This window comes from Pholis gunnellus (genome assembly GCF_910591455.1).
Source record: "Pholis gunnellus genome assembly, chromosome: 7".
Lineage (NCBI taxonomy): Eukaryota > Metazoa > Chordata > Actinopteri > Perciformes > Pholidae > Pholis > Pholis gunnellus.
Genome location: NC_136533.1, coordinates 1843136 through 1915224, shown reverse-complemented (window position 1 = coordinate 1915224; position 72089 = coordinate 1843136). Strand labels below are relative to the sequence as shown.

The window sequence follows — 72089 nt, the reverse complement described above, 5'->3', positions numbered from 1 at the left end:
CCATGCCATGCACATTATGCACTGAACACAGACTTCTATTCGCCAAACCTGTAAGGCAGTGTACTGTACTGTTTATATGTTGGTTGAAATTAAAGATATGTGTAGTTTTGGTTTTCCAAATGTGCAAGGTGTTGTAATTAATGCAGTGCTTACTCTGAATCAACACTACAGGGATACGGAATAAGAGTTTTTCAAATAGAAATAAAGTAACTAAAAAAGTAACTTTAAAAGTAAAATAACTTTAAAAGTAAAGTAACTAAAAAAGTAACTTTAAAAGTAAAGTAACTAAAAAAGTAACTAAAAAAGTAAAGTAACTTTAAAAGTAACTAAAAAAGTAAAGTAACTAAAAAAGTAACTTTAAAAGTAAAGTAACTAAAAAAGTAACTTTAAAAGTAAAGTAACTAAAAAAGTAACTTTAAAAGTAAAGTAACTAAAAAAGTAACTTTAAAAGTAAAGTAACTAAAGAAGTAACTAAAAAAGTAAAGTAACTAAAAAAGTAACTTTAAAAGTAAAGTAACTAAAAAAGTAACTTTAAAAGTAAAGTAACTAAAGAAGTAACTAAAAAAGTAAAGTAACTAAAAAAGTAACTTTAAAAGTAAAGTAACTAAAAAAGTAATTTTAAAAGTAAAGTAACTAAAAAAGTAACTTTAAAAGTAACCAAAAAAGTAAAGTAACTAAAAAAGTAACTTTAAAAGTAAAGTAACTAAAAAAGTAACTTTAAAAGTAAAGTAACTAAAGAAGTAACTAAAAAAGTAAAGTAACTAAAAAAGTAACTTTAAAAGTAAAGTAACTAAAAAAGTAACTTTAAAAGTAAAGTAACTTTAAAAGTAACTAAAAAAGTAAAGTAACTAAAAAAGCAACTTTAAAAATAAAGTAACTTAAGTAAAGTTATGACTTTTCGACATGGTACTGACTTTTTCATGACTTTTTTCGACATCCTATACTATGCTGTTTATAACTCCGCAGCAACTCCCTTCATCAACATCGATTGTCTTCCTTCAGGATGGAGTCCAATCGCCAAAGACGTTGCACTATTCACATTTGTACAATGTGTAATAAATTATTGTGAAATTCTAATGAAGTCTCTCCTGATTGAATGACTTTTTTGACTGTTTTTCGACTTTAACCCCAGTAGAACAAACTGAAAAAACACAATTGGGTTTCATCATTAAATTCTTTTCTTTACTGCATTTGCACATAATTCACTGAACACACAGAAGTCCAGAAGCATCCAATACATAAACTGACCGATGAAAACAAGGTAAAAACAATACGTCTGTAATAAAATACACTTTCATGTTCTTATATGCATAATATAAAAACAATAAAGGAAAATATTTAAATTGCAGTAATTACTATTTACAAAAGGCATTTTCTTTTAAAAGGAACTTTTACAACTTCAGTACCTAAAATAAATCAAACTATATGCAGGTCAGGTGCAGTAGTACAAAAAGGCTTTGATATCAGGAGAGTAAGGTGACAGTTTTACAGCAGGACAGAAAGGCGGGATAAGGCCTGATGAACATTAGGTAGCCTGGAGGAGTTCACCAATGAGGAGCGAGCGCTTTTCCTCCGTTTTGTCTCTGGCCGGTCCAGGTTGCCTTCCAACCCAGCTGATATCACGCAGAAGTTCCAAATCATCAAGGTTGATAGGGTGAGGTCATCGCTAACGGAAATAACGAGCCTGTTGACGAGGGCAAACATATCAATAGTACAAACTACTAAACCTTTTCCCCCTATCATGTCCTACAGCCCGTCAACGGCCTTCCTACTGCACAGACCTGCTTCTTCCTGTTTCGCCTGCCCCCTTACACGAGCCAGGTCATCCTCGCTGAGCGTCTGCGTTACTCCATCCACAACTGCCCCTCCATCGACAACTACATGCTGACCCACAACACCGACGCAGCAGACAGCTCCGACACAGAGGAGTGAAGCGGCCAGCTGTGGTCAACCTGGTGATGAATGTATCTTCTCCCATGCCATGCACATTATGCACTGAACACAGACTTCTATTCGCCAAACCTGTAAGGCAGTGTACTGTACTGTTTATATGTTGGTTGAAATTAAAGATATGTGTAGTTTTGGTTTTCCAAATGTGCAAGGTGTTGTAATTAATGCAGTGCTTACTCTGAATCAACACTACAGGGATACGGAATAAGAGTTTTTCAAATAGAAATAAAGTAACTAAAAAAGTAACTTTAAAAGTAAAATAACTTTAAAAGTAAAGTAACTAAAAAAGTAACTTTAAAAGTAAAGTAACTAAAAAAGTAACTAAAAAAGTAAAGTAACTTTAAAAGTAACTAAAAAAGTAAAGTAACTAAAAAAGTAACTTTAAAAGTAAAGTAACTAAAAAAGTAACTTTAAAAGTAAAGTAACTAAAAAAGTAACTTTAAAAGTAAAGTAACTTTAAAAGTAACTAAAAAAGTAACTTTAAAAGTAAAGTAACTAAAAAAGTAACTTTAAAAGTAAAGTAACTAAAGAAGTAACTAAAAAGTAAAGTAACTAAAAAAGTAACTTTAAAAGTAAAGTAACTTTGAAAGTAACTAAAAAAGTAAAGTAACTAAAAAAGTAACTTTAAAAGTAAAGTAACTAAAAAAGTAACTTTAAAAGTAAAGTAACTTTAAAAGTAACTAAAAAAGTAAAGTAACTAAAAAAGTAACTTTAAAAGTAAAGTAACTAAAAAAGCAACTTTAAAAATAAAGTAACTTAAGTAAAGTTATGACTTTTCGACATGGTACATTGACTTTTTCATGACTTTTTTCGACATCCTATACTATGCTGTTTATAACTCCGCAGCAACTCCCTTCATCAACATCGATTGTCTTCCTTCAGGATGGAGTCCAATCGCCAAAGACGTTGCACTATTCACATTTGTACAATGTGTAATAAATTATTGTGAAATTCTAATGAAGTCTCTCCTGATTGAATGACTTTTTTGACTGTTTTTCGACTTTAACCCCAGTAGAACAAACTGAAAAAACACAATTGGGTTTCATCATTAAATTCTTTTCTTTACTGCATTTGCACATAATTCACTGAACACACAGAAGTCCAGAAGCATCCAATACATAAACTGACCGATGAAAACAAGGTAAAAACAATACGTCTGTAATAAAATACACTTTCATGTTCTTATATGCATAATATAAAAACAATAAAGGAAAATATTTAAATTGCAGTAATTACTATTTACAAAAGGCATTTTCTTTTAAAAGGAACTTTTACAACTTCAGTACCTAAAATAAATCAAACTATATGCAGGTCAGGTGCAGTAGTACAAAAAGGCTTTGATATCAGGAGAGTAAGGTGACAGTTTTACAGCAGGACAGAAAGGCGGGATAAGGCCTGATGAACATTAGGTAGCCTGGAGGAGTTCACCAATGAGGAGCGAGTGCTTTTCCTCCGTTTTGTCTCTGGCCGGTCCAGGTTGCCTTCCAACCCAGCTGATATCACGCAGAAGTTCCAAATCATCAAGGTTGATAGGGTGAGGTCATCGCTAACGGAAATAACGAGCCTGTTGACGAGGGCAAACATATCAATAGTACAAACTACTAAACTTTTTCCCCCTATCATGTCCTACAGCCCGTCAACGGCCTCCCTACTGCACAGACCTGCTTCTTCCTGTTTCGCCTGCCCCCTTACACGAGCCAGGTCATCCTCGCTGAGCGTCTGCGTTACTCCATCCACAACTGCCCCTCCATCGACAACTACATGCTGACCCACAACACCGACGCAGCAGACAGCTCCGACACAGGAGTGAAGCGGCCAGCTGTGGTCAACCTGGTGATGAATGTATCTTCTCCCATGCCATGCACATTATGCACTGAACACAGACTTCTATTCGCCAAACCTGTAAGGTAGTGTACTGTACTGTTTATATGTTGGTTGAAATTAAAGATATGTGTAGTTTTGGTTTTCCAAATGTGCAAGGTGTTGTAATTAATGCAGTACTTACTCTGAATCAACACTACAGGGATACGGAATAAGAGTTTTTCAAATAAAAATAAAGTAACTAAAAAAGTAACTTTAAAAGTAAAATAACTTTAAAAGTAAAGTAACTAAAAAAGTAACTTTAAAAGTAAAGTAACTAAAAAAGTAACTAAAAAGTAAAGTAACTTTAAAAGTAACTAAAAAAGTAAAGTAACTAAAAAAGTAACTTTAAAAGTAAAGTAACTAAAAAAGTTACTTTAAAAGTAAAGTAACTAAAGCAGTAACTAAAAAGTAAAGTAACTAAAAAAGTAACTTTAAAAGTAAAGTAACTTTGAAAGTAACTAAAAAAGTAAAGTAACTAAAAAAGTAACTTTAAAAGTAAAGTAACTAAAAAAGTAACTTTAAAAGTAAAGTAACTTTAAAAGTAACTAAAAAAGTAAAGTAACTAAAAAAGTAACTTTAAAAGTAAAGTAACTAAAAAAGCAACTTTAAAAATAAAGTAACTTAAGTAAAGTTATGACTTTTCGACATGGTACACTGACTTTTTCATGACTTTTTTCGACATCCTATACTATGCTGTTTATAACTCCGCAGCAACTCCCTTCATCAACATCGATTGTCTTCCTTCAGGATGGAGTCCAATCGCCAAAGACGTTGCACTATTCACATTTGTACAATGTGTAATAAATTATTGTGAAATTCTAATGAAGTCTCTCCTGATTGAATGACTTTTTTGACTGTTTTTCGACTTTAACCCCAGTAGAACAAACTGAAAAAACACAATTGGGTTTCATCATTAAATTCTTTTCTTTACTGCATTTGCACATAATTCACTGAACACACAGAAGTCCAGAAGCATCCAATACATAAACTGACCGATGAAAACAAGGTAAAAACAATACGTCTGTAATAAAATACACTTTTATGTTCTTATATGCATAATATAAAAAGGGGTCCAGCCAAAAAGCCATATGAAATATTTATTTTCATCACCTATGGCACCTTCCTTGTGCCAGTAGGTGGCGCTATGACTTTGTGAAAATGTTGGCATGGAGATGTGTTCAGGCCTGGACCAGCATCATGCAAAACTAGTTTGGGGCATATTGAATAAAGTACCTTGTAGCAACTTCCTCTTTCATGGCGAACGGCACGAAATGTGCCTGACATGGGCGCCACATAAAACGAAGGTCGTTCAATGTCAGTACACCATTTCAGTAACTTTTCATCATTAATGTCTTTAGATCATCTTGACCAAATTTAAAGTTGATTGTATGAATTCTGTGGGAGGAGTTCGTTAAAGTACAATGCCTGGAAGTTTGGGACAGATTTGAGCAAGTCCAGTGGAGTTACATCAGCTTGTTTAACGGCGAATCACTTAAAATGGCCGCCATGCCACGGCTACGCCACTCCAGCAAACGTAACATTTTTAGTAACTTTTAATTGCAACAGTCTTTAGATTATACTGACCAAATTTGAAGTCGATCTGACAAAGTCCCTAGGAGGAGTTTGTTAAAGGATAGCGACTAGAAAGCATGGGAAAATTCACACAAAAATCAAAATGGCCGACTTTCCGTTAATTTTAGAGCATGGTCCCACGACATTTTTTTTTATGTCTTCATATGATACACGTGCCTACCAAATTGCATACATGTAGGTCAAACGTAGCGCTGGGGCTGCGTTTTTGAATATTTGTAGGGGGCGCTATCGAGGCAATTTTAAAGGGTCAAGCCAAAACGCCATATGAAATATTTATTTCCATCACCTATGACACCTGTGCAAAGTTCCAAGGCTTGTTGAGCATCCTAAGCCACAGAAAAATAAGCTTCATGAAATTCATTGGTCCATATATTCTTAATGCAATAAGATATCAAGAAACTTTTCATAACTTGTGATGATATATATCCAATAATGATTCACAGCAAATTTGGTACCAATCAGACCCAGGGTCTAGGAGAAGTGATTTTTATTTTTTTTTACAAAATTCAAAATGGTGGAAAATTTCAGTTGCTCATGTCTGTAAAATCTTAAGTAATTTGGACATACGGGCTGTTGGGGCTTGCCTTTCCATTATCTAGGTGGCGCTAGCGAGTAATTTTGTATGCTCGAGCATTGGACCCATAAAATATCAAAATTTCCCGCAGTCCCGATATGCTCGCCAAATATGGGGAGGTTGGGGACATGTCAGATACCCTTAAATGGTTTTTCATCATAGGGTATAATAATAATTCCTACAGATACAATAGGGACCTCGCGGACCCAACGTTGTCGGTGCTCGGGCCCTAATAATCACATTATTTAGTATCTCTTTAATGCCAATGCATTTTAATAATTAGGGCCCGAGCACCGACAACGTCGGGTCCGCGAGGTCCCTATTGTATCTGTAGGAATTATTAGGGCCCGAGCACCGACAACGTCGGGTCCGCGAGGTCCCTATTGTATCTGTAGGAATTATTATTATTATTATTCTTCCCTATGATGAAAATGCGTTTAAGGGTATCTGACATGTCCCCAACCTCCCCATATTTGGCGAGCATATCAGGACTGCGGGAAATTTTGATATTTTATGGGTCCAATGCTCGAGCATGACAAAATGACTCGCTAGCGCCCCCTAGAAGTTGGAAAGGCAAGCCCCGACAGCCCGTATGTCCAAATTACTTAAGATTTTACAGACATGAGCAACTGAATGAGTTCTACAAAAAATCCTCTTGGGACCCTAAGCTCCGCCTACCAAAATCTTCCGCCATTTTGAATTTTGTAAAAAAAAAAAAAAAATCACTTCTCCTAGACCCCGTGTCTGATTGGTACCAAACTTGCTGTGAATCATTATTGGATATCTATCATCAACAGTTATGAAAAGTTTGTTGATATCTTATTGCATTAAGAATATATGGACCAATGAATTTCATGAGGAATTGGCCTTCTACAGCAATATATATAACTTCAAAACCATGTGGCTTATCACCACGAAATCTGTAGCATATGTTCACATTGTGTCCTGTAACATACCCTCAAATTTTTATTCCATACAACCTCTAGGGGGCGATGCAGTAATACTCCCATTTCTTTGCATTTTGAGGCATTTTTCATTGTTTTCAGGCATTGTACTTTAACGAACTCCTCCCACAGAATTTATACAATCAACTTCAAATTTGGTCAAGATGATCTAAAGACATTCATGATGAAAAGTTACTGAAATGGTGTACTGACATTGAACGACCTTTGTTTTATGTGGCGCCCATGTCAGGCACATTTCGTGCCGTTCGCCATGAAAGAGGAAGTTGTTGTAACTACAAGGTACTTTATTCAATCTGCCCCAAACTTGTTTTGCATGATGCTGGTCCAAGCCTGAACACATTTCCATGCCAACATTTTTACAAAGTCATAGCGCCACCTACTGGCACAAGAAAATGACAAGTTTTATACTTTGATGTACTTCGACTAGGAAGTTGCCCAAACCGCTCTCAAATATGGTAAGGTAATTTGTAAGACAATGATGATGCTTCATCATGAATATTGTGTGTTGTCGTTAAACGCTGTTGCCGTGGCAACATGTCATTTGCCATGAAAAATGAAGCTTATTTTTCTGTGGCTTAGGATGCTCAACAAGCCTTGGAACTTTGCACAGGTGTCATAGGTGATGGAAATAAATATTTCATATGGCTTTTTGGCTTGACCCTTTCAAATTGCCTCGATAGCGCCCCCTACAAATATTCAAAAATGCAGCCCCAGCGCTACGTTTGACCTACATGTATGCAATTTGGTAGCCACGTGTATCATATGAAGACTTAAAAAAAAGTGTCTTGGGACCATGCTCTAAAATTAACGGAAAGTCGGCCATTTTGATTTTTGTGTGAATTTCCCCATGCTTTCTAGTCGCTATACTTTAACAAACTCCTCCTAGGGACTTTGTCAGATCCACTTCAAATTTGGTCAGTATAATCTAAAGACTGTTGCAATTAAAAGTTACTAAAAGTTTTACGTTTGCTGGAATGGCGTAGCCGTGGCATGGCGGCCATTTTAAGTGATTCGCCGTTAAACAAGCTGATGTAACTCCACTGGAATTGCTCAAATCTGTCCCAAACTTGCCATACTTGATAATAGTCATGGCCTGAGGATGTCTATGAGCCAATTTCCACTTAAAGTCATAGTGCCACCTACTGACAACAGGAAGACAGCGTTATGTGACACTGAATTGGATATACATGATGTGGTCTATATTTGATATAGAGCAACATAATGCATGTTTGCGCGTGTTCTCTAGCGCCACATAGTGGATACAGGAACTGGTGAAATATTTGCACTCCATAATTTCCAGTGTCACACAGTCCAATCATTAAAAATACGTCTAACTTGTGGGCTCGCTGTCTGATGGTCGCAGATGTTTATGGCCGCTTCTGCCGGCATTCTGCCAGTACCTCCGACGTGCGGGAGGATGCGAGGGCCCGTACATCGCTGCTTGCAGCTTTAATGTTTATTATTAGGGCCCGAGCACCGACGTAGTCGGAGCGGAGGACCTATTGTAATCGTAATGTTTATTATTATTATTATTCTTCCGATTATTTTTCATGTTTCGTCGCAAAAAGGAGGTGCTTGGGATTCTGGCAACATTTTGAAATTTTGCACGCAAGCCAGAATTTGTGAAAATTGCAGTCTGATTGGGGTGTCCAGCTGCGTTTTGAAATATTGGCTCGCTAGCGCCCCCTATTGAGTAGCCCCAACATTGGGTTTCACCTAGCTGTATGAAATTTGCTAGGTATGTGGAACGTGATGGGGCGTACAAAAAATCCTCTTGGAATTTTTCACTAAACCAAACAGGAAGTCGGCCATTTTGAAGTGTATGACGTTTTTGGACCGTTTCAAGGCATCATACTTTAACGAACTCCTCCTAGAGATTGAACCCGATCGACTTCAGACTTGGTCAGTATGCTCTTGAGACCTTGGCAGTGAAATGTTACTCAAAGATCAAAAAGTTATCGTACTATGTATCCGTGGCGTGGCGTCAAAAAAACACCATTCGCCATGAAAAAGGAAGTAGTTGTAACTCGGCCGTACATTGTCTAATCTGCTCCAAATCTCTCATATGTCATATCATCCCGACTCAGAACACATCTATATGAAAATTTTGAATCATAGTAAGAGCGCCACCTATTGGCAACTGGAAGTTGTACGTTTTGTACATTGACATCCTGCTCCTCACAGATTAATCAGATCCCTCTCAAATGTTGCCAGGAAAGCCTTAAGACCTTGATCATGCTTCATTGTGAAGATTGTAAGAAGTTGTCGAAGGGCGGCGACGTAGCGGCTCGGCGAATTTCGATCCTTCGCCATGAACGAATAAACTGATGTAACTCGACTCCACATCATCAGATCTTAACCAGATTTCACATGTTTGATTAGACTCCAGGCCTGAAGACATCTGCAGGCCAATTTTTAATCATAGTCATAGCGCCACCTACTGGTAACAGTAAGTTAAAGACTTTATACTTTGCCTTGTTTCTCTTAGTAGGTAAATCAGATCAACATCAAACTACTTCCACACAAATGTAAGAAGTTCATAATGCCAGTTCATGAAGCTTTTGATGTTTCGTCAAACGCCGTTGCCGTGGCGACGCAGTCTTCGCCGTGAAAAACGAAGGTCGTTTTGAGAGGCTTAAAAAGCTCGAAACATAAGCAAACTCTGCACGCAGATTACAAGCCCAAAATGTAGTTATATAATATGATTTTATTCATTCAGAGTGGCAAATCGGCTCAATAGCGCCCCCTACAACATTTCGACGAAGCAGCCCTCGCACTACGTTTCACATAGACTTACACAATTTGGTGGGCACATGTATAACATGTGGACTTAAATAAAAGTCTCTTGGGACCATGCTCTAAACCCAACCGGAAGTCACCCATTTTGAATTTATTTTGAATTTCTAGTGTCGTTTTTGTCATTTCCAGGCGCTGCACTTTAACGAACTCCTCCTAGGGAAATAATCGAATCAACTTCAAAATTGGTCAGTACAATCTAAAGACCTTTGTGATGAAAAGTTACTCAAAGCTTGTAGTTTCGTGAAAAGCTGTTGCCATGGCAACGCATTCTTCGCCATGAAAATTGAAGGTGTTTTTGAGGGGCTAAAACTGCTCAAAACATAACAAAACTTGTCAAACACATTTAAAATCATGAATGTAGTTATCTGATGTGACTTTAATGTGTCAGAGTGGCAAGTCGGCTCAATAGCGCCCCCTACAATATTTCGCCGATGCAGCCCTCGCAGTACGTCTCACCTAGATGTATACAAATTGGGAAGCAGGTGTATCTCATATAGACTTAAAAAAAGGTCTTAGGGGACTAAGCTCTAAACCCAACCAGAAGTCAGCCATTTTGAATTTTGTATGAATTTATAGCGTCGTTTGTGCAATTTCCAGGCGCTCTACTTTAACGAACTCCTCCTAGGGAATTAATCAGATCAACTTAGAATTTGGTCGGAACAATCTCAAGACCTTAGTTATTAAATGTTACTAAAAGCTTTAGGTTTCATCAAACGACGTGGATTTGGTGTGGCAGCCATTTTACATGGTTCACCATCATCCATCAAGCTGTTGTAACTCTACTGTACTTTGTCAAAACTGTCCCAAACTTGACATGGTTGTTGACTGTCATGACTTTAGGACTTCTGCATGCCAATATTAACTCATAGTCATAGCGCCACCTACTGATAAGCACGGACGTAAGCAGGATTCTATAATTACAGCGGACCAAACACTGAACTTATTAAAAGGGTTTGTGGGCACACCATGAGAAAAAGACTTCTCTGATCTAAATATGTGCAAACTAAGATGCTTGGAGAGCAAAAGTTAGATAACAGTGGGTTTTCAAACCATGTCAGTCGACATTAGTATAAATGATCTGTCCAGAGCTTCTACTTGAGAATCAGGTTAAATGTCACAATGAATGCTTCACAAAACAGTCTAAAGTTACAGAAGAGCTTAAAAAGAAAATGGTGTTAAATTAAAGTGTTCAAGTAAAAGCAAATGATACTACTGTTTTCTTAACTTTCATGTAAGTCCAAATAAAATCAGAACACTGCAGGGAGTTGAACCCCATCCCAGTAAACTGACAGTCTGTTATGTTACTAACCCTGAAGCGCATTCACGCACATTCATTTTCTTGATGATCTTAACAGGCTTTCATTTATGATTGTATTGGAGGTACCCTCAACACATTTGAGGCTTAAGACCTGTCAACGCGATCTTGTTACGCTGCTGGTCGACGCAGGAAATATCATCTAACTCATGCACGCAGTGTTTGATGGTCACAGAAACGCACGGCAGCGTCCTCCAGAGTCCTGCCAGTACCCTCGACGTGCGTGAATGTGCGAGGGCCCGGTCAATGCTGCTTGCAGCTTTAATTATTATTATTATTCTTCCCTATGATGAAAATGCGTTTAAGGGTATCTGACATGTCCCCAACCTCCCCATATTTGGCGAGCATATCAGGACTGCGGGAAATTTTGATATTTTATGGGTCCAATGCTCGAGCATGACAAAATGACTCGCTAGCGCCCCCTAGAAGTTGGAAAGGCAAGCCCCGACAGCCCGTATGTCCAAATTACTTAAGATTTTACAGACATGAGCAACTGAATGAGTTCTACAAAAAATCCTCTTGGGACCCTAAGCTCCGCCTACCAAAATCTTCCGCCATTTTGAATTTTGTAAAAAAAAAAAAATAATCACTTCTCCTAGACCCCGTGTCTGATTGGTACCAAACTTGCTGTGAATCATTATTGGATATCTATCATCAACAGTTATGAAAAGTTTGTTGATATCTTATTGCATTAAGAATATATGGACCAATGAATTTCATGAGGAATTGGCCTTCTACAGCAATATATATAACTTCAAAACCATGTGGCTTATCACCACGAAATCTGTAGCATATGTTCACATTGTGTCCTGTAACATACCCTCAAATTTTTATTCCATACAACCTCTAGGGGGCGATGCAGTAATACTCCCATTTCTTTGCATTTTGAGGCATTTTTCATTGTTTTCAGGCATTGTACTTTAACGAACTCCTCCCACAGAATTTATACAATCAACTTCAAATTTGGTCAAGATGATCTAAAGACATTCATGATGAAAAGTTACTGAAATGGTGTACTGACATTGAACGACCTTTGTTTTATGTGGCGCCCATGTCAGGCACATTTCGTGCCGTTCGCCATGAAAGAGGAAGTTGTTGTAACTACAAGGTACTTTATTCAATCTGCCCCAAACTTGTTTTGCATGATGCTGGTCCAAGCCTGAACACATTTCCATGCCAACATTTTTACAAAGTCATAGCGCCACCTACTGGCACAAGAAAATGACAAGTTTTATACTTTGATGTACTTCGACTAGGAAGTTGCCCAAACCGCTCTCAAATATGGTAAGGTAATTTGTAAGACAATGATGATGCTTCATCATGAATATTGTGTGTTGTCGTTAAACGCTGTTGCCGTGGCAACATGTCATTTGCCATGAAAAATGAAGCTTATTTTTCTGTGGCTTAGGATGCTCAACAAGCCTTGGAACTTTGCACAGGTGTCATAGGTGATGGAAATAAATATTTCATATGGCTTTTTGGCTTGACCCTTTCAAATTGCCTCGATAGCGCCCCCTACAAATATTCAAAAATGCAGCCCCAGCGCTACGTTTGACCTACATGTATGCAATTTGGTAGCCACGTGTATCATATGAAGACTTAAAAAAAAGTGTCTTGGGACCATGCTCTAAAATTAACGGAAAGTCGGCCATTTTGATTTTTGTGTGAATTTCCCCATGCTTTCTAGTCGCTATACTTTAACAAACTCCTCCTAGGGACTTTGTCAGATCCACTTCAAATTTGGTCAGTATAATCTAAAGACTGTTGCAATTAAAAGTTACTAAAAGTTTTACGTTTGCTGGAATGGCGTAGCCGTGGCATGGCGGCCATTTTAAGTGATTCGCCGTTAAACAAGCTGATGTAACTCCACTGGAATTGCTCAAATCTGTCCCAAACTTGCCATACTTGATAATAGTCATGGCCTGAGGATGTCTATGAGCCAATTTCCACTTAAAGTCATAGTGCCACCTACTGACAACAGGAAGACAGCGTTATGTGACACTGAATTGGATATACATGATGTGGTCTATATTTGATATAGAGCAACATAATGCATGTTTGCGCGTGTTCTCTAGCGCCACATAGTGGATACAGGAACTGGTGAAATATTTGCACTCCATAATTTCCAGTGTCACACAGTCCAATCATTAAAAATACGTCTAACTTGTGGGCTCGCTGTCTGATGGTCGCAGATGTTTATGGCCGCTTCTGCCGGCATTCTGCCAGTACCTCCGACGTGCGGGAGGATGCGAGGGCCCGTACATCGCTGCTTGCAGCTTTAATTTATAGTAGTTTTTTTTATTGTATCAATTTATTAATTAATTGTAATGAAACAAAGTATTTCATTACACGGTTGACACATTGCAGCCTCCATACAGGTAAAGGTAAGTGAAATGTTTATTTTATTAGTAGGTATTTGGGCAAACTGAACCTTTTTGAAGCTTTTCATACATCATGTTTTTAGTAACTTTTTAAACATCTTTGAAGCTCCTGTAAGTATTTTAGTCAAGTCATGGTGATTTAACTTCATTAATGTGACACACTCTTAATAGTTACTTCAGATTGATGTTATACGCAAACTGTAGATTTAACGAACCAATAGTACATGTGATTCAAAGTGCATTTTGCTTTTAATACTTGAGTTCAGAACTTTCACTTGTAATGGAGTACATTTGCACTGTCGTATTTTACTAAACGTACTTCCTTCACCAATTCTATCTCTGTTGACTTTCATATTCAAGCAATAGTCAAATATTGGACTCCAGGGATTCTGTTCTGAAGACTTCTCAGCCGCTAGAAAAAAAGACAATCAGCCTGTTTGCTTCCACTCAATTTGGAGGCAGCCATGCAAACTAGGCCACCAAGCAGGGGATAATTGGGCATGTAATTATGAGAAGTCACAAATGCAAATGAAGGTGTGGATACGGCGGCCGGTCAAGATGACGTCTGGGACACTTGACCTATTTTCTGTCCTGAAAAGGCGCATTTCTTGCGTCTTGGGTCTTAGCCCGGATTAAGACATGGGAAATCAATTGGAATAACCAGTTCAGCGGAGGGATTAAAGCATGACTCCATAAAGGGAAAATGTATAATCCACAGGCTGGACAACACTTCGAACCTCATCATCATTTACTCTATATCTGCGTTTGTGTCTCACCTCTCTCCAGTCAGGCTCATCTGCTCCATCTTTTGTCTCATCGTCGTGACCCCTGACCTCTGACCTCCTTCCTGTTGTAGACCACGAGGCTCATTCTGCGTCTGTAAGTCACTCTTGAGTAAACGCATCAGCTAAAGCCCAGAAATGTAAATTTATGTAATCCGCTTTTTCAGACCATTTTTGATTGCCTCTTTGTCGTCCTGCTTGGAGTCGCGGTTTACTTTTTGTTTACCTTTTTAGTTTTTATCGTGATGTGAAAAATCCCGTTAGCTACCCTTCTTACGAAATTCTTGTGGATATTCATGGTCCCCACAGGCTGAGCCCTGTTGATGCCATATTTTGGTGTTTTTTTCCCCCTGCCACCTGCAGGACGAAACACTATTGTACACAAAAATATCAAACGTTAACGGGCAGCCTGAGAAACTTTAACGAATAAAATTAAAACTAAATGTCCCATTCCTGTTTCCCAGAGGATGAACCCTGACCCCAGCACTCCAACTGACTTTGTTATGACATGACTCACTATGCTATGATTTTGTTATGTCTTACTATCATATGAGCTATTATGACATACTGTCCCGTTTTCTTGTTTATTAATCCCCCTGTTAAAGCTTTATGTAAAAAAAAACAAACAAACATTTTAGAAAAATAGCAAAAACATTATTGGCCCGGATTGGCTGGTTTTTCATAACAGACTGCTCTATGTGTGTGTGTGTGTGTGTGTGTGTGTGTGTGTGTGTGTGTGTGTGTGTGTGTGTGTGTTGTAGTTATGCACACAGTAACAAAAATATTTCAAACGGCTCCTTCTTTGGTGTTCTTTCTCTTATTTAATCCTCTAGCTAATAATCCAGCAGTGTTTCATGTCCAGCTAAAAAACAAACATGTCAGTACCCCATGCATCACATTTAGTCTGTTACAAAATCCAGAATATAAAAGCATTAATGTTCTCCAACTAAGCAAATAGAATTAAACCATAACATTTGAATGCACTAAAAATGGTAAAATATAAAAATCTAAAAGTATAAATAGAAATTTGGTCCATCAAGTTGATTACTATAATATTATTTACATTAGATTATTATTTTTTATTATCCCAGGCCCTTATTTTATCTTTGACTGCAATAGCAAACCGCTGTTACCGTTGCGATGGTATTTACAGAAAGGAGTTCAGTGCAGGAGCTCTATAAAAGACAAGCTAACAAAATATCTCATTTGATGTAAAAAGATGCATTTTCCCTTTTTTATCCTCCCATTTGGCTCAGTGCCAATAAATACAAAAGGTTTAGGAAAAGTTAAGTTAGTTAAGTGAAACGTGTCGGGGCAGTACAGCGTTAAAACAGTGGACAGTTAGTCTACAGCTTGTATCAAAGTTAGAAGTACAGAATGGAAAAATACAAAAAAGGCACACATTACAAAACCGCAAGCCAGATCCAGATCCAGATCCAGCGGAGAGAGAAAAACCTCATTCGGTACAAAACTACCACACGGAGTCCTCCTGACTGCTGAGGATTTCTATTTAGTAGTTGTAGCACGAGTCTGGCATCAGGAGAAGCTCTGTTGGTGATTGAAGTGGAGGGACAAAATGCTGTTGCTCATTTGTAAAAGTTAAACAAGTTCTTTGTGGGGTTGTTTTTTGGGGGGTGGGGGGGCAGGTTACACCAGGGATTCAAGGCTCTCTGCAGTGCTGGCGGTTCCCACCACAATGGTGCCGTTGTTGTCGGAGGACTGGAGCGTTTTCTCATCTTCTTGCGTCCCGATGAGACTCAACATGGCTTTGTACAGGAACTGGTACTGCTCCTGTAAAACGACGACAGGTAACCAACTGTTATGTTTAAGATCTCTGGTATTAGATGGCTTAAAATAGATTTCTCTTCCAAATAAGGAAAACGACTAATCGTATGACTGATTCTTGGTGTGTCAGACTTTTTCTTTTTTTAATAATATAACAAGATCTCAGCTGTTAACTTGGCAAATATCACCCACGTTGTAATAGGCTAAAATGAACCTAGTGTAACAGACATTATCATCAGCATATTGTGAGACAAAAAACCAGCCTCACGATGTCGCTGAAGATTCCTGGTCTCATCAGGTTGGTCAGCTTGGCCACCTGGAAGACGTCGACCGAACCTTCGGCCTCCAGCTGACGCGTTAGAGACGACAGAGCGCAGAACGTTCCCGCTGTGACTCCGCCAACACTAGAATGAGAAACTTTCACTGTGAAATGATGTCGTTCAGAACAGAGAATCCCTTAAAAAACTTTGTTTTTCTTATGGCACACGTCTTACTCGTCGTGGACCACGACGGGGCCGTCCTTGGTGGTAATCTCCTCTTTCACCAGGTTGAGGAGCTCGAAGGTGTTGCTGATGGGACTGTCTGGATTTGGCCAGCGGGGGGCCCGGAAATGTTTCACCTCCAGAACGTAATCGTCCTGTCGAGAATAAGACAGAACGAGACCAGACGTCTGTCACAACCAATCAGAAAGTAACATCTCAAAACAAAGAGATGCCTCTGAAGTATTTTTGTTTAAAGTTATTTATGGGTTTATACTGTGCAATAACTAGTAATCCGATTAACAATATGAATCTCAAAGAATACACAATGGCTTCAGAAAGTATTCAGACACTTGCACATTTAAACACTTAATTGTGTTGTAGATATTTTTCTAAATGGATCAAATTGTCATTATTGCTAGATTAGGATGTCAAAAAATGTTAATGTTAAAAAGTCATAGTATTGTGAAACATATGAAGAGTATTCATACTATGGTTTGTTGAAAAAGGTCAAAGTAATAGTATAGTATGTAAAAAAAATAAATAGTATGTAGTATAGTATGTCAGAAAAGTCATGAAAAAGTTATAGTATATGGAAAAACACCAGTAAAAGTCATAATAAAGTATGTTGAAATTTGTTTTGAAAAACTCATAGCATGAAAAAGAAAGTCATAATATATAGTATGTCAAAATAAATCATAGTATAGCATAGAAAAAGTCATAAGCATGTCCAAAATAGTTTGTGTTGTATGTTGAAAAAAGTGAGCACAAAAGTCATAGTATAGCATGTTGAAAAAATTATAAAAAAAGATATATACACTACCGCTCAAAAGTTTGGGGTCACTTAGAAATTTTTTAATGAAATACCTACATAGGTGTATAGAGGCCCATTTCCAGCAGCTATCACTCCAGTGTTCTAATCACCTTAGAAGACTAACTGATGATTAGAAAACCCTTGAAAACAGTTATGCTGGTGAGAGAAGCTATAAAACTGGCCTTCCTTTGAGCTAGTTGAGTATCTGGAGCATCACATTTGTGGGTTGGATTATATTCTCAACATGGCCAGAAAAAGAGAACTTTCATGAGAAACTCGCCGTCTATTCTTGTTCTTAGAAATGAAGCTATTCCATGAGAGAAATTGCGAAGAAACTGAAAATTGACACAAAATTGTCTGGGTGACCCCAAACTTTTGAACGGTAGTGTGTGTATATATATATATATATATATCTCTATATATATATATATATATATATATATATAGAGATATATATATATCTCTATCTATCTATCTATCTATATATATATATAGATATATGTCAAAAAAAGTCATGATCAAAGTATAGCAATTCGAAAAAAATTAAAGAAAGTCAAAGTATAGTCAGTCAAAAAAGTAATTGTACAGTTTTTCATAACAGGTTCCTTAAACGTCATAATATTTGACCTTGACAAATTAAAAGTGAAACTAGCTACATAAATAGATCCCACTAAAAGCTGTTCATTTAGTACCAGGCTTCATGTTCCAGGTCGCACTAACCTGTGTAGCTTCCAGTACGTAGTCCTGGACCACCAGCATGTCCTCGTTTGTCAGACAGATGTGATTCTCGCTCCTCTGGGTGACGGTGAACGTCTCATAGCTGATTGGCTGCCCTTTACGGGGCCAGACGACACACAGCTCCGCCTCCTCCTCCTCGGGCATCTGTCAACACAGGAAGTCAGCGGACGTTTACTCTTTGATATGAAAATACGAATTGTTGCATTATCGTTACCTTAGAGTGAGCTGTTTATATCTACGCCTTGTCCATAGACTGTATAAGTTTCTGGTTGGGTAGAGAGCTGTCAATCACTGTGTAGCCCCGCCCCTAAAGCATCCCCTGCTTTATGGTCTGTTTGACTCTAAATGGACCATCATTTACTAAATGAACATCATGCTGTATTGAAGAAGACTTGAAACTAGAGATTGAGACCATGAACTCATGTTTACAATGTTTACTGAGGTAATAAATCAAGAGAGAAGTAGAGTCATTTTCTCATAGACTTCTATACAACCAGAGGAGTCGCCCCCTGGTGGACACTAGAGAGAATGCAGCTTTAACACATGAAGCTTGGGCTTCACTCTTCAGAACCGGAGGTCGCTACCGGGCCTCATCACAGAGCAGGCTAGGCTAACCACTCCCTGACTCCAGCTCTGTATTTAACACACAGACATTAGATCGATATCCATCTCTGAGCTCTCTGAACCAAATCGACGTGCATTTCGTAAAATGTTTCACTAATTATTTAAAGTTTAAAGAGTACAGTACTTTGCACAACCACAAACTCCTCACCTCGCCTGACGGCGTCCCCATCAGCGACACGATGACCTGGGCGTTATGGTCCCATATCATCCTCCAGAAGTCCTTTATGGTGCCGGGCAAAGGATTCTGGGTAATGATGAACTCGCTGCTCTGCCTGTAACCCTGCAAGAACGGAACCTGGGCTTGGTATCAATGACGTCCATGTTTTTACAAACTCAAGAGGATGATACATTTCACTTATGTCCACTGCTCACCATCAAATGTCCTAAACCAATTAAACAACAGTTGTCTCAAGCAATGAATAATCAACAAGGACGAAATATTACAGCTGCACAAGAGTAAAGAGAGTTAAAAGAACAGCTGGATCTCTGTGACATCCCTCTCCTCATTTAAACCTGGACTCAATGCGTTTGTTCTTACTGTGATGTACGATGCGTTGATGTAGTCGGACGCTTCCCCCGCCGCCGTAGACAGGCGCACTCGTGACCGCTCAACTGCAAAGATAGAAAGAATACGAAAAAAACGTTACAGAGTCATGCAACGCCGTCTTTGCCTCGTCTATCTTCAACAAACTGTCCATCCCGTCCTGACTTTAAGCGCTGCGGCTCCTGAGCGGACTCACCGGGCACCGCGGAGCAGCTTCTGTTCTTGCTGAGGTTGCAGTCCTGCAGAGCTGCAGACGAGTCGCACTGCTTCACTCCGGAGTGACAAACCAGCTGTGAGGGAAAACACACCAAAACATCTGTAAAACGACTGAAGAAGCAACACTGTTGTTGTTGTTGTTTTTTACACAGCGTCTATGCAAAGTGCTCAGAAAATAATCCTCGACTAGATTTGAACATTTCTAAATGAAGTTCTGCATTTGTTGCGATGTTTTGAACGTTCGTTCTTTATTTGGGTGGTTTTTGATGACGGCTACATGTGATAATAAAGGGCAGGATAAAGCCTTACAATGTGAAATATTTTAAAATGTCCCAGTTCTTTCTACAAGAACACTGCCGCCTTTCACTGAAACAACCTAAATAACCCGGAGAGAAGAAGCCGGGATCGAACCGCTCACTCTGTGATTAAAGGACGACTCGCTCTACTTAAAGTATTTAGATAAACTATTTGATCTAATGCTAGTTGTTAAGTATTTTGGGGGTTCATTCGTTTACTTAATTTAGATGTTTTTTCACATTGTATTGTAAGTTAATTCCCTGTGTCTCAATATTAATATTAACAAGTAATATTTACTTTTTTAGGAGATGTTGGAGACATTTTGGGGTCGGCACTAGAGGCGTGAGTCTTTCAGTATCTCATGATTCAATTCGATATATATCTCTATATCTCTATATCTCTATATATATATATAGAGATATAGAGATACTTGGGGTCATGGTTGATTCTCGTTTAAGAACTCAACAACCAGCAGTCAGCTGGTTGAGAAGAATTTAAAACAAACAGAAAAATGAAGGAAAGAACCAGAAAAAATATCATAAACAATTAAAAAGTACAGATTCTACGGCAGAGTAGAAGTCCACACAGACCAGACTCATTTGTGAGACGTTGTCTACATGAGTCGTTCTGCAGAAGTGAGCGCAGAGTGAACTGTTGGAGCTGCTCACCTTGAACTGTTTGTCCAGGCGCGTCCTCCCAGCAGGACCCGGGATCAGCAGCTCGTCCACGTACCGGTGCAGCTGAGCCGCCGCCACCTCCGTCTCTCCGGACAAGATGGCCTCCACCAAGGCGTCGTGGATAAAAATGTACTGTTCCTGCAGAGAGGAGAGACGGACGGTGCTGAGGTTAGACTCTAAAGGCCGAGGCCAGTTATAAAGATAAAGTCTTATTGCTCACTGGGTTCAAACTACTGCGGAAACGTATAGTTTTACAACTAAAGAACTGTGTTTATGTGTATGGACAGACAGACAAGTTGACCTCTGACCTCAGTCTGGACCAGGTAGTTCCTCTGTGTGCGGATGTGTTTGAGGAAGCCCGTGATGTTGACGCTGCTCTCGTCTCTGATCTGCTTCAGCATGCTGTCCAGGACCACGTACGTGCCCGTCCGGCCCACGCCAGCGCTGCACGGGAACGAGATCGATCAAAGACTCACTGACGTCAGGATGAAAATGAAAGCAAAGCTTCGTCTCTCGTCGTCTAGTTGGAATCAGATCTTACCTGCAGTGCACCACCATGGGCCCCATGTCCTCCGCCCTGGCTTTGGACGACTTGCGGACGAAGCTGAGCAGCGGCAGAGCGAACTCCGGGACGCCCATGTCGGGCCACTGGGTGTAATGGTACTGAGTCACCGTCCGCTCGTTGCTCCGCCCCTTCTGGGAGCCCTACAGGTGGACAACACCAACCAGGAAGTGATTCAAATGAAACTTCCAAAAGGGACTCTTGTCTTCACTCGTGTCATTGAAGCACATTTAAGAAGCTTGAAATCATTTTTTACTTAGTTTCTTTGTTCTAAAAAAAAAACAATATTTCAATATATTAGCAACATCTCTGATCTACACGACTTTCCCTGTTAACACGACCAGAGAACTTCTAGTTTGCTCATGAACGGTAATATTACTGAGCGCTGCCGCTACGGTAACCCTGTGGTCCGACCTTCTTGGTGCTGGTGTTCCTCACGGTGAAGCTCCTCCGGGTGTAGTAGGCGAGCGCTCTGCTGCTCTTCACCGTCACCAGGAAGCTGCCGTACTCCTCCTGCACCTCCGCCGGCCAGTACTGATCGCACTTCCTCTGAGGAGGCGGTTAACACATAAAATACTATAAATGATGATGAAAATACAAAGATGTTTCTCTTTATTCCCTATAAATAAAAAAGGCACAAAAAAAAAAAAAAAAACTGAAAATTCTCAATTTGAGCTGTGCGTAACATTCGTTTCAGCATTTACCAGTAACATATACAATGATATGTACACATATTAACAAAGCTCACATTTATTTGTGTTATTATGCCATTTAAATTATTCAAATAGACCTTGTAGTTAGCGAGATAAGCCCCTTTGCGTAAGGGTAGGACATTTTCGAGCACAGGGCTAAAAATAGGCCTAGGGTTCAAGAGGTTAATTAATCACATCTCATATTTTGTATTTAAAATTAAATGAAAAAATATATTTTCTGAAAGATCTGGATTTTTAATGTATGCATGGGAAATATTCCCAAAACACGACATTTATTAAATGTTACTGGTACAAGTTGACTCAATATCAGATTCAGAGTAGAATAAACAGCTGTGAGTCAGGATGGGGGTCGCTCACTCTTCCTTTCTCCATCAGGTTGGTGATCATAACGATGACGCAGACGTTTTGCTCCCAAATCATCCTCCAGAAGTCCTCGGTGCTCGACTTCAGAGGACCCTGAGCGGCGATGTACGACCGCGGCGTCTTAAAAGCCTGAGGAAACACATCGGCTGCTTTAAAAGAGAAGAAAAACCTCCTGCTTAAAATCTTAAGAACACGTAACGCACGACATCTTGAGAAACCAGCAAGGATTGTAAAAAAAACATCTAACCTAACCTTTTCAATTAACTCCTAAAGTTGCTACATCTAGCGGGAAAGTCGGCAACACCGACAGCCCGTCCCTCCAAAAACAGATCAATACATTGTCAGGATCTAATGAGGACTTTTTAAAGAAGAACACCAACCCTGCAACAAGCTGATGTTTACTGGTGCGATGTTTACCATGTTCACCATCTTAGCTTAGCGTGTTAGCAAGCTAACATTTGCGAATTAGCAGTAAACACACAGCTAATGACCTGATTGGTCATTAGTTCTGCAGGTATTTGATGATTTAATTGCGCCATTACAATTAATGAACCACATTTCATGGCAATCCAATCAATCGTTTTTGAAACATTTCACTAAAAAAACACAAATGTTAACGTCATGTAAAGACATGTTTCTTTTACTGGATAAGTGAAAACGTCCTCATGCTGAGGAAAACTCTATTTCACGACATCTATCCAGGAAGACATTTCCCTTAAAGTAAAACATGTCGGCTGGTGGCGCTAGAGGAAAAGTCAGGGGGGTCACCAAATTCTATAAGTCTACAGGATTCATCCCCTGGGCACCATGAATGTATGATATTTGAGATGTTTCCGTCTCTTGTATACGTATAAGAAGGGGATGGCCGTCGCCATCTTGCCTTCAAATCGGTCCGTTTGACTCTAAATGGACCATCATTCACTAAATGAACATCATGCTGTATTGAAGAAGACTTGAAACTAGAGATTGAGACCATAAACTCATGTTTACAATGTCTACTGAGGTAATAAATCAAGAGAGAAGTAGAGTCATTTTCTCATAGACTTCTATACAACCAGAGGAGTCGCCCCCTGGTGGACACTAGAGAGAATGCAGCTTTAACACATGAAGCTTTGACTTCACTCTTCAGAACCGGAGGCCGTAAGAAGACTGCTTATATAGATATAAACAATGCTGGATATCGAATACGTTAAAAAATCAGTTTTTTAACACATAAGTTAGAGCTCAAGGATTCGCACAAAGCATTTTGGTTAATAAAACTCCACGAGGCCCCTTTAAAGGCCAGCACAGGAACAAATAAATACATTAAAAGTGGCACTTGTTCTCAGCAGAGGTGAGCATTCAATCACTCACGTTAACAGTTTCATAACCTTCACATGACTGACAAGCGTGAAGTTGCCTTCACACTGTGAGCAGAAGAGATCCTCGACGTGTTTTTACCAACTTTGTACCGCCGGCTCTCCAGAGAGGCCACGACAGTTGTTGGTTTTTCTTTCTTTTCACGAAATGCCAAACGCTAGAAAATGAGATTTCAATGTGATGGAGAGCCTCACAGGTCCCTCCGCTAACAACAGGATGTGCCATGAATAGGTTTAGAGTTATATAAGTTTGGGAAGACAGAGGAGGAATTGTTGCTCTGAGAATATAAAGAGGAAAAAGTACGTTTTGACAGAGTCAATACGCAGAAACGAGGCTGGAGGTGAAGATGAAGGTCTCAGTTTGTGTGGAGCTGAGAATGAAACGGGAGAGTTTCTCACATCCACGTAGTTGGCGTTGATGTAATCCCCCGTCTTCCCGTCTTTGTCCGCGTGCGACAAGAGTCTCACTCGGCTGTGGTCGTCTGAGGGCGAAAGACAAGATTTAATAAAAGAAAAAAAGGGAAATTCATAATCTTCTTATTGACAACAAATCCCATGAAAAGACAAAGAACAACAGCGTGTTAGTCCGTCTCTCTTACTGACTTCCTGTCTCTCAAAAGAGTCTCAGTAACGTCCTGAAACAGCTGGTCACCTTTCACCTGAGCTGCCAGATGATTTGATTGGACGAATCGTACGTCAATCAAAAAAAAACATCTTTTCCACCAAAGAAAAGCCTTCAGCGGCTCTAACAGTGACGCTTCTTTGCTCTTTTTTTTCAATGAAGAGTCAAAATGATCTGATCTCATCACAACAAGCTGAAACATGTGGTTTATGAGATTAAACACAGAGCTGCACTAAGTTGTGCTCACAGGCCAGGATGTTGCTGTATCGGTTCTTAGTTTTGTTGTCGGGATGGTTGGAGCTGTCGGTCGTCATCCCCATGTCCACCGTGCACGTCTGGACCTCCTGCGCGCACACACACACACACACACACACACACACACACACACACACACACACACACACACACACACACACACACACACACACACACACACACACACACACACACAATGTTACTTGTCTGAGCATAATCTGAAAATGATCAATACTGTTTCCAACATGATACCTGAGTTTCAGTATGATTATAAACTTCTTTTTGTTTAAACAGCAGAAGTTTAGAGGCTCAATGAGAAGGATTTGGTGCTTGTGGTTTGTAAACACAAAACTCAAAGTTGGCCTCTCCTTCCCGCCTCCTGACGGCGGTTGCGGCGCTCGTACGTTTCACAGTTTCACATTTAACATAAAAACACTTTGAGCTACGAGACGAGACAACGACTACGAGAGCAGAGCGTCTTACCTCGTAGCTCTCCTTCAGTATCTAACGACGAGGGTGAGGAAGCAGCAGGCAGGCCGGGACGATTCCGTGACAACACGGTCAAACCAAAGAGGTGCAAGAATACAAATTACAAGACGACACGGAAAATACACACAATACAGATCATGCTGCTGCCGACACCGCGGGACAAATCAACCCAGAGACAATAGAAAATGATCCTTTCATTAACGGGTAAGGCAGAACAAGCAGCATTCTGGGAGTTTTAGGGGCAAACATCTCAGTTTCTCTTGGATTGTAATTCAGATTTACTGTTTTTAACTCTTCCTAAACTTCACCTTTAGAAATGTTCAGATTCATCTCGTGTGGATTCTTTGTTTCTCTATATCATTATAAAGGTGTGTACAGATACATAAACATGTATATAAACATGTACATAAACATATGTTTACATACATAAACATGTATCTGTACACACCTTTCCTTACTTTTAACATGTTCTTATCTAACAAGTGTAAATGAAGCTCCTTCGCTTTTCCAATAAAACAAATCTTTAAAGAGAGAAAGTTGTCTTTGTGTTGATTTTTCCTTTAGTGGCAGTTTGAGAACAAAGTTCAGCTCAGATTCACGTCCCGTTGTTCTGCTGATAGTCGACAGATAACGGACATGAAGCAGGAAGCAGCATCCACTGAGGATACACTGGACACGTGTTATTGTTATTAATATTCATATTAATCACAACAGTCCCAACATGCTGCAGCCCTTTTGTCTTCACTGTAACTGAGTCTCATCATCACAGCTCATCATGCAGCATGCAGACAATCACACACACACACATCACAGTCAGACAGCAGAGATATTCATGATTACCGAGAGTTTTGATCTTCGGTCGGAACAGAAATGTTTTGTACCTCAAACTCTCGCTGGAAGCCGTTTGTGTCGTGCAGCTCGGCCACGTGTTTCACAAACTGCTTCACTGGAAAAGATGTTTGTTCGTCTGGAAGAAGAAACAGGAAACAAACTCTGAGCGAAGAACAAACGTCTGAAGTGTGTATTTCTGCTGCTGTGTTGCTGAAATGAAAACAATGCGTCTGTGGTTGTGTCGTCTTAAAGTACGAAGGAATCATCGAGAACAATTCAAGACGTTTGTCGTAAAGAGAGGACGCGATCAGAACGATTAGAAATCAAAGACGTTTTAGGAATATTGTTTTAAAGTGAGGACATTTTCTGAAAGTTAAAACATTTTTGGAAAAGGAAAGAATTTCAAAAACAACATTACAAAAGGGTGAGTTTTAGGAAAGTGGCGACAATTTTGGCAGAAAAGAACATTTGTTAAAAATGGCATTTTTCAAACATGCAAATGTGGAAGTTTAGTTCGGAAATCTAGGAAATGTTTTACAAAGTGATGACATGTCGTCTGATCCTCAGTTAAGAGATTTTACCTGAATCTAGAGAGAGAGCTGAACGTAAACAACTGTGTGTGTGTGTGTGTGTGTGTGTGTGTGTGTGTGTGTGTGTGTGTTACCAGATGTTAGTGCAGCAGTGGACGGAGCGGCGATGACTCTGGGTGATGAGTTGTCGTCGATGTAGAAGTGAGCCGTCTGAAAACAGGTCCTGCACACACGAACACATCACAATGTGTTTTAATGTGTTTTAATGTGTTTTAATGTGTTTTAACGTGTTTTAATGTGTTTTAATGTGTTTTAATGTGTTTTAACGTGTTTTAATGTGTTCTAATGTTCTTTCACTATGAAAACTATAAAGTCACACTTTTGTCCAAATGTAAAAACTAGGAAGAGGTTTCAGGAAATAAACAGATAACTTCTGTATTTCAGGTTTGACAGCATTGATGTATGTTATTTGAGATTGTTTAGTATTATAACTATTATCTCTAAAGATGTTCACGTTCTGCAGGAAGGAGGAACGTTGCGGCTCGTTTGTGTTTCTTTAAACCGATCACGATCGTCTCCGGCGTGAGATAAACACACAAATACACAACAATCATCAACACGTACTGACAGTTAGAATACATGAAGTCATTTAAACAGTGAATAGAATACGGTGCAGAAAACACGAACGCTGAGAGGAAGCTTTGTTTTGGAGAAATTAGAAATGACTTAAAAAGGATAAACACAGAACATAAATACTGAATGTGACTGGAGAACCTGCTGAAAGCCACAAGATGCTTTTGTTTTCATGGGATTCTCCTTTAAGCCCAGATTTTGGAGAATACACGTTAATCTTCCCAAAAACACAGGAAGAAAGATGTTCCGTTAATCCGTGACAAGTTTTTAAACGGATGAGATTGCGTCTGATGAACCTGCGTCGTCTCGGCCAGAAATGGGCATCAGGGATTATCACAGACACAGAAACACAGCGAAAGGGTTCAGCTCGCAGATTAAAGACGCGTTGAGGAGGAATCACAAACAGATCTTCTCTCAGAACGCCTGAATAACATCGAGACTTCTTCAACACGTTCGTCTCCACAGACTTCCTCTTTCATTGATGAGACACCGAGCTGAAGGGAACAACGCTGCGACTGGTTCATTAAATCAACAGTAACAAGAACTTCATTCGTCCGCTTTAAAACCAATAAACACAACAAAATGTAGAATTCTGTGAAGCTCAACAGGCAGAATAAAAGCCCCATGTAGAGAGTTACATATTACGATACTTGATTTTAATCTCAAACTCTTCTTTAGGGCGACTAACGCCTGTTATTATTATTATTATTATTTTAATAGTTTCTCAACACAAAGGAACTCGAGGACCGTTGTGAACATCCAGAGATGTTCACCTTCGTAGACGAAGTATTTATAAGAACTTCTGAGTTTTTATGGGCTTCAACCAAAGATAGCTGGAGGTGCCGTGTCTCCTGGTGTTGATCCATTGGGTGAGATGTTAAATGTAAATGAACGGCCCTCATAATCACACTCTATGTCAAAGCGTCTGAAGGCGCTAACGCTGCAGATGGTTGCAGGTTTGAATCCTACCGGAGGGAAGACGACTGACGCAGAAAGTGACATGAATTTATTGGGTTTATTAATCAAATCTATACAGCAGCTTTCATCCAAAAGTATGCTTCACGTAACAGCGACTGCAGCTGTAACGTCAGATATGCTGCTTGACTTCACGGCAGCACCGGCTTCGTCTCTTGACAGATGGGATTTGTCGCTGTGAGACTCGGCAGCTTAGATTATTGTTCAAAAAGACGTCATTCTGCTGCCGTTCATTTGCCAATTTAGTTTACTTCACTTGTTTGTCTACTGAGACTGAAACTACTTAATCTGATTATATTGATGTAAGAAGCTCAGCAACAACTTTAACCTAAAAAAAAAGAAGGAAAACAGCTGCTGCTCACGAACAAACACACTCACACGTGGTCTGATGTTTGCACTGAACACATTCACTATCTGTATCCTGAGGAGTGGACTTAGTCACCATGACGTCACAGTTTTGAAGCGGCACTTTGGCCGTCGCCATCTTGGTTTTTGGCCGTCGCCATCTTGGTTTTTGGCCGTCGCCATCTTGGTTTTTGGCCGTCGCCATCTTGGTTTTTTGCAACCAGAAGTGACACGAGACGCCGAATAAGACATTTTATAGGCAACCAAAATGTTACAATTAACTTCCATGAGATGAAACCATACATGAACTGAAAGTTTTAAAGTTCTAACACTAAAGCACGGACAACTCCACGGAAGTGCAAAAAGCTGCAGTTCCTCAAACGGCCACTTGAGGCTTTAAATGCCAGTCAATCTTTTTTGACCTCCGTGTTAAAATGAACAACTTTAGAGCAGAAATAAACATATTTTCAGCCTGGTACAAAAAATGTTTTCCCTCTCTATAGCAAACATGTCAATTCATGAGAACTCTACGGGGGTAAAATGATATATAACTCACCCGTTTAAATGATATTAAGGCTTAAAGTCAGGCATAATTGAGGCTCGTCTCAGGAGCTAGTTGCTAGCTGTCTGATCTGCCGTTTGAAGAGTTAAGCTGTGTCGTCGCTGCCTGAAAGCAACGATTTTGAGCTTCACAGTTGCTCTTCAGAAACAAGACAACTGCAGAGATTGAGACCATAAACTCATGTTTACAATGTTTACTGAGGTAATAAATCAAGAGAGAAGTAGAGTCATTTTCTCATAGACTTCTATACAACCAGAGGAGTCGCCCCCTGGTGGACACTAGAGAGAATGCAGCTTTAGAGGCCTTCAACATTGGCTTCACTCTTGCGAACCAGAGCTTGCCTCTTATTATCCGTGTGCTGAAGATTGTTTGCAGGTGCAAAGAAGTAAAATGAATTTACATTTGTTATATCTCAACCTTTAATTAGGATAAATGAACATCTTCTGTCTTAACATCGTAGTTATCAATGATGCTTTTACTGATCTTTTCACTAGTTTCTCTAAGAAGCACATGGACTCCGATAGAAAAGCTGCAACATGAAAGAAGTCGGAAGCCTCCGCTCGTTGTAAACTTGTAAAGTCGACCAAAATCCCCTCAAAGTGCTTGACCTCAAATGCACAGCAAGCAGTGTCCAAATGAGCGACGCGTTGTCAGGAGCGAGTGAAAAGGGACACGACACCGGCAGGATTAGCACAGTTTGGCCTCCTGCCGCTCGGCCTACAAGATGCTGACACGTTTCCTTCTGTCCGACATAATCAGGCCGGATGTCCTTTTTCCATCCCCCGACCCTCCCGGCTGAGTGGCGTAGGTACATCCTTCACCGAGGATTAATCCCCCCCTGCTCCCCAGATTATTACCGGTTTAGCACTGCTCAATCTCGGAGATACAACAACAAGCAGAGCGAGAAAAAAACAAGAACAATATGTCGAGTCTCCCGCACGGCAGATGAGAAATGTACAAAATATTACTAAAAGTGTTTACACTGCGTTCGACAGCGTGTCCTTGATGGGATTTCTGAAGTTGGTTATTTCACGGTCTGAATGGGAAGCAGGGATGTGTTCAGCACGAGAAGAAAGGACATTTTGGGGTTTATGTCCTGAATAGGCAGTATATACAAAAAGTAAAACTTTCAAACCATTCTTAAAGAAACTTTTGTTTGCTCCAAATCAAACATTTAATATTGTCAATAAAATAAAATAAAACGAAAAACAGCATCTCTCAAGGTTAACCGAGAGGAATAAAAAAGCACTCTTTGACTGCTGTCGAAAGTGAGCGACGGCTGAAAGGATCCATTCAGTCTGCAGCAGCACAACCCGGGAGGTATTGTTTGTGAAGGAGCGTCTGACACACACACACACACACACACACACACACACACACACACACACACACACACACACACACACACACACACACACACACACACACACACACACACACACAGTTTGAGGAGATTCAGCTTCCCAGATAAATATGAGTCTTCTGGCTAAAGTCCCCCCTTCAATCCCCCCAATAGTATTTAGAGATATGATGGGGTTGAAGGGCAGGGGGGGGGTTGAGGAGGCTGTGTGTGTGTGTGTGTTTAAAAGAAATACTGGGAGGATTATTCACACATGTAAAGACAAAAATCAATGATAAAAACAGAATGTTGCCGCAGAACTTAACAAGCTTTGATTTTCAGGATTTGATCGTGACTTTCTTGAATGATTTGTATCTTTAACTGACCGTGTTTTGGGCAAAGCTGATTTTTTAACGTATTCTATATCCAGCATTGTTTATATCTATATAAGCAGTCTTCTTACGGCAACCTCCGGTTCTGAAAAGTGAAGCCAAGGCTTCATGTGTTAAAGCTGCATTCTCTCTAGTGTCCACCAGGGGGCGACTCCTCTGGTTGTATAGAAGTCTATGAGAAAATGACTCTACTTCTCTCTTGATTTATTACCTCAGTAAACATTGTAAACATGAGTTTATGGTCTCAATCTCTAGTTTCAAGTCTTCTTCAATACAGCATGATGTTCATTTAGTAAATGATGGTCTATTTAGAATAAACGGACAAAATCCAAGATGGCGACTACCAAAATTCCGAACGCGTGGCTTCGAAACCGCAGTACGTCTTTTGACTTCGGCTTCCTGTTCATTATCATCAAACTCTCTCAACAACGTCCAACATTTGAAACAATCACTCTTATCCAGAGTTGAACCGCAAACCTTTAAGCTTTGCAGGCAAAACAAACTAGCGAGCACGTTAGCAACCGAACCAACCATGCTAACCAATTTAACATTATTCAACGTTTCAAACGAGTTGGAAGGAACGTAAAATCATCCAACCTGCATGTGCCACCATGTAGTCCATAAAATACCATTTCAACGTTCCTGAACATAACTTAGCCCCTTTCAGATGAGGTTAGGGTTATGTAGTTCATTCCCAGCACAAGGAAAATAGGAGAATGCTGAAATTATTTTCCAGGACATATTTTCAACTACTGTAAAATTGATCAACTGTTTTCCAGGTTTTCCAGGATGCAGCCCTGCCCTCCCTTATTATGTTCTATGTATTTTTAGGCATTTTAAAGCTCGTATTAGAAAGAATTAGTCTCCTCATGCCATATGTAAATAACAGCTCTATGAGACAATAACATGTGAGCGCTGTGTTTCTATCTGCCTGCTGTCTTCTGCCCTCTATTGGTGAAAACCCATCAAATAAATGCAGATTTAATTAAATCCACCAGCAGCACTGACCTCCAGTAGATGAAGATGCCGATGAGGACGACCAGGCCGAGGCCGGTGAGGGTGGAGATGACGGCCAGAGGAACCACAGCCTTCCTCTCTCTGTCCCGGACCGAACCGACTCTCGACTCGTGGCTGCTGTTGCTGGCGTCTGGAGGGAAACAACAGGAAGTGGACAGAAGTTAAAGCTACGACGAGGATAAGCTGCTCTGGTTACAGAAATGTAAATCAATACACTGATCCGGATACATACAGTAACTCAGCGGCATCTTTTTATTGACGTCATGTTCAAAATGTGCTATGAACTGGATGTTAGTTCACATTGTTAAATATATAAAAAGTGGCTATTGTTGCAAATGTTTACGTACAACTGAGCTGGAAACGTGTAGGTCAGTTAGATCGGGTTTGTTTTTGCACTATGATCACTTCTAGTGACAGAAGTTGGACTTTTCAACCTTTTTTCTATGACTTTTAGATTTCAGTTCCCACTGCGTATCCATTACTTTGAGCTAATTCAGCATTTTCAGCCACTTATTCATTACTTTTAGATTTCTTTCACCATTTTCTAAATGTTCAGCCATCTCTTCATTACTTCTAGTTAACGGTTTAGACATCTCTGATCGCGTTTTTCATGCATTCTCAATCTCAACATATAGTGTTCAGCTGTTACAGCTGATTCAATATGCAGATATATTTTTCATAATGAAACCATAATTGTTCTTATTTTAGATAATCCACAAGCTGTACACGTACCTCCTGGTTGGAAATCACTTTAGTATACAACGACAACTGACTTAATATATTTAGAATAACCAAATATGAAAATATGAATGTTGGCGACGTCTTGTTCTGTCGATTACTGACCTTCATTAGTGATTTTTGTATCATTTAAGTAGCAGAGTTCAGTGTTAAACCAGTTTCCTTCTCTCTTGCTTCACAACTAGAGAGTGTTTCTTCTCTCACGGTCAGATGTGTGTCTTTTATTTTAGGAAGCGAACCACATTTCATTTCCTCACATGTTCCTGGCTGAAGGATCGACGTTCACAGATCTGATCTATTCTCTCTGTTATTGCAGCGTAATGATCGATGTTAGCTGGTTAAGAATTAGGCCGAATTTCAATCAAAGGCTGAATTTGCACGGTACATTTCTTTATACCTTCCTTTTGTGTAACTCTAGCTCAAAGACCTTGCAAGACTCTAATATGATTACAGATAAATACTAGTTTACAGTATATGAGGGCTTATGAAGGTTTGCACGCTCTACGTCCAATGGAGAAATGAAAAACATTTAGATCGCTAAATAAATACAGTAACAATCCCTTCTGATGGGATTTTTTTTGTTTTCTCAAAATGTCTTGAGCCCAAAATGTAGAGGTGTTCCCAACACCGAACCATGTGAGGAGCAACAGGAGGCCCCCGGAGCAGCTTGGCCTCCTTGAACTTAAAACTCAAAGATTCTGTCGCGTCTCCTACTTCAGAAAGTAACATGAACCGTATTAACGGCCCAACACTGAAACACGATGTACACCAGCACATTCACATTCATCCGCCAACCACACCAACACTAAACTCCTCACATTCAAACCTGCCAAAAGCCAAAAACCTCTTTAAAAGAAAACACACAAGAGAGGCAACAAAGGCTCACAGTCAAAAAGTCCATCACAGATCAAACAACGACACATTCATCAAACACGAGCAAAGCTGAGCCGGAGTTAATCAAGTTATTGTGCCGATGAATAACGTGAGAAGAAAACCGGCTGAACCTGAACCTCACACTGGTGAACACTGGTATATGGATTAACCTCGACCGGGACGCCGTTTGTCAGAACTTACCTCTTCTGCACAGACGGACTCAGTTCAGCCGTGAACGGCGGCGTCGGCCCCGTCGACTAGTTCACAAGGGGGCAGCTTTCTACTCTGTTTAACCTCAAGAGTGAAAACACTTTCATTCATTCAATCGTCCATCCAACAGATCGCTGTCTGCCTCTCATGAAACACTGGACACACTGGTGGTGAAAATGGGCAAAAGCAAAGAAAGAAAAGCCCGTAAAGGAGAAAGAGAAGGTTGTTTGTTTTGGTGCAGAAGCTGAAGAGAAAAGACTGAAAGAAGATCTGATGGGATTTAAGGACACGAAACCTCCAACTGAGCAGACGCCAAACTAAATGATGAAGATGGAGTTCTGTTACCGTACATATATTTCTTTTTTTATACCGGTTTAAGCCCAAAATAATTCCATTAGTTATTATATCTTCTACCTTCCGGGCAGCCATTGTTCTCGGTTCATTCATACAACCGAAAATGACATATTTGCCACAAAGAGCTTTAAACTGTGCACAACATACGACGACCTCCATCCGCTCCGTTGTTGCTCCAGATAAAGAATCGACTTTAAGAGACGTGAAAACTTGCTGCGGACGGATGATCGCAGAGCGAATGACGAACTCTCTTTAACCTCCAGCTGCTCAACTTCCGTCTTTGTCGTGAGTTGCATTCGTGAGCTCGCCGTCGCTGGAAACTCAACGCGGGTAACACGAAACAACGAGCAAACACAAGAGGACGAACAGCACCAAGAGATAAATATAATAACAATAAAAAGCATGAATTTTGATGTTTGTCGCATGTAAAAGAAACACTAAAGAGCGTAACTACGCAAAATCACACAGGCAGCTTTGTGTGAAATCATTTTTAAATAACTTATATGATCTGATATATGACATCTTATTAAATATGTGCAAATTTGTTTCATTATGTTAAATATGCAAATGAGGCATTATGTAATGGTAACCTTTGGGGAATTTTGGAGAAATCTACAGAAGCAAATGAAGGTTTGAAGGTTTTTCCCGTAAGTCTGACAGAAGACACGTTGAGCAGTGCATGAAACATTTAGGTTTTGCCTGTAGTGTCTCGTCTTAACATTATTCCAAATTTAAAAATCAACGTCAGTATGAAAACATTTACCTCAGAACGTGTTCCGTAATACTGTTAAGCACACGTCCTGTGTGGTTCATGAGCAGTGTGGTCACATCAGTGCTTCTCCTGCACCAGCTGCGTTCACACTGTCGGACACTTTGTTGAATCTCTGATGAAACGTGATGTTTAGAGCTGAACGGATGAATTTACTATTTACTGAGCGTTATGAGTCCTTCATGAGGCCGGACCGAGTGTGTGTGAGACGGCTTCACAGCTTCACAGAGCTCTGCTGCGGTCTAGTGGCCGTGACAGGAAACGCGTTGCAAAATGAAATTCTCATATTGCAATTGAGGAATTTGGATGTAATTCTGTGTTTTAACACGACAGAGACCTTCAAAGATAAAGTGGTAAACATTTAATCTCATTTTGAGATAATAAAAGCATTTTGGCTTGTTTTGTTAGACGGAGAAGCTGCCTTAATTGTCACTCTAACTATCTATAAAATATGTATTTCAGCCAGTGTGCACACACACACTAGGAGATGCACCAACACAATGCTTCCTGAATTAACATCAAGCTCGTAAAATGACTGTTAATATAATTTAAGTACACATTAACAATGTGTCATCTATCGTGCAGCATGTAAAAGATTTGATTCTCCATTTATTTAAACTCTGAATTACTGTATTAATATAGAGTTCTTATAGAGATCTTTCTTTTAGATTCTGACATACTTAAGAAAGAGAATAAGGCGATCGATAGTAGTGAATGTATCGTTAGTAAATGTAGGTATATGTCCTGAAGCAGCTAAAGGTTTTAAAAGAAACGAAGCAGTCGCCACTTCTTGCTCGATTTTGGTGACGTTATTTTCAACTAATAGACAAATCTGCTGATGTGTTCTGATTTGAAGATGATCTTCAAAGACACAAAACATTAAAAACTAATGTAAAGTTATAAAGCAGATTTATCGATTAGTTTAAAATCACTCAACACAATGAAGACATTTGGTGACTTCTTATTACCACTGGAGAGTCGTCTGGGTTCATTCGGTGTTAACGGTGAAGCACTGAGCTTCTGCACCACAATGTCCCCCGGCAGACCAAATGCATGCTGGGATACGCTCCAGCGCTTCACAACCCTAAACAGACCGACTGGATGGATGACTGGTACTAAAATGATGATGACGATAGATAGATGAAGTTATTGGATCTTGCATGCATGAACTTTCTCGCTTTCACAGACAAAAAAAAAATGAAAGAAGTGAGATGTAGTTTTGTTGTTGATTGATGGTGGATTAGTCATCTCATCTCTCTCGGTCCCTCGGGCATCTTGCAGGTGAAATGCAGTTTTTTTTTAGGCCCACACGGACGGCGGTTTTACCTGCGACTGGCTCCTCTTCCTCAGACTCTCTTTCTGTGCGCTCGGAGATACTGAAGTCGGAGGACGTCTCGTTGTCGTACAGGCTGTCGGCCTGCCCCGAGCCGCTCTCCTCCTCCCCGCCCAGCGGCCAGGGCGAAGCGGGCGTCACCGCGGGAGCGGTTGGCGTCGCCGTGCCTCCTACCTCCGAGGCGATGGCGCTGCCGCTCCCGCTATCGAAATAGAACGACGAGGAGCGTTCGTCCAAATCGTCGGGGGACTGGCCGGACTCGGAGGTCGCGGACGGGTGAGCGGCGTTAGCGACTTTGGTTGAATAAGGGAACGCGCTCTCTCCGGAGGCCGAGGTTTGAACCCTGTCCCACTCCTGATCTACGCCCTCCGGGGGGTCGGGGAACAGGGCCGAGCCCGAGGCACTGCTGCTAGTGTCTAACGCCTGTCCTTCTGGGGCGGCGGGGGTTAAGGGGGAGGCTGTGGGTGAGGAAGGGAGGGCAGAGGTTTGTAAAGCGGAGTTCCCATCTGATGCAGAGAACCAGGGATCCCTGACGCCAGATGCTGCGGCTGCAACAGAAACGGGCAGGTCACTATGGGTGCCTCGGAGAAGGAGGGAGTGTGAAGAGGACGATGTGGGAGAGATGTGAGTGCTATGGGATTGAAGAGGCCGGTCTAAGGACAGACCATCAGAACCCGCCACAGATAGAGAGTTTAGGAGATCGTCTACACCAACACCAGAGGCCGAAGTGAAGCCCACACTAGAGTAAAGCTCTAAGCTAGCAGAGTTCCAGGCCGAGGACGGCAGGGGTACATGAGGAGATGCATGCAACCAGGACGAGGACGACGTCGGCTCTATAGAACAGCCGCACACGGGGTCCACGTCGCTAGCGAAGGGAAACCCGTCACCGCTGACCTCGGGGAGAAAAGACTCTATCGTGCTCCCCGTGGCGTACCTCGCGTCCTCGAACTCGACCGAGAGAGAACGGGACAAGCCCGGAGTCGTGCCGGAAAGGGTGAAGTCACTAGAGAGGAGAACTGAAGGCTGGAGGGTCGGGCTGAGAGACAGAGAGACCGTTGAGAGCGACGGATCCCAGGAAGGAGATTCGGACGTGGCGCCAGACGGATCCGGCACCGTTTGGAGAGGAGGGGTATCGCTAAACACTGAGCGGTCACCTGAGGAGACCGACGAAGACGAAGACCCAGACAACAAATCACCATCGCTATCGCTGTCGTCGAACCCGACATCGGGGACGACAGTCTCCCAACCAGACAGGGGGTGTGAGGGGTGAGGGAGGTGAGGCAGGGTGGAGTCAGGGAGCGCGGGGGTCGAGGGAGAAGCCGGGTCTTTGCTAGACAGCGGAGCGGTAGCGGCATGCTGGGACTCCGATGCAGAGGCGGACAACACGGGCCAAGACGAGGAGGGAGGGTCATGCAGGCAGGTGGAGGGGTCCGCGGTGTCACACAGAGGGGAGGAGGAGGAGGAGGAGGAGGAAGAGGAGGAGGTGGAGGGGAGGACAGAGGTGCGCTCACCGTTGGACATCGGCTGTGTGGTCTGCAAGAGAACGCCACTCAACTGGACAGAGGTCGTGGTGGACGAAAAGTGGGGCACGCCGGGACTTATGGGCCTACGTGGAACCGCTTCACCCGAGGAGGAAGGCTGGGAGGCGGGAGTTTGGATCTCCGGAAGACCTCCGGGTCCGGTGGACGCGTCTCCATCAGCGGCGGCGGCGTCTCCGTTTATAGGACGCGCCAGGCCTCGGCCGGCCTCCGCCCGGATGAAGGACGACGACGTCGTTGTGCTGCTCACGTCGCTGGGACGGGACCTCGGCGTGGTCGCGGTGCTGCTGTGTGAAGAAATACTTTTACCACCTTTTGTCTTTGCGCTGGCGAGCGTCGGAGACATGGTGCGATCAACGCCTTTCGTTTCTTCAGAGGAGTCTGTTGGACCGATACCTCCGAGAACTATCTTTGCATTGGAGCGTAAAGGAGTAGCGGAGGTGGTCGTTGCTGTTGTGGAGTAAAAAGGAGCGTTGCCACCGAAGTCAGCTTCTCCTGTGGTTTTGGTTGAAAGAGGGACCTCTAGTGACCGTGTGGAGGTCTCTTCAGAACGGCCCAGGACTTGACCGTGCTGGGTGGATCCGACGGGGGGAACCGGATCAGTGGTGGTTTTCCTCCGACCAGATTCTGCTGTTGTGGTTATGACGCCAGGTAGAGGTAAAGGACGGGATCCAGAGGTCGTGGTCCTGGGGGAGTTTGTAGGTATCCAGGCCGGATCGTAGTCCTCGGTTTGGACCGGTTCATTGTTGCCCTGTTGGTGAGAGAGACGTTTATGAACGATACGTGACAGCGATAGCTCAAACTAAACTATGAGATGCAGTGTTTGATAAATAAAAGGTTTTCTTACCTCGTCGTCAAATTCATCTAAATCCGGATCCGGTGCATTTTCTGCAAAAAAACAACAACAACACAGGTTACATTATTAGTTACACAAAATCTAATCAAAACAAGGACTAAAATAATTCTTAGGAAACGTCAAACTCATGGAATTCACAATTCAACTCTAAACGCTACTTTGATCTTTAAATTTCTCTGATTTGTGTTTATGTCGGTGTCAATTTTCCTGAGTTTGAAAATGTAAAAAGCAGAAACAAAAGGTTCAAACAATGTGAAAACGGTGTGACGGGAACATCACGGAGAGCAGGAGGAAAACCCAGGGACCATTCGTTTCTGGACGTTTCAGAAAAATGAGAAAAAAGTTTCCTCTCAGTTTTGTTTACTCCCCCAACAAATAATCTCGCTAACGAAATGCTAACGCGAAACGCTAACTTGATGGATGTAAATGTGTGAAATAAAAAGTGGGAGAAAATGGAAAAGAGGGGGAGGTTGATCACATCACTTCAAGCAGCATGTTGGCTTTATAATAAACACAATACGCAATGGTGACACACACGTGCATGCAACATGTCAGAGACATTCAGACTTTCATGCATTGGATTGTTTGACCCACAGAAAACCTTGAACAAAAAGCATTTGCAATTAATCATTTTTTTCTGTTTCATCCTCCTTGTAAAAGCAGACGAGCCAAGAAAAGGAGTTTGAACTGACAACCCTCAGCTACGTTCCTCTGATTGACGAAACTTTTTTTTTTTTTTACGTACTCAAACTCCACCCGTCTGTCCCCTGAGAGGGATAAAACAAACTCACAAAAAGAGTTATTTGCAAATGCCACATATTGGTGAGCGAGCGGAGACGCACAGCACACAGTGGGGGGGCAGGTGGTGGGGGGGCTCTTACCTGTCTGAGACACACATCATGGAGACCAGATCAAACTGGTTTGTGAAGCATGAGGTGAGGTTTTACAAGTTTAATGAAGCGGGGATGAGGGAGATGACTCTGGGTTTGAAATGAAAGGATGTAAATGGCTAAAAAAAATGGACGTAAATGTATCGATGGAAAGATCTTGTTGAGGAACGTTTGATGGATAAAAACAGAAATGACGGGATAAACTTGATGTAGCGTTCACGATGTTAGTTCATTAAGTCATTAGTTGATCAAACAGAAAGTTAATTCATTATTAAGTTTTAGTCAATTATCAAAAGAAAACCTCCAAATATATAAATGTTAGAGCTTCAAAAATAAATTTAAAATATGCGTGATTTCCTTTATTTTTATAAAATAAATGTGCCCCTGATATTCTTTTAATTAACTTTCAAAATGAGTTTTAAATAAATCTTTGGGCTCTAGTAAATGGTGAACTGACATTTTATATTTTAAAATAGATATTTGCTGGATTAATATAATATATGACATAATGATTTTAATTGGAACAAAAAGCTTGTTTCCTGAATCTTAGTTTGTGAAAGGTCTCTTAAATCTTAAAAATATAGTATATGCGATCAATTCATGTTTTTTCTTGGTTATGAAATTAAAGTTACACCTTCCATGATTACACCTGAAAACAATGTATTCATTACATATTAACATAGAATTAATAATCAAATCAGAAAACGTATTAAGTATAATTTGGGACAAATAAGTTTTCTTATCTTAGTAACTTCCTGCTAGTCCCTGCAAAAAGCATGCTAATAAGTGCAATCAATCAGGAACCTAAAGAAAAAGTACATGTGAATCCCAATTTATAGACAAATATTATTGATGATGCAAAACCTGCAAGAAGTAATTTCCTATAATATATTGATAAATCTATTGCTAAGTTTCAATTTACCTTTCTATTTAAATATTTATTAATCAGTCGACAATATCATAAATCTATTTTTCTGGTGATCAACTAATGGTTTAACAATCGGACAATAATTACAGTTGTAGATCTAGCTAGCGTTAATGTCAAGCTAGCCGAGCTAGCTGTTGTAGCACTAAGCTAACGTATCTTCATGACCACTTTAAATAGAAAAGGCCTTTTATGAGCTTCCATCATGAAATCTTGTACTTGGACTTTTGTGGAGTTCATGGCAAGAGTTGCACCATTTTTAGGTGCAGCTAAGATGGCAACGCAACGTTAGCTTAGCACGGCACAAACAATGGTGTCACGGAAACCTACTAGATGTTGCAGAACATCACCCATTCATGCAAGCTGACACTGAAATAGGATGCAGGGTATTTTGTTTTCTTTGTCACAACACATATTAGTTTATTCAACATAAAGTTCAGTTGAAAATACAAAGTTACTACGATTCCAATCCATGTTACACAAAATGCTGCGGCACACGTGCGGCACACTGGTCTTACTGTGAGAGGCAGAAGGAACACACAACGGAAACAAAACAAAGATGGCCCCCAAACCAAGCATGTTATTTGTTCATCTCAGAATATAGAAACATATAGAGAAAGCACATTCGAAGAGTACACAGAGAAACTTGTGAAACAGTTTTGACAGACAGAAAAAGACAAGAGCAGTGTGTGTGTGTGTGTGATTAAATCCTCACAAAACATGAAATAAATGCCCGTGAGTGGTGAAGGGTAGGGAGGGTGAAGAGGGAGATAAAGAGGAAGAAAACCCCCAAAAATATATCAGTCAGGGTTCAGAGGGAGGATGGAAATGTTTCTAAAAGAAAAGAAATGGAGTCACGTAAAACTAGAAGAAGTGAATTTTACTATTTCTCCTGAAAGTTGAGTCAGTGCATTTGTTTTTTCATATATTAAATAATTTTAGTTATGTATATACAAATATATATACAGTATATATTATATTACCTGTAGCCTCATGTCAGTCTTTGTGATAACGATTGTCAATGTGTGTAAAGTTAAAAGCTTTTATCTCGCATTACTTTTTCATTATTATGGAAGCCCATCACTGGCAGAAAAATAAAAATAAAATAAGAAAGATTAGGAGTGAAATGAGTCAAAATAAGTCAGAATTTATAACTCAACTGCAAAGTCAAAATCTTGATTTAAAAATGAGATAGTAAGTAAAATATTTGTCATTTTGAATCACAATTAAGAGATTATGAATCAAAATTGTGAGATTGTAAATCTAAATTTGGACTGAAATTATGAGAAAATAATAACACATTATTATTAAATTAAAGTTTTGAAATACTTAAAAATACTTTTGAAATATCATTTGGAGATATTAAATAAGAATTATGACTTAAAACAGCAGAAGTGTGACTTACTATCTTGTTTACTTTGAAAAGTAATGGTTTAAACTTAATCTTTGTTAATCTTTGTTTTTTGTGTTTTTCCTGACTGTTATGGGCTTCCACAGATTTGGTCTTCCTCTACTCTTTCATTTTTAAAAGTCTAACTTCGCTGCTCGAAGAAGCCAGATAACTAATGTTCCGTATTTCAACTTTACGTAAAAAAAAAAAAAAAAAAAAAAAAGAAGAAAAGAGAAAGTGAGTGAAGAGAAACGTCTGAATAGTTCATCTGCCGAACTCTACGCTCGGCCTCGGGCACGGTCGCTCTTACCGGGGTCGTCGATGGGCATGGCGACCGTCAGCAGGTCGCTCAAACGTCCGTACAGACCGTTGGTGCAGACCGCCACCACCTGGACCACGTAGCTGGTGTTGGCTAGCAGGTCGTCGAGTATCGCCCCCTGGTGGAGAGAGGAGGAAAGACATCAGCCGAAAAGAACCAATCATTTCCCAATAATACCATCGGTTTCAGGTTGGTCTCCTTCAAGACGGTTGGCTTTAGTTCTTTTCTATGAGCATCGTAGGGACTTACGTTACTGTATGGTGATGTGGAGAGCAAACACACATTACCGTGTTACGCCATTAAATCTAATGGACAATCAAGTCATTTGAATCTCAGTCTGAAGTTGGTTGGAGCTCTGGATTTTAATTAATTGGTGGAAAGTCGAGCAATACAGAAATATCCGGTCTACAGGCAAACACATTGTTTATCATGCACTTTTATGAGATTTTGGGATATTTAACTTCCATAACGCGTCTTCTTTCAGACTAGAGGAAAGAAAACTTTTATTTTACTACTTTGTTTATTTTGCGTCTGTAGATTTCTCATAAATTCACCAAAAGTTACCATTAGATAATTCCTCATTTGCATATTTAAACATGAATTTTACAGAAAAATGATTGTCTAGAATCAATGTTTGCTTTATAGATTGTCAGTGATCAGCAGATAGAGGTGGTAGATTTGTGGCTTTGGATGTAAAATGCATCACAAACTACTTTGAGGAAATAGTTATTGATGAACATGAACTCGTGGACGGGTCCCTCTTACCACATCCTGGTCTCCGTCGGTCAGGTACGTAGAGGGGGCGGAGCTTTCCATGTTGGCCAGTCGGTAGGTGACGGAGTACTTCTCGATGCTGGAGTCGTACACCGCCCGGGGCCGCTCCCACGTCACCAGCAGGCTGCTGAGGTTGTGAGGCACCGCCTGGATGTTCTCCGGCTCCGAGCTGCACACTGACACAAGCAGACAGGCGACAACTTCATTCAAATATCATTTGTTTTTTAAAAGGCTCAGGAAATACCTCCACTTTTATTTTTGAGCCAATCCTGCACCGTAAAAAACATATTTATTTTACAGTAGTTTTCTGTTTTTTTCTTCAAATTGCATGTAAACACTATAAAATTACATTATCTATAAATGTACAACCAAACTGTTATTTTAAGGTATATGCCAATAATGACAAATGATATGAATGAATGAAAAGTAAAATGATTAAAGGCAAAGTCGATGGATTGCAATATTTCAGGCAGGAAATAATCTTTTATTTCCAATCCCATAAATACAAAGGAAAACGTGGGTAAAGTGCTACAGACACTCCTCTTAGATGGAGGATATGGATCTAACAGATTCTTCATAACCCATAATCAATATTCCCACACTGTGACCTCGTGGTGAAATGCTGCAGAATATTAACGATAACTCAATAACACTTCAGAGGCTTGGATTTCCAGATCCATCCTGATCCTGATGAAACACTCCAGCTGGTGTAACTCAACGCAGACTGGTGATTGCAGACTAAATAATAACTTCTATGAACACATTGATTTAGAGGTGAGATCGGGGCCTTGGTGGCTTCCTGAAGTTGTTCCTACGCTTGTTAGTGAAGAGTCTCCTGCACACAGGGATTCTGGGTCAGAGTTGAGATTAGAGGAGCAGAGATAATGCAGATGACAGACACTCAGAGGTCTGGATTAACTCAGATTAAAAAGGGGCCGAGGATGGATGACAATAGAAAAGGAGGATTGAGGCTCCCCTCTAGACAAACAGTGACACACTTCCTCCTCTGAGCCTGAACCTCTCACTGACCTCTGACCTTTAGTTCCTCTGAGGCTTCAAAGCGAGCGGCTTGTAGCGGTGATACAATCAGTTTACTCTGACGCACAACAGGAAAACACCACCAGTGAGTAAAAACTGTCCAGTTCAACCACTAGAGGGCGGAGAGAGACATGTTTAAACCTCACAGGGGCGTTTATTCACCTTCAAATCTACTAAAATGACGTCTCTGAGTCGATGAGGCACTTTGATCTTCAGCAGTTCATCAGTGCTGATGAGTAAACCAAGTTAAAAACATCACCATCACATCACGTGACGGTCAAAATCAGCTGGACTAATGTTATTTATATCTAATAAGGAATATTTAATTAGGAATCTGGCAACAGAGAAGATTTAACAAGCTTCAATTAGACTTTTATTTACTGCTTAATAGACATATTGCTGTTCATTCAAGATGGAATCTGGCGCTCAGAAACACTACCGCTTGTGACCACAGGGGCCGCCAAAGTCAAGAACTAAAGTTCCTCACAGTTACATTAAAGAGCCAAAAGTAAAAGTACTCGTTCTGCAGAATGGCCCATTTCAAAATACTATGCGTTATATTATTACACAATGTATTGATTAATGTGGTCATCACTGCAATGTTGCAGCTGGATCTCATTTGAATGACTTAATATACTGCTTTACCTATAATAATACATTATTTATTCGCTGATTTATATATATATACACACATATATATATATTTTTAAAGTAACTACAGCTTTCAGATAAATGTAGTGAATTAAAAAGTACATTTCCCTCTGAGATGTAGTAGTGGTATAAAGTGGCAGAAAATGTGAATACTCATGTAAAGTACTAGTACTAGTACATTACTTGAGTAAATGTACTGAGCTACATTCCACCGCTGGTAATAAATAGGTAAAAGTATAAATACAGAAATAAAAACTGGAGAATAAATACGTTAATATATAACATAAACAGTGAAATCTGAGTGTCACAAACATTTCTCAGAGATAGTATTTGACTGAAGATTCTGACCTGTAAACAGACGCATATAAACTCTTTAGAGTCCCCTGGTCTCTTATGAAAGAACGAGCAACCTAAAACCCGATCAATAACCTCCTCATTACTAATTATCGAATACAACCAGCGTGAAAATCAAAGTGGACGTCCTCCGGCTGTCGCTGAGGTTTCATTTGGGTCACTGGAGTTCTATTCTCGTCCCTCGTGTCATCGCCTCTGATCCACTTCGACCTTATTTAATTAGAATTAACGATTCTTCATACTCGGGTTCACGATGAGGTCCAGAACCAGCCGGGTGAGACGTTCATGTTTTAGAGAAGCGTTTAAAAGCTGTTATAATTTAATTCATACTCATAGAATTATTATAATACTAGACATGAGATGTGTTTCTTATATTCTAAATATCTGTTTTGAATAGAAAGATGTGATTAAATATAAATCATGTTTACTTACTGGACTGATTTTATGCCTGCAAACCAAATTTTCTTTGGAATAACAATAGAGGTTCTTTACATGTAGTTGACGATATATTAGCATAATAATATCTGTTTAGATGTTGGATAAATTAAAGGAGCACTTCACAGATTCATCATCTCGTATCGCTGCCAGACTCACGATGGTCACTTTAAAACAAAAAGGATTAAAATCGATGCTGAAGAATCAGAGATATCCTCTTTCATATTCCAAACATTCATCTTCCTTGTCAAGAAGTGGAGCCTACATTACCCAGAATGCAGCTTGTTGTGCTAGTTAGCGGCTAATGCAAGCCTGCAGCAGAGACGATCAGCTGCAGATGTCTCACTTCTTTGTAACTCCACACATTCAGTTCTTTTGTAAACTTGTAGTTTTCAGACCCAACCGACGCCGACTCAAGTGACATCACTTGAGGACATTTATCACACAGCTCCGTCTGGGGACCCTTACGGTGACTACGTCCACTTCTTATATACAGTCTGTGACTTATTGTATGCTGTGTATCAGGGACTGTTTTCAAAGCTTTCCTCCATGATGCATTCAGGGACAGCTCCAAAACTGTATTTTATCAAGATGACAACGCAACATTTGGTTGTTTTTTCCACCGAAGATGAATGTGGAAGTGACCCTGAACAGGTTGAGTTTATAAGAACAGGCCGTGCTTTCAGCTGCAGCACTACGGCGTGATAACCTGTCACCTGCAGACATGTGACATGAAGGACAGGAGGAGCATCGGACGTCTTGGATACCTGGTGTGAGGACCTCCTCGGTGCCGGTGTAGGAGGAGAACACCTGACCCATGAACTGCTGCTGCTGCTCCCTGTAGTTGTTCTGCAGGTAGTCCATCAGCATCACGTATCCGGCCTGCTGCATCGTCATCACCTCGCAGAACATCTCCAGCTGCAAGCACACAACAACAAAGAAACCGCGTCAGCACCGTCCTGCAGCCAACAACAGCGCTGAGTCAGCACGAACGAACCCGGAGCCGACAGCAAAGACAGAAGAACGTGGAACTCGATCAAATGAACAGATATGTTTTCACAGAGACAAAAGTCAAAGCCTAATCGAACCAAAGACTGAACAGCAGCGGCTTCTTCAAATGTCTTGTTTTGTCCACCAACAGTCCAAAACCCCGACATTTACAAAGGTTTGTAATTATTTAAAACAGAGAGAAGCAGCAGCCAGAGAAAGTCTGGAGACTAATCACTTCCAGCACTAATACAATTGAACAAATTGAAGAGTGATCTAACTTTCTCTTTGTAATCATGCCACGAGAAAACCGTTTAAACATAAATGTGTGAACACTATTTAAACTGTATTAATCTGTTTATCCGACAGAAACACACAAATGAAGAACTCTAAACTGCTACGGCATGAAAACAAAAGTGTGAATCATCCACAACACGGAGCTGCAGTCCTCCGGGGCGGTTTGGACGTGAACGGGCGGGAAGCCGCCGTGACTCACCTGCTCAGGTGAGTCACGTCCCTCTGGTTACACAACGCTCCGACTCGTCTGACTCACAGCTCAGAGCCCAGTGAGAAGCGTTTGTGGCTGTTAGTGTCGTGACTTTAAATAATTAAACTCCGGCAGCTCGACCGGAGCTGGAATGTAGACCAGCTGAGACACGTCACGGAGACGTTTGGAGACACCTGGGAATCCTCGGAAGACCTGCAACAGCCTGCACGCAACGGGGCAACGGGAGAGTGCTGCCAATGACTAACTCTTCTTCTTTGATGGATCAGTTATTGATTTTATCAGCTGGTATCTGACAGTATTCAAAAAGGTGCAATGTGTGAGATCTGGCCAGAATTTTTGTTTAAAACTTTTTAAAAAACTTTACTGAATCAACCCAGAAAAAAGCTTTAATTTGATGCAGTAAACGGATAAAAACGATGCAAAACGAAAGAAGTCTGAATTAATGCTTTGTCAGGTTTGGCTTTAAGACGACAAGCAAACAACTTTTACAATGCTTTAAACACATTTAGTTTTAATATAAAAAGGCTATAAAGGTGTGTGTGTGTGTGTGTGTGTGTGTGTGTGTGTGAGGCCTCCTGCCTTATGACAGTTGTGTGTTAAGAGTCAATGAGTGAAAGAGTCTGAAGGAAGAGGCGTCACATTAGAACCTTTATGTTGAAAACCTTTTGTGTGTGTGTGCTTTCACACGTCTGTGCATTTAGACGTGTGTGTGTGTGTGTGTGTGTGTGTGTGTGTGTGTGTGTGTGACCGCCCCAGGCCGAGTGAGTGATTGATAGCCATACAGAAGCAGTCATTACATCAAACAAATATTGGCTCACAAAAGATCTTTACGGTATTTAAGCTGACACACACACACACACACACACACAATCACACAATCACACAATCACACACACACACACACACACACACACACACACACACACACACACCCATCACTTTGTGTGCTTTCTGAGCTCTGGTATGATAATTCCTCCTTTCAGCTCCTTGAACACGTTTTCTAAAAGGTTGTTTACGGACATTTGCTGTAATTGTGTCACTTGTATTTTCATCCGGAACAACAAACCCTTTAAAGCCGACGTCTGGTTCTCAAAGGACCACACTGATGCTTAAAGAGTCACACTGATGCTTAAAGAGTCACACTGATGCTTAAAGAGTCACACTGATGCTTAAAGAGTCACACTGATGCTTAAAGAGTCACTAAACCACAGAGTTTTGGAAGAAGTGCATCAACCCTGGAAATCCCCAAAAATACCAGAACGTGAAAAAAAAGTACCAACATGTAGAGAGACTCAACTTCAACATTTAGCCGGACTTTATTTGTCTTCGACGACTCGTTCATGACAGTGTCACCGTTTCAATTAGCTTGTGCTAATCGCTATAGCTAAATTGCGTATCTCTAAACGGTTAATCGCTAGCATGCCGGCTATCGTTATAGTCATGGTTAGATATGTGCGAAGGGACTCATGGTGACAAAATACAGTATAAACTCTTAGAAACATTTGTGAATATGAGTTTACATGCAAAGCTGGGATATGTGTATGCTAGCGATTAGCACGAGCGAGTCATGAGCTAATTGAAAAAGGCGAATTTTACGCAAACGGCACATTTGTGAACACGCCCTCTCAAACCATTGGTGGAGCTTGTAATGCATCGTCTTTGTTACGGACCTTGGTATTTAGCCATGTTTCATGTTCATATAAATATATATATTTGCAAAGACGCAGAAACAGCTGTTGTCAGAATTTATTTGGCAAAGGTGTTTCCAGAACCCATATTTTCGACAAAGGCAAAAAAATACCTCAAGGGAACGTAATAACATTTTTCAAAGCGTTTTATTTCAAAGCGTTTTCTTCAAAATGCGTAGAAAAATACGCTAACTGAAACACGGCTAACCAATTTCCCTGTGATTCGCTCCAAATTATCCAATTATAATGTAATCCAAGAGTCTAGAACAACACCAAAACTACGGCCCGTTAATTTCTACTTTATACTTGCGTAATAAATCGGCGTTTGACTGCCTCTTTCTGAAACCACTGGTACTGCGCCCCTCACCTGTTCGTCGGAGACGGCCGCCGTGCTCTTGAAGACCATCCACTCGACGGTCTCGCTGCAGGGCGGCGTGGTCAGCGAGCCGTTGTAGATGAAGTACTTCTCCGTGGAGTTCGGCAGGAGGCCTCGCAGGGCGAAGGGCAGAACCGAGGCGCTCTTTCCTGGACGGCAGACGGGATGAGCTTGAATGAGTACAACACACAGACAGAGACAGAGACACAGACAGAGAGAGAGAGAGAGAAGAAGAACGGCAACGTACCGTATCTGCTCACGCTGTTGATGCCGTCCACGATGGCGGCATAGTTCACGTTGTCGTCGACGCTCGTCTGAGGAGAGAAAACCAACATGATGATCTCGTCGTGACTCTAATTGGTGAACGTAAAGTTGTGCAGCAATTATTCATGTAAAACAATGTTTTCATGGAGTCAAACCGTCAATGTTTCCATCGGTTTGGTCAAGTGTGGATCTTTGGAGAACCAGACGCTGAACTACTGATCGGACACATTTACTGATTTCAACTATTGCTCCATAACTGCAGCTCGTTGTATTAATTTAGCCGTCACTCAGATCTTTTACTTAAAGAGATAAAAGTATATCATCGTGTAGAAATACTCTCTACTACTGTCCAGCATTGAAGTTTTAAAGGAATACTTCACCCACAAAACTACCATCTGTATATCAATTACTCTTTAAGAGATGTTGAATGTCCTGTTGAAGACCTACAGCGGTGGAAACATTTTTAAAATTAATTAGTCACTAAAGGTTCCTTAATGTAAATATGTCCTCCTTCGTTGCGACTTGTTTGTTGGATTTGACTTCCTGTTTATTCTTTATCAAAACATCCGCTAACAAACTGCTCCGGAGAAATGAGACCTGGATTATACTGCACGAGAGTTTGTAAACTGTTGAGCGCCGCCTCCGTTTACTTCCATTCATCGAGACTTTTCCTCATTTTCTGATCCTTCGTTCAGCGGAGAGGAACGAGAGATTCACGGTAACAGAGTAAACGATATACCAACGCTTCATTTAGGAGTAGTATTCCCTCATTAAAAGAGAATTAGCATCAAGATATGCTTCATGTACCAAAAACTATTAGGCAGAACATTATATATCATATTACTGAATAATAATTATGAATGCATTCATGTGTTCATCACTTTAATGTTGCAGCTGGTAGATGTGGAGCCGTCTGATCTGCAAAGGCTTCATGTCATTTCATTCTGTAAATGTTTATATTCAAGTAAGAACAACTGAGGCTCATCAAGTGAAGACTGTTTTCCACATGAGGTCAGATTCAAAACCAGGACGTTCAGGTAATACAACATTCACCTTCTCCAGTAAAGCCAGCAGACTCTCTCAACATGACCTTCAGAGAGTTAAAACAGTTTGGAAGCTGGTTGGAGGTTTGGCAGAGCACAAAAAAACAAGATTCACGAGCTTTTTGTTTGGTAGGTTTCCCACCCTGCTCACCACCCAACACACACACACACACACACACACACACACACACACACACACACACACACACACACACACACACACACACACACACACACACACACACACACACACACACACACACACACACACACACACCCCCTGCAGCTCCACATCAGATGTTATTCTGTTCAAACATGGGCTCTGTCGGTTCCAACACGCCAACCCGGCCGGAGGCAACACGACTGCACAAAAGCAAAAAACAGGGAAAGTTTGCATGAAAATGCACGATGCTCGGTGTGAACTCTGACAACGAACACAACAACACAGACGAGAGCTCGGCAACGCTCCTCAGCCGAGGTATGAATCAAACACACCGAGGTATTCCACCAGTGATGCTACTGAAACACGGAGATTCATTCCCTCAATCAGACTTCACACATCGAACAAAAAGTCACCCGTGAAGTCATTCTGTGTTTCAAACCTGCCTGAACTTCAGATACGCTGCTGAAAAGCAGACAATTTACTGAAATGAGCAACGACTCAAAAGTATCTGTGTTTTTGTAGGAGAACATTTTTCATCCAAACCGTTAGCCTGGAGCTAACTGCTGAAAACCCACACAGCAGGGTTAACTCTGACTTTTCAGGTGCAAAATCAAAAATATTCAGCAAAAAGCAGAGACATTCTATGTCTCAGCTTGTGTTACAGAAAGTAAAATGTTTTCAACATTTTACTTTCTGTTGAAATCTCATCAACCTGCAAAATATCTATGTTTTTGTAAGAGAACGTTTTTCGTCCAAACCGTTAGCCTGGAGCTAACTGCTGAAAACCCACACAGCAGGGTTAACTCTGACTTTTCAGGGCAAAATCAAAAATATTCAGCAAAAAGCGGAGACATTCTGTTGAAATCTCATCAACCTGCACGTTATTCAGAGGACAATAATCCTCAATGTGTTGAGAACGCTGAGTCATAGTGAAGCTAACAGCTCTGATAGCAGCTCCACTTCATCCCACGACAGCACTGAACTTATGTACAATTCTGAAGTACTTGTACTTTACAATAAACATGTTGTACTTCTACTCCACACTGAAGCCAATATTGTACTTTTTACTCCAATACTCGATTATTTAACAACGTAAATTACTTTGTAGATTCAGATTAATAAAACAATATATAATCAACGAATAAATAAATACATTGAAATGAGATTTTTGGTACTTGATGCATATTTTGATGCTAATTGTACTTTTTACTCGACTACATTTATTAAAAAACAATATAAATTACTTTGCAGATCCAGATTATTAATAGAAAATATAAATCAATACAACTTAAAATGACAAATAAATGAACCTTGAAATAAGTCGATTAGCTGTTTTAACAGTTTGGTCGTTCTTCGCTAACGAGCTAATTAACCAACATGGTTGCTTTCCACCACAAACTTCTTCCGCTGCTAGTTGAACGAGTTATTTCTGGCCTCAGTGATTTTAGGGGTACACGATCATCAGCCCTGTTAAAGCAAAGCACACCTCGAACAGCACGGCGAGCGCTGTGATTCTTCCTCCGGCCTTGATGGTTTCATCTAAAGAGTCGAAGCGATGCGCCTCATAACAGTAGATCTGCATCTGTGGGAGGAAACAGAAACGGGAAAAGTTTTTCTTTTTGCAGCTTTGTTGCAAGAACATACCAGTTTCTCTGTGTGAAAGTTTTACCATTTCACCAATTTTACCAAAAACGGATCAAAAAAGAATCATTAGTTGCAGCAACAAAGCTGAGCAAGTAAAGGTAAAGAAGACTGTAATGTACACAGTTAATAAAAAAATATATATGAAAATATATATATATATATATAAACCCTTGTCCCATACTAGAAGACGTCTCACCTCCAGAGGGTATTTGACTCCATCCAGACTGTGTTCGGAGCCCTCTGAGGAGGCGTTGCAGCGCCCCCAGTGGAAGGTGATACGTCCCACCTTGACCTCTGACCTTAAGCCGCCTCCGCTCACGTAGAACTCTCCGTCCACATCGACCGCCACTGGAAACAGAAACAGACGTGAAGACATAAATGCGTGACGCTGCGTTTTTCATTTCATTAAATCATCGTTTATGAAGAAACTTCCAGATGAAATGTGTCCGCTGCTTTTAAAAGCTTTGAAGGTCTGACCTCTAATTGAAATAATGGATTATAAATGTACAGAAGATCAAAAGACGAGAGCTCGTACGCCACACAACACTCCACTAACACCGTTATTAGACCGTCGGACAATGACTCAATCAACGAGGGGATCGTCTTCAGGTCGGTCTTTGTTCCACCTGACAAAAGGTCCCCTCGAGGGTCCAAACGCTCTTTGATGGTCTCATGAAGGTGGAGCATCACTCGGGCCTTTCATCTTCTGTATTATAATGTACATCTCAGCCACCGCGAAAAATAGAGGGAACACGTGACTATTGTTTAGCACAGATAATACAAATATTTCACGTGAACGCGCTGACGGAACTCTGCAGAAACATCGATTATTATCTGAACCTCTCGACACAGAAACCAATATTTTATCGTTTCTGTCAGTTTCTGTTTGTTATATCTTAAGATATATATATATATATATATATATATATATATATATATATCTTAACATTAGACTTCAAGATTTACATTTCACATTTCTATTTGCATCGTAATGTTTTAAGAGGAACCTTAGACTGTGAACGGAAACCAATATTTTGCGTAGTTAAATAGATAGTAAAGTAAAGTTTCGATGACAGACGGGTTTTCTGGTCTATAAACATCACATTTAATACGTTTTGTCCGTGACTCCTGGTTCATATTTTTCTGTTGTTGCTTTGAGCGCTCCGTCTGCTTTTGGTGGGTTTTTATTCTCTCCCCCGCTTTGATCCGTGTGGTCGTGGTTGGCCTCATTCACGCCCTCTTTATCGTCTGTGTTTATCTCGTCTTGTTCTATTGTGTTTTCTATTAACCCCGTCTCTCCAGGCAGGGCAAATATTGACTCAAGTTGTTGCTGATTCGCTCCCGTTGAAAAGTGTGTTTGACCTCCTTTGTATCAAAAAGGCACGAACTGATCCGTACGCTCCATCCTCAATCCTCCATCTGTGGCTGCGTACGCTGCTCGACCTCCACTAAAGGCCCATTTGTGGGCTGAAAAGAACCAGGTTTAAGTCTCCTCAAACCTCAGATTGTCCACCAAAACATCCCCCTGAATAAAAGCCTTGGGTGCAGCTGGCGGGTGAACAACAACCACAACAGAGTGCTTCTTATTTCCCTGAGAGTCCCGTTGCTAAGAAGCACGGGGCTCCTCTGTTTGGAGCCTTTTTTCGAGGCGGGATCCCTCCCCGTCTACAATTTCACTTAACAATTACCTTGAATGCCCACTGTAGGCTATTGTGTGTCACACCACTTAGAGAGAGGAAATATATAAAAGGCTCTCAATCCTGTCAAATGAGGAACTGGTAACTGTATCCTTTACAACGGGACACCGCTGGAAGAGCAAAGGCCCCGACGCTCAGTATCGATCTGGGAGAAAGTGTCTCTTTAGGGGAGGACGGGGGGAGGAAGTCAGCTTAAACAGCTTTAGAGATGACCAGCAACGCCTTCAATACACATCAACAGAATTATAACGAAAATCGTTTTTATGTTCCTGGCTCTGTGGCATAATGACGCAGTTTAAACCAATTTTAAACCTCGACTTTATTCATTAATAAAATGAAATATATACGGTGCTAAGATTACTTTTCTTTTGTCAATGTGCACGATTCATGAAAATTTGGCAATTTCTCAGAAAGGTCGGCTTTGTTCCGGAAAATAAATAACATCGATTTCTAAACAGTTTAGAAAAATGTGTTGACAAACACAATTAATGCAGTCTTTTATTTCCTTTATCTTTTAAATTGTGTTTTTATGAAGACACAATAAATTACGATAAAGATAAAGGATCACATTTACAGCGGCTACAGTCCGTGATACGATCTGAACCCTGGCTGACGTGTTCCGTTGCAGCACTATTCCACTTTGTCATTTGTTTTTGTGCATGCAAATATTGACGTTAGCTGCTTTAATAAAATAAAACGTATTGTTGTTAATAACAGCGCTACAGGCTCTTGGTAAGCGGCGAGCGCGCTCGTCTCTCCCCACCAGCAGGTCTCGACGTCTTACCGGTCTTGCCGTCGTTCTTGATGGTCGTCCCGTCGCCCGTCAGACTCTCCCAGCCGTCGAACGTCAGCTTCTGGTACTGCAGCTTCACCTGAGCCAGGTTCTCCTCGATGTCGATGGGAGACTGCTTGGCGTTGCTGCAGGACGGAAACTTCTTGGCCCAGTTGTTCTGATTCAAGGTTCCTGGAGGGCGAAAAAACAACACGAGTGTTGAGATAAAGCTCCCACATCAGAGGCTTTCAAGGGAGCTTCTGAAGAACGAGCAAGAAAATCGACCCTAGAAGACGAAAGAGCAACATAGATGTTGTGAAAAGAACAATTTAAAATGTTGGAGAAAAGCTTTCTGTCAGCGGTTCACAGCTGCATCACCACATAATAACACAACTGTAGACAAATGTGCTGAAAAAGATCATGATGGTCCTTTAATTTCTTGCACACTAAACCGCCAAAATAGTTTTTTCTACATAGTCGTGAGTTTCTTAACCTTTCGTGACCTTTGAGGTCCCGAAATTCTTGCAACCCCCGACAATCACACACTTCGCTGTCGGGTTGAGTAATGATGTATTCTATGTTCAAGAGCAAGAAGGAAAGTGTAACCAGAAATGACATCATACCTGCCGAAAAAAGCTGCAAGAAAGTGAATTAATTCCTCTCGATATTCAGACTTTAACCGACTGTGCAACGTATACAAAGAACTCACTAAACCTCTCCGGCTTTATTCTGCAACAGTGAACACGACCGTCTTTTGTCAACTCTGAAACAGACGTGAACAGAGTTTACTTGTTTCTTTAAAAACTCAACGTGGACGTGTAAATCGATGACATCATCTCCCCAACTCGTGCACGCCCATTGTTGCTTTGTGTACTGAGCATGCGTCTGAAACAGAAACAAAGATGGCGGACTACCGGATTGTTTATGTTTTGTTAGCACAGCTCGGTCTAAAGACTACTTTACATTTAAACTTTAAACATTGCTGCACCGCTCTCAGGACAAATGTGCCCAATGTTAGTTAGTTCACCTCAGCTTTTGCTTTGTCATCGTTTACTATTTCCATAACACCGCCAAAGAAAAGATCAGCTCACTGAGCATGCTCAGATTCTTCTTCTCTGGTATTTGACGTGTCGCTGATGTCGCCTTAATCACCACCTACTGGCCCGGCGAGCGTTTGGAGCGTTCCAGTGTGGACGGAGATATTTTGTAAAACGAAGATCGTGTGCAAACTATATTATTTTAAAACATCGAGGAAAATATCAGTTTTAAAAAGACATTTAAATATGCGTAGACGAGGCCTAAATCGCAGCATCAGGGACCGCTTACAGGTGTGCTGCTCTGGGAGAGCTAGCGGCGAGCTAACGAGCTAATAACCTCCAGCTGCTCTGCTGCACTCCGGCTTCCAATATCAGCTCTCACGGTTTGTTCTCTCTCGCAGCTCTCACGAGGTCAAAGTCGGACGTTTCCCAAATCCAGCCTGTAGCCTCCAACATGCTGCTCAAAGAGAGCGTTCAGCTTCAGGTTTCCTCTTTGCTTTCAAACTCAAAGAACACGCTGACGTGACGGACGACACAAATACAGTATGGAAAGTGTTACAGCCAGGAATACAAATGATCAGACCCTCACACTTCATTCATTCATTCATTGTGTGTGTGTGTGTGTGTGTGTGTCAGCTGCACTTCAGACCAAACAGATTTAATCCAGCCGCTCGTATTCTTGTCGAACTGATCTACAGCCTCAAACTCTTAGTTTCACTTTTATTGCAAAGCTAATGTGAGCAGCATGTGACGTGCTGCTCGTATATCCCGCTGGAGGCGACTGCAGCAGCGTGGCTGCATGTGGATTCGTTCACATCTGCTCTCAGTGGACGACGTCTTCGAGAGTCAAATTTAAGAGAGGCTGTTTGATTGGGAGCGTCTGTGTTCTTATGTTACCCAGCTCAATACATGTCCTCATATACGGCACATTAAGGGGAACTTTCAAACCTTTTATGTTCTCTGCAAAGACTTTTTTTTTTTCCAGCCCGATCTCACAAAAATACGAAAACGTTCCCTCGACCTCCTAACGGCGTTGTGTTGGTGCAGAAAACTAACCAAACCTTAAAGGGTGATTTTGGGTATTTTTCACCCTGGACTCTATTTTAACATGTTTTTTTTAATTGGTCCAGTATTGAAGGAAAGATGTCAGAACGAGACTCACAACAACAAACAGACGGGATCAAGAGGAAGTTTTATTTCTCTGTAGGGTTCTTCCATCATGTTATCAGACGCTTCAAATAACAATCAGAGCCAGTCAGGGGCACATTATTGGCACAATAAGCACATTTAGTGGTCGAACACTTATAGTGAGGAGTTGCCCCGAATAATACTTCTCAATACTGCACACTGTAAAAAACATGGTGAAGTAGGTTGAAAACGACAGCGGCGTCAGAAAGTCTAGATGTCGCTCTTGCGGGCAGTTAAACAATTACCTATTGTGTGGTTTAATTTTGAGGACTTGTTATTGTTTTCAATCAACCAAGTCAACAAATCAAAGTTCAACATTGAAAAAGAAACGATAAACTGGAACCCGTCGTTCAGCCTCCGTCAGCAGGATTATTGTCATTTGCTTATTGAAACCTGTTCCCAGCGAGTACGAACACTGTTTTCACACTACGAGGCAACACAAAGGTACGGTTGTCTAAATGATGGGTTACGACTACAGTCAGGGAATCTTGGCATCGATAATAAGAGCAGCTTCGACGTTATTCAAAACCAATAATCATCCTCGAGCTGACTGAGACTCATTTAACGTCAGAGAACACAACCTGAAAACCTTCTTAAAAAAATCAGATTTTTAAGATCTTTTGAACTCAACAGAAAAACAACCCTTGTGCAGATGTTTGCAGCTATTTCCCTCTTCTGTGCTAATTACGTGTTGTAGTGTTTTCTGTGCTAATTACGTGTTGTTTCAGCCAGCTGGTGTCTGTTATGCAGGTATGCCGGCGGTCACATGACTCTCTGACCCTCGGCTCTGATTGGCTGTTTAGAGCTTCTTCCACCGGAGGACAAAGAACCCACGAACCAGGTCAGACAGGCTGCTGGGTCAGGACGGATATTAGCATATCAGTGGAGCACACACACACACACACACACACACACACACACACACACACACGCACACACACGCACACACACGCACACACGCAGTGAACACAGCCGAACTTAGTACTTAGCATTTAAAGAAAACACGACAATTAAAAGCTGTTGTTGGAACATTATAATAAATATTCCATTGGTTTTGAAAAGGTTGTAGAATCCTTAAAGGGTGATCCACACACTGAAGTGTTTCTGCAGCAGTGTGTCCGTGTGACGACTTGTTTAAGGCGGTTACAGTAACGAGCGCGTGGTTGTCGTTAGGGACCCGTCACTCGTTTAAGCTGTAAAAATATAAAGTAACGAATAAAGTTGGCAAAATGACTTAAGACACTCAAACATCCTTACTGTTTGTATTTTTCTGAGATGGCTATTTTCATTGTTTCTTATATTTATTGTATTATTTGTCTTTTTATATTTACTATTTATATTCTTTCTTTATGGAGCCTCCCAGTAAAGACTGTCCTTTAATAAGCAGAGTAACAACAAACCTCTTGAATCTTTCCTTCCTGTCGGCTCCTCGTGGATCTTTATTAGAGGTCAACGTGGACGCTTCAGAAGCACTTACACCATATTTGAGGTTATTTGGGGCATTAAAACCATCAAACACTGTCAAACAAATCACACTAGAACGCTTTGAAAGTGACTTTTTAAGGGTCTAAAGGATGATTTGTCTTAAACAAACTTAATTCACGTTGAAGCCTCTCTCATTGTTTGATTTACTTTATTCTGTTTTTAAAAAAGATGAACAAAAGTAAATTCACCTCTTGAACCCTACATATGTACCTGTGCTTTCCCCTTAACAAGGAGCCATAAAGTTAGAACGATATTCCACATTATGTCACTAAATCACAAACATTCTGCGTCGCTGGCTGCAGCTCCTCATGGAAGCTTCATTAGGTTTACACTGAGGGAGACACGAGAACCGTTTGGTGTCTTTGGAAACGTTGAGATCTCCACGAGAAGTCCAAACAAAGTACTTTAAGTTTGAACAAAGTTTGGTTAATTACAGGAGGACATATGGAGCCATGTGTGTTTCACTACATGTTTGAGCCTCGTTGTGATTCTGTTCTGGATGAAAACATCAACAAAATGTTTCAGGACGTCAAGAAGTTTCAAACAACAAACTGTGAAAACGGGACCTTCTAAAAAGACATTATTATTATTATTAAAATAGCATTGTAAGCTGCAACATTAAGATTCCTCTTAATGGAGACTCAGACCAGGAGAAACAGACCCAACGTTGAGCTGTAAAGATCGACCAGAATGACCTTCTGCCGACCAGTCGAGCTGCAGCTCACGATGTCATCGCTTCATCATTCTGTCGCATTAAACATTTGTCACGATTGGCGTACGGTAAACACTTCGACATGGACCTAAAGTACACATCAAAGCCAAAACAACGTGTTTTGCGAGGTCACGGTGACCTTTGACGACTACATTTCGGATCAGTTCATCTTTGAGGGGATGTTTGAGCCAAATAGGAAGAAATGACCCTCAAAGAGTCACCGAGATGTCGCGTTCACGATGTGACGGACAGACGGACAACTTGACGTCTTCACCCACGGCTCTCGTCGACGCGGAGACGTTCGGCTCAGGGGGCAGAGTTGTTTCATACAATGTCTGAAGAACTGAAGCCTCCACAGATATTCATGGAGCTCAGAAGATGAAACCTTGTGATTCTGGTGGTCATCTTACAGGTTTCTGAGTGAAGTATCTCGACATCCATTTCCCCTCTCGGGATGAATTATAATAATCTAGCTCCATCATCAGGTCACAGCATTTAATGCTAATTAATCAGCAAATGCACGTCTGTAGCTGCTGTTTAATAAAATCCATTTGCGTTCAATATCTACAATACGAAGAACATAAACTCTCTTACATCTGAAACGTCTTCAGTCACATTTGTTTCTGTTAAACGGTTTAATTAAACGTAATGTTTAAACGTCAACACAGATTAAAGAACATTAAATAAACAAAGCTGAGAACTCTTCATCCAGGTGATGACGTCAGAATCACATCAGCACCACACGTCGCTGTTTGCATCAATAATAGATTACGTCTCTGACAAAGAACCGTGTGTGTGTGTGTGTGTGTGTGTGTGTGTTTTTATTCACATGCAAATCCTAAACTGGACTATTTGATTCATGTGATTTTTCGGAGGCCGGTATCTTCTTCCCTGAATTATATTATCGAATGAGACATCTGAAGGAACACAGCGGTCGGGGGTTCAGCCCATTGCTCAAGGGCACTTTGCCAGCGTTTTATAGAGTTTAGGGACAGTGAGGAGCAGCGGCCTCCAAACACGAGTCTATTCATGGAGTCGTAGAGCCAGGAGTAATAAAATAAATAAAAATCAGTTTAAAGGTTTTTACACGCGTTTAGAATTAAGTTATAATTCTCACATCAACACACTTTTTTTCAATAAAGGCATCAACCAATTCAAAATAAACACTATATCGTACAACACAGAGGCTCCGCAGTCTGAACCAAGACGGCAAACTTTATTACTCCTCTCCTCTCAGACCAGATCCACTCCTTCTGTGCTTACCTTTCACAATAAAAGCCCGAGACACACACACACACACACACACACACACACACACACACACACACAGTGTTAACTGTCTACCAGAGAGAACTCACAATTCACTCAGAGCATTTCACTAAAAGGAAACTCTATTGTTGCATTTTTGTGTCGGTTATTCGTCAGTGGTCAGTGTGTAAAGACGCTTGTGTGATGGGGTTCATCATCTGGGAGCAGGAGACGTCACAGCAGCCAGTAACGAGATGTTGCACTTAAACAAACAAAACAAACACTACCTGAGCAAACAGTAACCGGGATATTTACAGAGGATACGCGGCCCGTCTGTAAGCACTGAACAGCATCACGAGGTCACCCCGACAAACACAATGTGGACGAATACTTTGTGTACTTTTACTTGAATCAAATTTGAAATGCAGGACTTTTACTTTAAACAACCACAAGAAAAGAAAGACGATCAATCTGCAGTCTGGTTAGTGCTCACATAATATCAATGAACCATGTTAGAAACCTTTCTAGTTTTCAAATATCTAAAGAAAATATTTCTAGATTAGATTAAATTTCACGTCAAAGAAGGAAAGAAAAAGCTTTAAATTCATAAACATGTCCTTCTTCTTCTCTCAGACATTCTAGCAGGAAGTGTGACAAACATGAATCTCTATATGCTCAGTTAGCACGCAGCCGACTGCTCCACATACTGAACATACCAAAGAGCTTCTCCTTCTTCCTTTCACTCTTCATCCAAAACAAGCAGAGTGTCACTCAGCGCAGCATCAAAATAAACAGAGCCGACCTGCTGACGACATTCCAGTCCAGCTCGCACGCCGAGGAAGTTTTCCCTTCACAAATAAACGGCGTGACTCACCTGCGTACGACCAGTCGATGTCTTCTGAGAACTTGCGTTGATTCCTGTATGCATATCCTCCAGCTGCTAGAGAGAGAGGGAGAGAGGGAGAGAGGGAGAGAGAGAGAGAGAGAGAGGGAGAGAGAGAGAGAGGAAGAGAGAGACAGAGAGTATTAATGACAGATTAAACTGGATACTGTCTGTTTATCTGAAGTCACTTCTCGTTTACTGGTGAAACAAATACACAGAGTCTTTGTGGATTGTACTCCAAAGTCAATAAAGGTTCATATTTTCTCTATAAATAAAGGTAACATTCAGTCAATATAGAACAGATTACAGCTTTGTGTGGTGTAAAGTTGTAAAAAGGTTTTTACAGAATCAACGTAGCTAGTTAATGGGTTTAATGTTTGAGCTCTTATTGCTGGTTTGATTTTATTGTATTTGCTGCCGGCTTGTGTATATTTAAAGTTCTTTTTTATCAATTCATGGGTAGAATACTCGATTACTTAAATATTTAATAGCTGCAGCCCATGGGGGGGGGGGGGGGGGGGTATCGACCTGTAGGCTCCACCTTTTTGGCCATATTTGGATATTTTGATTCAACACAGGCCAAACAACCAAAACTGTGTCGAGCAATCGTCTCAAACTCACAAACACTATACGGACGTTTTTCTGCCCAATAAACCAGAGCGATGTAACTCCCTGCCTTACAAAGCTTCCTCTCAACCTCGCCGACTAACTAGGTCCACTCTGACTCTCAGCCACGTCTATAATGGGATGCGGCGCGGTGAGGTGTCAGGAGGTGAGTTATTAACCCGAGCGGCTGTCCGGGGGCATCTGTCACATTAATGAAGTGGAGTCAACGCCCCCGAGGGGCCGTTAGGGGACAAACACCTCATTTCCATAACAGAGCGCCTTCGGGCCCCGAATGAGAAACAAAGAGCAGAGGTCACATGACGCGAAGAGGAAGTAAAGTGACGCGATGAGGTGCGTGTTCACAAGAAGTCACGATACAGAGAAAAATGTTGGGAATTCATTGATGGAATTTCCTCCCGAGGGGAGAAGCTAAATATTTACTATCGTGACCGTTTTAAGGTTTCTACTTATATTTTAGTTTCTGCCCAATAACTGACCGGCTTGTGTTTTCTTCAGGCGTCATACTGGATGTCCAACATATTTCTACGATACATTCTATGAGAAGCTGCCAAAGTTTATAAAGGACATCCAGCAACAAAAGAAAAAAACAATGCACCTTGTGTTTCTTTAAACCCCGGCGTGGTGGAACAAAAACCTGAGACGGGTTTGATTTCTTTGTATCATTGTGAGTCATTTCAAAAGCTTTTTTTTTCCGTCACACTGAAGGGCAAACCGGGTTCATGTTTCTCACAATAACAATAAAAAGCACGGAGACAGAGTGTTAAAGAACAGCTTTAACCAGCAGTCTCAGCGTAGTGAGCTTTCTTGTAAGGATAGTCATCACTCTTCTGCATCACAGATGAAAAAAAAGCTACAATCTAAAGAAAACTCACAATGAATTAGATCTTTATTAGATTTCATGGGAAATTCAAACTATTTATGTCAACGTCTGTTTGTCCGTCGGTCAGTTCACCACTGAAAGACTGAATATCTTCACGACTATTTGATGGATAGAAGTCTTTTCCCGACATTCGTGGTCCTCAGAGGATGAATCCTACTGACTTTTCCTCTGGCCGCCCTCCTGACAGACTTCTCCTGACTCAACATGGTGAACATAACTACTAAACAGGAAGATGTTTGCATTCAGCCAAGTACACCCTCGAAGAGATTTGTCTTCTCGTTCTCGTTGTCCGAGACCGAGTTCAGAAAGTACGACAACACTAAACCCGACAGAGTAGGTTTGTTTGTTTGATTCTTTCGTGTCCACGTTACAACTCAAACACGAATCCTCCACATGAACCAACATATAGTCGGCGTTACAAACTTCAAACCAAGAAATCCCTCCGAGTGTTTAGAACCTCTTTTCCAAATTAAATTTCATGACCCAACCGGGTTGTGATCGGTTCAGAATTAGTCTGTGGTGAATTAGGAGACGAGGTCTCCTGCTGTGCGGTGTTTATTCCTCTGAGCTCTGGATGATAGCGGTCTAATCTAGGATTACATGTTTGACAGTCTGCAGAGGGAAGAGGTCCGCCTGCGGGGCAGCACCTTCAGTATGAAGACCTTCGTACAGGAAGTAGAGTTCTCGTGGAAAGCAGGTGTTTTCCAGGCAGGCAGCCTGTAATCTGACTGCTTTAAAACCAGAATAGCTGCATTAGATTAAGTCTTTATGAGTAAAGAGGAGATCACTTCGAAAGTTTGGATCAGTTTGGGTTTTAAAAACGTCCTGCAGGGTGGATTTTACAGAACAGAAGAACTACGGAGGGAGCAGATGGAAGAACTTTCTACATGGTTTAAATGTCTTTATTTTATCCCTAAGAAATAAGACAATATGGCCTATGAGTGGAATACATCTTTAATATATGGGCATGTTTAGCACAGGTCAAAACAAACATTTTATTTAGATTGAAGATTAAAATGTTATATCATCCAAAGCTCCAGAATGGAGAGTGACTTCTTTGGAAGTTTTAGAATAAGATGTCATTAAATAAAATGATCTGATGCTCTGTTTGGGTTCAACAATAGAAATGAAACAGGATTCGAGCGGCGGCCATATTGTATGTCTTCTGTTGCCGTTTGGACCGTTACGCTAACTTCCGTGTAAACTAAACCGTAGTAACATTAGGGAAAGCGTAGAGAACCAGAATAAAGCTGCATTCTCTCGACTGATCTCTACTGGTCCATTTAGAGTCAAATAGACCATAAAGCAGAGTTCTTTTCCCGCTAGCTAGCTACAAGCTAGCTATAAGCTAGCTAGCTACAAGCTAGGCTGGACCATGAGTGCGGATGTTTACACTAGATCTGCCTGTGAGATCAGTTCAGAGAAAACATTCTACAGAAGATAAAGCTCGTCTTGTTCTGCTGGTCTAGTGGAAGATCACAGGACGGTCCAGTCATCCAGTTCATTTCAGTTAACTGCAGAGAATTTAATCCCTAAATCTAATAGAGGGTCGACTCTAAACTGTAATGTTTCTGAGGAATTACAGAGTCACGGAGCACCAAAGTGGAACTAAACCACCTGATGAGGCAGAAACTCCCTCCCCGGCACCATTGCATGACCATACATAGAGACTGAATGTGATTTACGCATTCCAGCTGCGTTCCAGCTCCCGCCGGCTGCAGCTTGTTCCCTTCAAAAGGCAGCAATAAAGAAACAATTAGGAAAAAGTGACATGTTTTTCTTTTTGTCGTGTCCTGATGTTTCTTTGCGGCCGCCTCGCTCTGCTGCTTTTAAATCACTGACCTCCCAACACTGTGGCAGGGTCGCAACCTCTAGTTTAAGGGTTCAGAGGTGATTAGCTCAAAGTAACAAGAAGCAGCTTTTAATGCGGTGAGGATGTTTTTACATCGTTATCGCCTTCAGGATGGAGGGTTTCCTGTTCTGTCCAACACCCTGGACCCTTTATCTCAACTACTGGACAGATTGTGATGACATTTATATTCATTATCTACAAAGGATCACTGATCTTTCTTCTCCACCATCAGGACCACATTTTCCGCATCTATACAAAGATGTTAGCTTTTTTTTAAGGCTTCGTTGGATATGAAACTGATTGAATCATCAGCATGAAAGATTAACAGTTGTATTAAAAGAGAAAAAAGATGCTAGTAGCTCAGAGAACACCAGAAGTAGTTGTTTGGATGTTCTTATGACTACGACCAGTGGGACATGACAATATTATTCAGGTTTTAGGAGCATTCGTTGGACATGATCACAGCTCCTTCAGTAAATGCGTCTCACCAGAGGTTTACAACCAGCTCTCCGTGTGTTGAACCAACAAACCAACTGGCTGACGTAGAGATGTCCAAAAGAAAAGCCCACATTTCTGGTCAGAAGGAGAAACACACCGACTGATAAACGTTATGAAGGACTTTGATATCAACCGGAGCAAATATCACAACGCCGACCTTTTCAGCTGAAGGAATGAAAGAGGTTATGTTCGTCCAAATGTGCACAGCTGCATGTCAACGGGGAATATTAGGACAAAAGCAGGAATAATGAGTGAGCATGTTAACGTAGTCATCGTTACAGCCACCATTTTCAAATCTGTTTCCAAATGCTCTTTTATGATTGTTTGTAATTCTTTAACTTAGTTTTTAGTGATTATTTCACTGCTAATGAGGCTAGACATCATTGATTTATTATTAAATCAAAGGTTCTTTTGGGGGAGTTTTTCAGTTGTACAGATTGTAAAGCCCTCTGAGGCAAAATATAAATAAATATAGATTAATCTGAGTCTAGACTTCAGTGAATTCAGTTTCTCTTTAACAGCACAGTTTGATTTTTTACAACAGCGTCGTTCTAATGATTGTTTATTGCGTCTCATATTCTTCTCTGATTTGTATTAACGATCATTGAATTTGTCGGGGAAACATGAATGTCTGGACACGACTTCATGCTGATCCATATATATCAGTCGTTGAGGTATTTCACTGCACAGACAGACTGTTAAACCCTAAAACTCTCTCTCTGTGACAGGAAGCCGTGAGCTCCGTCTCTGTCGAGGTGGAAATGGAAACCAGGCCGTGTAAACAGAAGCTCTGACATGAAACACCTGTCTGAACATCAGCAAGAGTCTATTACAGTCTGTGTGTGTGTGTGTGTGTGTGTGTGTGTGTGTGTGTGTGTGTGTGTGTGTGTGTGTGTGTGTGTGTGTGTGTGTGTGTGTGTGTGTGTGTGTGTGTGTGTGTGTGTGTGTGTGCTTTCACTACAAAGAATACTGTCTGAGCTCATCTTTCCGTTCCACGCTCCGGTTGTCGTCCACTTCCGAGTCGCACGGCTTCAAGAGTCGGCGAGGTGAAGCCGTCTGAACGCTTCAGGTGACTTTTCATTGACCGAAACTGTACGACGGCCAAACCGGCGACGCCCCGGAGAACAAATCGTGTGTTTTTGAAGAAGATAAAACCTTAGTTTTACGTTTCAAATGAAGACTTGAATCTAAAATTAACTTTCAAGCAGTTTTGGGGTGTTTTTATTCCTTTAATATAAAGTAGAGAGAAGTCAAACATGTCTTTAGTGCAGAATAACAGTTAGAATGTCATGAATCATAAAAACACAACCTCAAGCTGAATTTCTGTGATGTATTTGGCGATGGTTTAAAGATGGTTTTGGGGTTCACAGAGTTAATATCTTTCAGTAAAAGTTAAATGATTGGCTTAGTCGTGTTTTCGTCCATTAACAAAAGGCACTGATGTGACTTCAGACCGCGTGTCCGATCCTCTCTGCGTCGCAGGACAAAAACACGACACATCAAACGCTGCAGGTGTCGGTTACACACCACACCGGCGTCGTGACAATACCCGACACACGGGTTGGGTCGGAGACCTTTTGTGTCAAGAACTTCAAAGAGAACGCCTGCTGAGTTTGTCACAGAGTAACCGTGTTAGACCGGAAATGTTACAACTGCACACCATGAGTCCTCTATCGGCTCCTCACTCCTGCACTCTGCTCCTTCATTCAAACCAGCTACTGCATGTTAGTGACTCGGCTCTGTGGAGAGCAACGTCTGTCCAGACTGAAATATCTCAAAAACTATTGAACATTCATGTTCCCCAGAGGATGAATCCTACTGACCTTGCTGATCCCCCGGCTCTTCCTCTAGCACCACCATGAGGTTCACATTTGTGGGTTTGAGGGAAATATCTCAACATCTAGTGGATGGATTGTCATGATACCTGTTACAGATATTCACGTTCCTCTTAGAATGAATTGTGATATTTTACTTTTCATACTCTTCATCTAGCGCCATCATCCCGTCAAACTTTTAATTTGTCCAATATTTTGGTTGTTATTCAGCCCTTTTTGACTAAAATGTCAAGGCCCAGTGGCAATCAGTGGCCCGGAGAAAAGATTCTGTAACCAGTGTTGTATTGATTGAGAATTATTGGAGAAATAAAAGAAGCGCTCAGAGAGAAAAGTTATCTGAAAGAAGCAAAATCAGGAGCAAGAACAGACGAAGAGAGAAAAGCTGATTGAAGACGAATGAAGAGAAAGAAGTGAAGATGGGCGGTGGTGGAGCAGGAGAAGGGGGGGGGGGGGGGTAACATGCTTATGTTCCACTGCAAACGAGTGAATGAGTAGAATAGATTGTATGGAGAACTCTTGCTCAGCGTCTGTACGGAGAGAAAAAGACCCACAACTGTGTCAGTGTGTTTATTCAGCGGAGAGCGGCCGGCTCGGCGCTCCGGTCTGTGGGAGCCCTGCAGCCTCCAGCCGGACGCTGAATAAGAGGATTAGCCGAGAGCCCTGGGAGAGCCGGGACGTCCACAGGCTGTGGGGGTGAGAACCGGTGCCCACGCCAGAATGTGTGACAACACCCCCCCCCACACACACACACACACCACCAACACAACCAACCAAGCCCCCTGCCCCTCTCCTGATGCCAGGGGGGGAGGTGAGGGTCTGAGGAGGGTGGGGGTGAGTTGAGTAATACCAACCGCTCAGACTGGAGGGGGTATGGCAGGTTAATCTGTGGACAGTCTGGGCTTGTATTTCATTAAAGGACCATGCTGGTGGCACCATGCCTGCTTGGTTTGGCAAGTACACATATGTTTAATGTAAATGTTTACATTTTCTATTATATCTTTATACTATTTAATTATATATTTATACTATTATACAGCTTAGGTTACAGTGTGGATTGTTTAGATTCAGGGTTATGACCATTGCAGGAGTTTGGGTCAGTCCAAGCGAGCTCTGCATGGCGGGCTGAGCACAGAGCAGAAAGACAGAGAGTGCAGTGAGCGGGAGCCTGAACAGCTGGTTGTTTTACACTTCAGAGGTCTGACCGCAGGTCTGTCAGCAGACTGCTGTCATAACATGACCCCTGAAGCTACTGCACCAGACCTGCTACATGATTTGTATCATTTAATCGAGGATGTTCTCTTTGGTTCTGCAGAGTGAAGCAGATTAGGAAGTGTCTTAAAAGCTGCATTCTCTCTAGTGTCCACCAGGGGGCGACTCCTCTGGTTGTATAGAAGTCTATGAGAAAATGACTCTACTTCTCTCTTGATTTATTACCTCAGTAAACATTGTAAACATGAGTTTATGGTCTCAATCTCTAGTTTCAAGTCTTCTTCACTACAGCATGATGTTCATTTAGTAAATGATGGTCCATTTAGAGTCACACAGACCATAAAGCAGGGGATGCTTTAGGGGCGGGGCTACACAGTGATTGACAGGTCTCTACCAGAGACGTATACGACGTCTCTACGTCACTCCTCCTCAGTCCAGATATGGTCACTTCCATTTATTGGTTGCAAAAAAAACATGCCGACGGCCGTAATCCAAGATGGCGATGCCAAAATCGCTGAACTCGAGGCTTCATAACGGCAGAACACAAACCAACGGGTGACGTCACAATGACTACGTCCACTTCTTATATACAGTCTGTGGTTACCCTACAGGTCTGCTCAGTTCTGTTGACACAAAGAGTTTATATATTGATCAGTCTATTCTGGGACTAGAGGACGTCCAACATGACAACCCATCTGCCAGCTATACTGCAATATATGAAGCCAAAACGGCAAACTATTTATTAAAGTAGATCACTTGGACAACTGGGCTAAAAAGCAGAAGAAACAATCACATATTTTCTTTTCCCCGAACCCTTTAAGAAAGTATAGTACCTCCACGCCATGATAGATCTGTGACAATGGTTATTAATCAGCCTTAAAGGGCATCAAATTATCGTTGTACACCTTCTGTTACCTTGTTTGTCTAAGATTCTTTTAACTTCAAACCCTGTTTGCTCAACTTCACTGTTTCTACAGCTCCTGCTCTCTATCGTCTTTGTTCGTATTCTTGCAAAAGTGCAGCAAAAATAACAACATCTCCAAACTGCCTTTAAATCTGTATCGGAGGAGAAATAAAGGTTTGACCTTTGTGAGGCTCAGACAGCACAGTGATTCATGAAAGTGCTCCTGCTGGATTTATACACAGCAGAACCTCCATAAAAACCCACTATGAGACCACCGGCAGGATATCAAAGTGCCTCGTCACAGCGCTGCAGGCGTTACACAAATGAAAAGTCAGTTCTACCTAAAAAAAAATCCCTCCAAACTTCTGCTGGAAGCGTCGACGCTGGAGAAAACTAAACTCATCAGCCGAACGGAGGCCTCGGGGGTCGACGCTCTCCTCATCGATCAGCCCGCTCTCATCTTTCCCTTTTAAACTATAAACGGCAAAGAACAAAAGCTTTGGATTATCTACAGGCCGAGTCCGTCAGCCCTAAAAGGAGGACGAAACATGAAAGAAGCAGAGCGGAGGATTTCATATGTGCACTCCAGGAATGGAGGAGGGAAAACTACACTACAGGAGCTCAACTGAGATGGAAATATGAGCCAGTGCTGCAGGAATATCATATTCTATATGTTTTACACGTCTCTGCCTCTGGAGCTGTGAACACTTTACGGCCCCCGCTGATGTGGTTTGTCACCATAACAGCAAACGCCATTTTCTCTTTTGTACAAGTCAAATGACCAGTTCAATGTCCGTTCTACTCCTATTCTAGTTCTATGTAAAAGAAAACAAGAATATTTCAGAAAACTATGTATGAATGTGTTCAGACGGAGGCGAAGAGTCCCTGATTCAGAATGTATACAAACACTCAAAAACATGATCTGAGCCGAGACGTCTGCAGTCCATCAGCTGCTGTTTGGTGAAATCTGGGCTTAAGTACATCAACATTAGAACAGAACAGGTGACGATTGCTTGGGGGGGTTCTTTCAGTCTCTCCTGATCCCCTTTGGTCCCCTTTCTGAAATCGTACTTTACAGGCTAGACGTTGTGAATCGAGCGGTTGCACTCGGCCTCCTCTCGTCAGTCAACGCACTCCCTTCCGTGTGGTCATGGTTTTAACTTTTAACTGCAGTGTGTCGTCTCTGGTCTACATCTTCCAACACCAGCATCGCTGCACTGAACTGTGATAAGACTGAACAGCTCGCTGACAGCGCTGTGTGTGTTCATGCGCTCGTGTTTGACCTGTATCTGTAGTCAGAAACAAATGATCCGTCCCGGGGGAGAGCAGATGAATAATGGATCTGACTGTCTACAGTTTCCATCATGCAGCCTCTCTGGCCTGCAGCCAGACGCTCTGCCATCAACCATGTTGGTTTAGACTCTGGTCTGTTTTATTCTGTGAGCTGCTGGCAGCCGAACAATAAGCAGGTCAGGTCTTCTGTTCTAGATGATCAGTCTCAAGTGTCATATCTGTCCCGGTGGCGTCATTTTCAGTTGTTCTAAATGTGATTTCAGCACGTTTAGTTTAAAGACTTTAGTGTCTCCAGAAGGAGCTGTTTGCCAAAATCAATGCTAACATTAATGCTGTAAATCCTGCATATTACACCTTTAAGTCTATCGAGTCTCAGGTTGTGTTAAAAATAAAAGAAACAACAGAAAGTCTCTACAGACATTCGGTAAGTAGCGCTAATAAACACAGGCTGATGGGAATGCTATTAGTTTGCCAAAAAAAAAAAATGCCAACCTCATTGGTGGTGGAAAAGGCAAAAGTCAGAAGATAACAAAAGTCTGACGGATTCATCATCTGGGGACCACGAATGATTTCACAACCATCCATCAAATATTTGTCCTGATGTTTCAGTTTGGCCCAAAGAAGTTGATCAATCAGCCAACAGTGCCCAGAGCCACGCTGCTAGAGCAGCAACATGTAGATCCGTTTCAATCAGGCGGCAAAACCTCCGGTTCTACCGAGTGAAGCGAATGCGGAAGTGTCTTGCATTCTCTCTAGTGTCCACCAGGGGGCGACTCCTCTGGTTGTATAGAAGTCTATGAGAAAATGACTACTTCTCTCTTGATTTATTACCTCAGTAAACATTGTAAACATGAGTTTATGGTTTCAATCTCTAGTTTCAAGTCTTCTTCAATACAGCATGATGTTCATTTAGTAAATGATGGTCCATTTAGAGTCACACAGACCATAAAGCAGGGGATGCTTTAGGGCGGGGCTACACAGTGATCCTCCGCATTCTAAATATGGTCACTTCCTGTTCACTGGTTGCAAAAACAACAAACCAATGGGTGACGCCGCGATGACTACGTCCACTTCTTATATACAGCCTATAGTTTCAATGAAAGGACCTTTGTCAGGATTACAGTTTGCAGGATTTAGTTTCTTTTTTGACAACACTGCAGAAATCTATAGAAAATCAGAAAGAGAAATTAAAACAGGTTTGGTAAGTTATCAGACAAATGTTCAGGTGCACTTTTCTCTAAAACAAAATATAACTCCGGACGGCAGCAGATGTTGACACAACTTCCAGGCTTGTGTTGTATTTAAACCAGTTCTCAGGCTGACGCAGGCTGTCCCATCAACACCTGTTCATCTTCTAAATGTCTGCTGGGTACCCGCCCACTGCTCACCGAGTGCCAGCCTCTGCTGCTGCTGCTGTATCAATCTCAAACAAACCCTGCAGCACAAACCTTCAAACTGACTCCCTCTGTTCTTCTGCCCGGCCGTCACCTCCACAGCCAGAGGCTCCAAAACACTCAGACAGCGACTCGGGAGTTTAAACAAAGAGCTCCCACTCGGAGCGACTTGTTTACAGGAAGAGGAAGATTTAAAAAGGGAAATTGAGAAAGGTACGGCTCCAACACAACGACCTCAAAGACGCTTTATTTACTTTAAACCTTTGCCGCCAGCTGTGCCAGCCTCAGCTGTGCGTTTTAGTTGCTGCAGAGCAGAACATGCATGATTCAGTGTGTCTTTGAACAGCGACAGATTCAAGAGGAAAAATACATTTGGAAGCACTAAATGTATGCAGCATGCGGCTCATGATGGCATCAATCAGAGAACACAGCAGCGGTGTGTATGTTCTGGGGGACTGGTGGTCTGAAGTTCACAATCATTACATCCCTGTGGCATTCAGAGCCTTCCCTTTGGGAGGCGTCAAGGTATAACGTGTAAACAAAATGGTGTCCAGGTGGCCATGTGTTTACAGAAACTTTACCGCCAATCACACCGGCATGAATTTGATCCCTTTGTGACCCACAACTTCCTGATGATCTGAAAAATGTCGGCTCACATGATGTTTTACAAAATACAAAACCTCCATGAATTAACAATGCATAGTACAAAGAACATAAGTTGTATATAAGAAGTGGACGTAGCCGTCATGACGTCACCAATTGATTTGTGGACTGCTGATTTCAAGCATTAAATTGTCGCCATCTTGGATTACAGCTGTTGGTATCTTGGATTTTCGCAACCAGTGAACAGAACTTGCAATATCTGGACTGAGGAGGAGCGAGGTAGAGACGCCGTATACGTCTCCGGTAGAGACCTGTCAATCACTGTGTAGCCCCGCCCCTAAAGCATCCCCTGCTTTATGGTCTGTTTGACTCTAAATGGACCATCATGTACTAAATGAACATCATGCTGTACTGAAGAAGACTTGAAACTAGAGATTGAGACCATAAACTCATGTTTACAATGTTTACTG

The 72089-nt window shown here is 41.3% G+C and overlaps 1 protein-coding gene across 1 annotated transcript; it reads right to left on the bottom strand.

Moving 5' to 3' along the window:
• Nucleotides 1-15811: 15811 nt before the first annotated feature.
• Nucleotides 15812-66241, bottom strand: ptprz1a (protein tyrosine phosphatase receptor type Z1a; the record flags this gene model as incomplete). Its single annotated transcript, XM_079163448.1, has 30 exons — nucleotides 15812-16013; nucleotides 16276-16411; nucleotides 16502-16644; nucleotides 18021-18182; nucleotides 18811-18942; nucleotides 19201-19274; nucleotides 19403-19496; nucleotides 20388-20534; nucleotides 20705-20840; nucleotides 20938-21101; nucleotides 21373-21507; nucleotides 22029-22163; nucleotides 23792-23874; nucleotides 24262-24358; nucleotides 24753-24773; nucleotides 25640-25725; nucleotides 26254-26342; nucleotides 31374-31512; nucleotides 35653-37948; nucleotides 38045-38085; nucleotides 41569-41695; nucleotides 42343-42527; nucleotides 45597-45747; nucleotides 48380-48537; nucleotides 48636-48702; nucleotides 51345-51440; nucleotides 51699-51850; nucleotides 53984-54163; nucleotides 60516-60581; nucleotides 66205-66241. The coding sequence occupies 30 exons, from the start codon at nucleotides 66239-66241 to the stop codon at nucleotides 15870-15872; spliced, it is 5673 nt and encodes a 1890-aa protein (XP_079019574.1). The 3' UTR covers nucleotides 15812-15869.
• Between the last annotated feature and the right edge of the window lie 5848 nt (nucleotides 66242-72089).